At 42.1% G+C, this 70,629-nt stretch overlaps 4 protein-coding genes across 9 annotated transcripts in view; all 4 read left to right on the top strand.

Annotated features, from left to right (window-relative positions):
* LOC113121511 (NACHT, LRR and PYD domains-containing protein 12-like) overlaps positions 1–4,949 on the top strand; it is a 16,987-nt gene extending 12,038 nt beyond the window's left edge. Inside the window, exons 7-9 of the mRNA XM_026292078.1 lie at positions 2,254–2,427; positions 4,045–4,218; positions 4,656–4,949. Coding sequence (XP_026147863.1) covers positions 2,254–2,427; positions 4,045–4,218; positions 4,656–4,881 — 574 coding nt within the window. The 3' untranslated portion in view covers positions 4,882–4,949. The remainder of the gene's footprint in view (positions 1–2,253; positions 2,428–4,044; positions 4,219–4,655) is intronic.
* A 13,986-nt stretch (positions 4,950–18,935) lies between these two features.
* hus1 (HUS1 checkpoint clamp component) lies at positions 18,936–24,777 on the top strand. The gene is made up of 8 exons (XM_026292079.1): positions 18,936–19,091; positions 20,083–20,210; positions 20,769–20,945; positions 21,824–21,931; positions 22,105–22,179; positions 22,399–22,498; positions 23,795–23,929; positions 24,352–24,777. Exons 1-8 carry the CDS (start codon positions 18,950–18,952, stop codon positions 24,432–24,434), a joined length of 948 nt encoding a protein of 315 aa, XP_026147864.1. The 5' UTR covers positions 18,936–18,949; the 3' UTR covers positions 24,435–24,777.
* A 7,444-nt stretch (positions 24,778–32,221) lies between these two features.
* Positions 32,222–47,509, top strand: LOC113121509 (NACHT, LRR and PYD domains-containing protein 12-like). Of its 4 annotated transcripts, XM_026292071.2 has the most exons (12): positions 32,226–32,734; positions 32,832–32,986; positions 33,106–33,228; positions 34,604–34,723; positions 35,286–35,491; positions 37,923–39,714; positions 40,478–40,651; positions 42,001–42,174; positions 42,494–42,667; positions 43,553–43,729; positions 44,971–45,143; positions 46,341–47,509. In XM_026292071.2, the coding sequence occupies exons 2-11, from the start codon at positions 32,856–32,858 to the stop codon at positions 45,134–45,136; spliced, it is 3,237 nt and encodes a 1,078-aa protein (XP_026147856.1). In that variant the 5' UTR covers positions 32,226–32,734; positions 32,832–32,855; the 3' UTR covers positions 45,137–45,143; positions 46,341–47,509. The 4 variants fall into 4 exon arrangements, with proteins under 4 accessions (XP_026147859.1, XP_026147856.1, XP_026147857.1 ...); XM_026292072.2 differs by lacking the exon at positions 46,341–47,509 and having other exon boundaries at positions 43,553–43,740; positions 44,971–45,079; XM_026292073.2 differs by lacking the exon at positions 43,553–43,729 and having other exon boundaries at positions 32,228–32,734.
* Positions 47,510–47,845: 336 nt separating this feature from the next.
* Positions 47,846–69,701, top strand: LOC113121510 (NACHT, LRR and PYD domains-containing protein 12-like). 3 transcript variants are annotated; one of them, XM_026292077.2, is made up of 13 exons: positions 47,846–48,130; positions 48,534–48,617; positions 49,143–49,312; positions 49,675–49,889; positions 52,635–54,423; positions 54,991–55,164; positions 58,357–58,530; positions 60,344–60,517; positions 60,879–61,052; positions 64,628–64,801; positions 65,466–65,618; positions 66,840–66,897; positions 67,288–69,701. In XM_026292077.2, exons 3-12 carry the CDS (start codon positions 49,185–49,187, stop codon positions 66,847–66,849), a joined length of 3,165 nt encoding a protein of 1,054 aa, XP_026147862.1. In that variant the 5' UTR covers positions 47,846–48,130; positions 48,534–48,617; positions 49,143–49,184; the 3' UTR covers positions 66,850–66,897; positions 67,288–69,701. The 3 variants fall into 3 exon arrangements, with proteins under 3 accessions (XP_026147862.1, XP_026147861.1, XP_026147860.1); XM_026292076.1 differs by lacking the exon at positions 67,288–69,701 and having other exon boundaries at positions 66,840–67,012; XM_026292075.1 differs by lacking the exons at positions 66,840–66,897; positions 67,288–69,701 and adding an exon at positions 65,941–65,997.
* The last annotated feature ends 928 nt before the right edge of the window (positions 69,702–70,629 follow it).

Genomic DNA, 70,629 nt, shown 5'->3' with positions numbered 1-70,629 from the left:
CACAGCTAAAATAACAAAGGAGTGGCTTCGGAACAACTCTGTGACCGTTCTTGACTGGCCCAGCCAGAGCCCTGACCTAAACCCAATTGAGCATCTCTGGAGAGACCTGAAAATGGCTGTCCACCAACGTTCACCATCCAACCCGACAGAACTGGAGAGGATCTGCAAGGAAGAATGGCAGAGGATCCCCAAATCCAGGTGTGAAAAACTTCTTGCATCATTCCCAAGAAGACTCATGGCTGTACTAGCTCAAAAGGGTGCTTCTACTCAATACTGAGCACAGGGTCTGAATACTTATGACCATGTGATATTTCAGTTTTTCTTTTTTAATAAATTTGCAAAAATTTCTACATTTCTGTTTTTTTCTGTCAAGATGGGGTGCTGAGTGTACATTGAGAAATAAAATGAACTTTTTTGATTTTGGCAAATGGCTGCAATGACACAAAGAGTGAAAAATTTAAAGGGGTCTGAATACTTTCCGTACCCACTGTATGTTTAGACCTCAGACTCAAACACTGAACATAAATTAATTTCAAGATTTCTTTTCCACCACTGCAAACAACCTGCTGTTAGACTGTTCTGTTTGATTCTTTAACTCAGCTCATTTCTCTTTCTCTTTCTAATTTCTCTTTCCCCCTGTGGAAATAATGTAAATAGCTGAATAAATCTTAAAAAGACAACTGACTGGTATCATTGATGTTATTTCACACAGTAAATACGTCACTGGATCAGGAGAACTCTCTCTCAGATTGTAGACTGATTTCATGTATCACTGACTGGTTGATCCACCAAAAAAGGATCTGGTGCCCCAAATTATTAAGATGGTTGTGATCTTGATGATTCAAAAACTAGACATAATAAACCTTCATGTTCAATACATGTATATATTTACATTCACTACACCGCTGAAACGTGATGCCTGGAAAATGCAAGTTTCCAGATATTTGGCTCAGCAAAGAAGATTAGAAAGAAAGTCTGGCCAGAGATCCAAAGGACCATCACTTGTCCAGATCCAGAGCCTGTTGTAAACCTATAAAGTGGAGGGAGAAGCAGCTGAATCTACACACAAGACGGCACTTGGGGAATCAGGTCGGTCCATAGAAATGTTGATTGAATGTTGGCTGCCAGCTGTTTTTAGCTCTTATTGAAATGTGAGTCCCGAAGGCTGTTAAGTTGATGTGGAGACATTTGCACCAGCTCTGCAATCGACACTCCAGTCACATCACGTTCATTTATATGGCATCTTATACAACATATTGATTTAAAGAAGTGGTTCTCAAAGTGTGGTACGGGTCCCAGTAGTGGTACACAGAGGAATCACTAAATTCAGCTGTGTGTAAGCACAGTGCAGTTCTAATGTTCAAACTGTGGATCTCCAATGTTAAAGTGGCTGACAACAAGAAATCTTGTTCTTAGGAAGAAAACTGCCTGGTTTTTTAACTGTTCAGAGCTGTAGCTGAATAGTTAGGCCCATTACGCTACTGTATTTTAATGTTGGTCATTATGGTGGAACTTGGTCTAAAAAGTTGGAGAATTCTGTTTATTGGCCAATGACACAGTGGGGATCAGTCCCAACACAATGACATGATCTGGTCTGTGCATTGGGACTGGGCCATTAGAAAGCAGTTCTCAGCCTGTTGTCATTGCCAAGACCTGAAATGCTGATGCTGTGTGAAGAACCTTTGAGTAGTTTTTGTTCCTGAACAGAAGCCAGCAGCTTTGGTCCTGACACTGTCCACCCAGTTTGTTCCCTAATCCAAATCTCATTGTGAAGAACAAATCCACAGTGTCTCTATAAAGTTGATCCCATAGAAATGAAAGCACATGTGGAGCACAGAGACACACAGATGAAATCATGTGTCCAGGTGGTTGATCTGTGTTTAGTGTCTGAGCTGCTGCTGCTGCTTTACCTCTGTGCTGTGCTGAGGCTGCAGCCAATAAAGCCAGAGAAGAAGATGCAGAGAGGGAAGAGACAGGAGACAGGAGAGCCTGGGGGAGCTTCCTTGGCTCAGATAGAATAAGGAGGAATAATTCAGTCCATTGTTTTGCTGACTATTATTACTATTATTCTGACTGTTCTCATATTATTCTTCTCATTATTATCATTCTACATTTCCCTTCAGGGATTAATCAAGTTGATCTCATCTCATTATTCTAATGAAAAGAAGAAGAATTGTCATCATCATTATCACCATCCTCATTGTCATCAACATCAGTTTCACATCGGATCTCCTTCTTTGCTTCTTTATTCAGGTTGTGGAACTGCAGTTTGTCAGAGACCAGCTGTGGTTATCTGGTCTCAGCTGTGAAGTCCAACCCCTTCCATCTTAGACACCTGGACATGAGTGGAAACAACCTGCAGGATCCAGGAGTGCAGCAGCTGTGTGGTGGACTGCAGAGTCCAGACTGTAGACTGGAGACTCTGGAGTCAGTTCACTGACTGTTTGTTACTATTGGAGATCTTTAGAGTTGAATTATTATTTGAACTCAGTGTTTGCACAGACATAACTTCTATTGAAGTTGATTTTCTTTCCTCTCTTTGGATTTTTCTGAGGCTAAATTCAGTCTTAAGTCTCACAGAAAGTTGGTCTCATTGTGTCTAAAGAGTCACATGTGTCAGCAGAAAATCCTCTGAACTAATATTTGTTGGAAATGGATCCAGTTTCTTTGATGCAGTAGAAATATTTCTTTGATCATTGATATTGATGGTTGAGAACACACACAGACAGGTGTGTTTCCCTCACTTCAGAGGACATTCCATTGACTTCCATTAATTTCCTGGAGACAAAGCCAAACCAGAAGCACTACTTGGTGAACCCTAAGCACAAGCTGAACCTCAACTTCCAGACAGCTTCTTCCACATAGAAATCCAGACAGGTCCTGGACTAGATTATTGGCCCCTGCCCACAGGCAGAACGTCAGTAGAAGAAAAACCGGCTCCATGTGTCTCTGGGAATCCTGAGAAACTCTTTGAAGGACTACCAGAAAACCATTCAAACTGCTCCATCTGGCTGTTTGTCCAAAATCCTGGTCAGGTACTCTCATGGCCCAAGAGCTTTATTTAGCAAACCTGTCACTGATCCATCCATCAGTGGACTGTCCAATGTCTCTACAAGAACCTTTTAGTGACAACAGGACTTTTGCTAGACAAGACCTTGCTAACCCTGTTTGGGACTGGGCTCAGGGTTTGATTTGCTCTGTGTCTTCAAGCACTTTGACCCTGTTTCATTGTCTTTTCTTTCTGAAGTGGTGAAACACTTGAAACCAACCCCCCTGTCCCCTGGATAGAGTTCCTGCTAAAGTCCTTAAGGAGGTTTTCAGCTCTTTCATTAATAACTGCCTTAGTCTAGGTGTGTTCCCAGCTGATTTCAAACATGCAGTGGTCACTCCGTTACTGAAAAACCATGTTGACCCCTCAGTTTGATCCAGTTAGAGACCAGTTACTCATCTGACATTTCTCTCTAAAGTTTTAGGAAAAAGTGTTTTTGAATCAGTTTCTTTCATTTTAGAAGAAAATCCAAGTTTTGAAGTCGACCCAGTACAGAGTGGGCACTATTAAAAATCCATCCTGATATGATGTTATCAGGTGAATAAAGCCAGAGAAGAAGAGACAGGAGACAGAGACAGGAGAGCCTGGGTGAGCTTCCTTGGCTCAGATAGAATAAAGAGGAACAAGTCAATACATTGTTTTGTTGCACTTCGGAACTGGGTCAACAAACTTTAAGCAGGAAACTTCAAAGCTGCACAGTGACAGTATGAGCCATCAACTAGATTGATTCTGCTGTTGGCTGGAAAGCAGCTTCTCTTCCCATGTGCTGACAATAATATCATGATATAGTCAGACTATTATTACTATTATTCTGACTGTTCTCATATTATTCTTCTCATTATTATCATTCTACATTTCCCTTCAGGGATTAATCAAGTTGATCTCATCTCATTATTCTAATGAAAATAAAAAGAATTGTCATCATCATTATCACCATCCTCATTGTCATCAACATCAGTGTCACATTGGATGTCCTCCTTTGCTTCTTTATTCAGGTTGTGGAACTGCAGTTTGTCAGAGACCAGCTGTGGTTATCTGGCCTCAGCTCTGAAGTCCAACCCTTCCCATCTGAGACACCTGAACCTGAGTCTGAACAACCTGCAGGATCCAGGAGTGCAGCAGCTGTGTGGTGGACTGCAGAGTCCATACTGTAGACTGGAGACTCTGAGGTCAGACCCCATGTTTAGGTTGTGTTCTGAGATGAATGTGATGTGAAAGCTGTGCTGCAGACATGAGGCTGATATTAGACTGATCCACACTGAGGATCTTCATGGGAAAGGCTGTTTTCCCTCTCAGAGAAATGTGGCTGCACAAGATGGGTTTGTATAGATGGAGCCACAGGTGGAGCTGGCAGAGTTTCAGAGCTGAAGTCACTCCATCTTTATTGAAGCAGCAGCATGTTGGCATTCATATTAATGACAGCTCTTTGTCTCTTTTTGGTTGGGACTGCTTTGAACTGCATCCTGTTGGCTTCAGCTGTTTGGAGTTTCCACTTTCTAAACTTCTACTTTCTAAACCTTCTTCAGCTCTGAACGCATTCTGAAACATTCAACACTTTCAAGAGGAACTTTGGTTTCTAACGTCACATCTTTGGTTCTTTATTCAGGTTGGTTGGCTGCAGTTTGTTAGAGACCAGCTGTGGTTATCTGGTCTCAGCTCTGAAGTCCAACCCCTCCCATCTGAGACACCTGGACCTGAGCTACAACAACCTGGAGGATCCAGATGTGCAGCAGCTGTGTGATCTTGTGGAGAGTCCAGACTGTAGACTGCAGACTCTGAGGTCAGTAGAGGTCTGGAGTCAGTCCATGGTGCTTTCAGCAGGATTGGACTAAACCTAGTCAGTATTATAGCAAAGATCCAGGATTTCCTGTAAAGATCCAACCTTCTCGGTGAAGTTGTGAGAGGAGAACAGGGACAGGGTTCAGGATTGGCTGCATTTCAATCCAACAGTGGTTCACTTTGGCCTGGTCGGTCACCATGGAAACTGGGTTGATCAGTATAGTCATCTATTGCTAACTTGCACTGAATCAGGATCAGTTTAATGTCTCACATGAGAATTTATCCGTAGCCAATCAACAATGTGGAAAAAATCCAGTCTTCAAACAGGATCCCTGTCTGAACCAAATCCTCGTTCACCTTAAAGTCACAGTGAAGACCAGAGCAGTGGGCTGAGTCATAGGTTCTGTCAGAGGTCATGTGGACTCTGAATCAGCAAATCAGGTCAATTTAACGTTTGTGATCATTTCAGTCCAGTCTGATCTAATTCTAGCAGTAAACAGTTTAATCCATAATGTGAAGGAATGAATCAAAACTACAGCCTGTGATGAACTAAGGAAAAATCTGATGGAAAAGAGAATCTAATTATTTATTTACTTACCTGATTATTTACTTACTCACCTTCTAACTGATGTTTCTTCCAACAGCTTTGGCTTAGATGTGAAAAGAGTGATTCAGTCTTCCAAAGGCAAATCCTGTGAGTAACACTGAAACATTGTCTTCATCTAATTTTTAAAGCCTGATTTTACAAAGTGTTTTTGCTCATTTCATTGTAAAATCTTTCTAAATTGTGTTTTTGTCTTGGCTCAGGAAAACACCTGCACCCAAAGAACTACAGGCTGTGTTTGATTTGAGGTTCCTGCAGATCCTTACAAGTCTCAACGGGTCTTGAAATTAGCAATTAGGGTCTTGACGGAAGCCACTCCTCAGTAAGAGGCACATGACAGCCCACCTGAAGTTTGCCATGAAGCACCTGAAGGACTCTCAGACCTTGTGTTTTTAAGAAATTTGCAAAGATTTTAAACAAACAAACATGTTTATCTTCTCCAAATTTCAGCTTCAGAATATATCACGTAGAAAGTGTCTATTTATTGAATGTCATTCAAATGTGTTTATCAGCGTGTATGAGCAGCCCAGAATCCATAGAGCTGGAAACTGTCTTAATAATCAGGGCTGGATTAAGCAGGGGCCCAGAGCTCAGGGGCCCTTGGGCCTGTGTCTCTGTATGAGGGGACTCATGTTGTGTCTCCATCTAGTGGCTGAAAGCAGCAACAACACTTGGTCAGGCTGAAACTCTGTCCTCCCACTTGTAGCGAACCAAAGGCAGGAGTATATGGTCACATTCCAGAGTGAGGGAGGAGTGATATCCTCTGACAATTTATGACTATGAAACTCTGTGACCCACTAAGGTAAACAACCAGGGATGGTACAAGTACTGCAATTTCAAGACTCCCCTTTTGACAAAGAGCAGGCCAATGGCCCTCACAAAGAGAACCCCTCTTAACGAACAGACTCCCCCTGATCACCTCCTGCCATAAATACCTTAAGACTATTCCCTTTTTAGACAAGACCTGAAACCTATACAATGACTTATGAACTGGTTTTCATATCCTGTCCTTATATTCCTGCTTTGGTTGATAAACATATAACATGTGTGACCAGACCTACAGAGCATCATTGTCAGACTACCATGTGATATAGAAACTGTGTTATTGTTTATGTTATTCCTGCTTGTAGTTAATCTCTATATAACTATGAAGTTTATTGATTTTCATTTATGTTGTGCTGAACTATTCAGACTGACTCTGATTAGTTATTAAGTTTGTCATGTGTTTAAACTTTGCTGGGTGAAAAAAGAAATTATGTTCCCATCTTAGGAAGCAGTCTTAAAAACATACAACACTTCAAGAATAGAATAATCTCTTGATTCACAGAGATTAGTGAGACTGCCCATCACAGTCAGGAGACTGAACCAAATATGGAGAACTTCCTGGACAAATCACATTGTGTTATGCACAAAGAACCAGATAGATCACCCGCCCAGCGCAGACAGGCACAGCAGAACTGAGAAAAAGAAGAAAAGAGAACAAGAACTGAACGACAGAACTGGAACTTGAAACAGACTTGAGAATGATCACTTGGAACTGAACTCTGGGGAACTGAACACCCCGAAGAGAACAGAAATGGACAGAGGTACAGACAGATTCAGATAAACTTAAGAGATGTCCAGACTCTCAAGCTCAAAGGCTCTCAGAAAGAGCTGCAGGAGAACCATGAAGTAGAGATTGGTTTACTGCCCAGCAGAGAAAAAATAAAGACATCCTCTCTGCGTGTGGCTGTCCTCCAGCTGACCATCTTACATCAACCAACTCCATGAGACGACCGTGCGGAGGCCAAAAGGAGAGCAAGAAAGACGACGAACGGACTCAGGCCCAAAGCCCAAGACTCGGGGGAACATCTACTCTCTCCTACTCCTGCTGGCAGACTGCAGTCAGACCAGCCCACAGACAAACGGACCAAGCCCCAGTAAACCCGAAGACAAGCAAGTAACCTGTGGCTGTGCTGGTTGTCTCACACTAATCTCAGTTGATCTCCATAATTACTAGAACTTCCGCCTAAACTACAGTGGGTACAGAAAGTATTCAGACCCCTTTAAATTTTTCACTCTTTGTGTCATTGCAGCCATTTGCTAAAATCAAAAAAGTTCATTTTATTTCTCATTAATGTACACTCAGCACCCCATCTTGACAGAAAAAAAACAGAAATGTAGAAATTTTTGCAAATTTATTAAAAAAGAAAAACTGAAATATCACATGGTCATAAGTATTCAGACCCTTTGCAGTGACACTCATATTTAACCATTTCTTCTGATCCTCCTTGAGATGGTTCTGCTCCTTCATTGGAGTCCAGCTGTGTTTAATTAAACTCATTGGACTTGATTAGGAAAGGCACACACCTGTCTATATAAGACCTTACAGCTCACAGTGCATGTTAGGGCAAATGAGAATCATGAGGTCGAAAGAACTACCCAAGGAGCTCAGAGACAGAATTGTGGCAAGGCACAGATCTGGCCAAGGTTAAAAAAGAATTTCTGCAGCATTCAAGGTTCCTAAGAGCACAGTGGACATCCACTGGAAAAAGTTTGGGATGATCAGAACTCTTCCTAGACTTGGCCGTCCAGCCAAACTGAGCAATCGTGGGAGAAGAGCCTTGGTGAGAGAGGTAAAGAAGAACCCAAAGATCACTGTGGCTGAGCTCCAGAGATGCAGTAAGGAGATGGGAGAAAGTTCCACAAAGTCAACTATCATTGCAGCCCTCCACCAGTCGGGGATTTATGGCAGAGTGGGCTGACAGAAGCCTCTCCTCAGTGCAAGACACATGAAAGCCCGCATAGAGTTTGCAAAAAATCACATGAAAGACTCCCAGACTATGAGAAACAAGATTCTCTGGTCTGATGAAACCAAGATTGAACTTTTTGGCGTTAATTCTAAGCGGTATGTGTGGAGAAAACCAGGCACTGCTCATCACCTGCCCAATACAATCCCTACAATCCCCGTTTCAGCTGCAGGGACAGGACGACTGGTTGCAATTGAAGGAAAGATGAATGCGGCCAAGTACAGAGATATCCTGGAAGAAAACCTCTTCCAGAGTGCTCAGGACCTCAGACTGGGCCGAAGGTTCACCTTTCAACAGGACAATGACCCTAAGCACACAGCTAAAATAACAAAGGAGTGGCTTCGGAACAACTCTGTGACCGTTCTTGACTGGCCCAGCCAGAGCCCTGACCTAAACCCAATTGAGCATCTCTGGAGAGACCTGAAAATGGCTGTCCACCAACGTTCACCATCCAACCCGACAGAACTGGAGAGGATCTGCAAGGAAGAATGGCAGAGGATCCCCAAATCCAGGTGTGAAAAACTTCTTGCATCATTCCCAAGAAGACTCATGGCTGTACTAGCTCAAAGGGTGCTTCTACTCAATACTGAGCACAGGGTCTGAATACTTATGACCATGTGATATTTCAGTTTTTCTTTTTTAATAAATTTGCAAAAATTTCTACATTTCTGTTTTTTTCTGTCAAGATGGGGTGCTGAGTGTACATTGAGAAATAAAATGAACTTTTTTGATTTTGGCAAATGGCTGCAATGACACAAAGAGTGAAAAATTTAAAGGGGTCTGAATACTTTCCGTACCCACTGTATGTTTAGACCTCAGACTCAAACACTGAACATAAATTAATTTCAAGATTTCTTTTCCACCACTGCAAACAACCTGCTGTTAGACTGTTCTGTTTGATTCTTTAACTCAGCTCATTTCTCTTTCTCTTTCTAATTTCTCTTTCCCCCTGTGGAAATAATGTAAATAGCTGAATAAATCTTAAAAAGACAACTGACTGGTATCATTGATGTTATTTCACACAGTAAATACGTCACTGGATCAGGAGAACTCTCTCTCAGATTGTAGACTGATTTCATGTATCACTGACTGGTTGATCCACCAAAAAAGGATCTGGTGCCCCAAATTATTAAGATGGTTGTGATCTTGATGATTCAAAAACTAGACATAATAAACCTTCATGTTCAATACATGTATATATTTACATTCACTACACCGCTGAAACGTGATGCCTGGAAAATGCAAGTTTCCAGATATTTGGCTCAGCAAAGAAGATTAGAAAGAAAGTCTGGCCAGAGATCCAAAGGACCATCACTTGTCCAGATCCAGAGCCTGTTGTAAACCTATAAAGTGGAGGGAGAAGCAGCTGAATCTACACACAAGACGGCACTTGGGGAATCAGGTCGGTCCATAGAAATGTTGATTGAATGTTGGCTGCCAGCTGTTTTTAGCTCTTATTGAAATGTGAGTCCCGAAGGCTGTTAAGTTGATGTGGAGACATTTGCACCAGCTCTGCAATCGACACTCCAGTCACATCACGTTCATTTATATGGCATCTTATACAACATATTGATTTAAAGAAGTGGTTCTCAAAGTGTGGTACGGGTCCCAGTAGTGGTACACAGAGGAATCACTAAATTCAGCTGTGTGTAAGCACAGTGCAGTTCTAATGTTCAAACTGTGGATCTCCAATGTTAAAGTGGCTGACAACAAGAAATCTTGTTCTTAGGAAGAAAACTGCCTGGTTTTTTAACTGTTCAGAGCTGTAGCTGAATAGTTAGGCCCATTACGCTACTGTATTTTAATGTTGGTCATTATGGTGGAACTTGGTCTAAAAAGTTGGAGAACCACTGATTTAAAGCAGCTTTACAGTATTAAATCTGAAAAAAAGTCTCAGTGTCACTTTGAGTTAGAATTCCAGCTTTAAGCAGCTCTCCAGTGTGGAGCTAGCTAATGAGAAAATATGTTTATTAGTGAATGCAAAAAGAAAGAAATCATTCCATTAAAGTGATAGTTTGGTTTGCACAGATTAAAGCTTCATCTAGCTCAGGACTGTTTGGATTATTAGAGCATTAGAAGGTTTTTTTAAGGGAGCTAATGTTGGGATTAAATCATTTCTCCAAGAATCAAATGTCTGATCACTTCCCTTTATTTTGTTCCTTATCCATATGTCTGTCTGTCATCTCATTGTTTCTGCCAAATATAGATATTTTTTGTGTTGTAAAAATTCCTAGTAATTGTACAATAGGTTTGGACATTTCCAAAAGCTGAAGTGATGACCTCATTAATTAGTTAGAATGTGTAACTCCATATATTTAATCAACTGTAAAAAGTGAGTAATAGAGCAAAGCCTACTGATTGATTAATTGGTGAAATACAATTAGTCGATTAGTTGATTGTTGTAATAATCGTTAGATGAATGGATGATCAAAATAATGGTTTGTTGCAGCCCTATCAGTGGTATCAGGAGGCTTACCAAGATATTGTATGTCACCCATTGGAAATCAAATATTGTGTTAACATATATAGGCTATAAGCTAAAAACATGGTTCAGATCTTCATGGATGGACCAAATCTGAATTGGTGTTTTTATTCAGAAGAGCCTGATGTGCAGATTCATCAAAAAAGACATCATGAAGGAAGCAGCACCACCTCCTAATCTTCTGGACGTTGAGGTGGAAGATCAAGCTTGTCACGTTGACTCCTCACGGGTAGACTTGGGATTTGTTACAGAAAGAGTTTTGAGGGACTTGTCCACATTGAAGACAATAGGACAGAAAACACTCCTGCTCTTCAAACACACTTGCAAGAAGTTCTTGGTTTTAACTGTACCGAAGTTCATGGAGAAGTCCCCCCTCAAATATCCTCGTCTCTCACCTTTCCTTCCTGGATCCAAGGAAAATGGCCATCAAAGATACAGGTGTCAGAATAACTAAGTTCAGAAAGGCTTTGACAAACCTTGTCCTCCTTCTCTCACATGGCCAAGCCTCTGTAGAGTGTGGATTTTCAATCAGCTGTCAAGTTGAGAATCAGAACCTTTCAGAAGATCGGTACATGACACAGAGGTGCATTTTGGACCTTGGGTGGCACCAAGAATGTGACTGACAAACCGCTATTGATGTCAGGTGGTGGTGCCCGGCAGAGATACATTACACATCTTGAGGATATGAGAAGAAAGAGAGATGATGTGGAAAAAAACACTAAGAGAAAATATGTGCTGGATGAAATTGAGGAAGTTAAGAAAGAAGAAAAGACTGAAAGACGACATAGATGCACTTGAGACCTCTGCTGACAAATTGGCTCTCCAGGCAGAGAAAACAGCCAAGCTAACTCTACTTGTCAAATCTAACAGCTTAAAGAAGGAAGCAAGGAAAAGAAAGCAGAAATGGTGGAAGTGGAAAAATCTCTGGATGAGAAATTGAATGAATTGAAAAGCAAACGAAGACAAAATCAACCAAACAAATGGGCCTTAAAAAGGTCAACAACCAAAGAAGACTTTTGGGAATGCACTTTGTTTTGAATATGTTTTCAGCTGACCTGACTGTTCTGTTGGGAAATATTGGATTGTTTCCTATTGTTTATTCCTTCATGTGCATTCATGTCCTGATGGGAATAATATCCCATAACAAAATTGACTGGATGATAGTTTTGCTTTCAAAAGTCAGTGAAGACAAAAGGAACAAAGCCACAATCAATTGAAAAAAGAAAACCAGCACAGAATAACTCAGGGAATGTGTTTGCTTTGTGGTCCATATTTGAAGCTGACCTTGTGTTGGAATGTTTGGATTTCTTGTTTAATATTGTTGATCCATTCAACAATGGCGTGGCGACTGGGGAAGCTCTGGAGGCTCGGCCGGGCGCTGCTGCTGCTGGACCGGCGGCAGCGGAGGCGGGTCTGGAAGCTGCGGCAGCTGAGGCGGGTCTGGAAGATGCGGCAGCTGAGGTGGGTCTGGAAGCTCTGGTGACTGGAGAAACTCTGACAGTCCCAGAAATTCAGGTAGTGGGGGCTCTGGAAAACTGGCGGTATCTGGAAGGGCTCCGGTGGGTCGAGGAACATGCACAGTCCTGGGAACTCCAGTAGCTCTGGCAGGGCTGGGCATGGAGCGGGATGTGGGTACAGTGGGGGTTCGAACCACTCTGGGGACTCTGGTGGTTCGAGCCATACAGGCAGTAGGGGCCACTCCAGCGGTTCTGACCGTTCCGGTGACTCTGGGGGTTGCAGACACTGTGGAGGCTCTGGTTCCGGTTCCGGTTCCGGCCCACGGTTCCGGCGGCTCGGGAAACAGGACGGGAACCTCAGCCGGGACGTCGTTGTCAGCGTGCTGAGGCTTGGGAAACTGGGGTAGAACCTCAGCAGGGACGGAAGCGTCGGCGCACTGAGGCTCGGGGACCAGGGCCAGGAGCTCAGCAGGGACGTCCTCATCAGTGCTCTGAGGCTCGGGATCCTGGACAGAGACCTCTGTCTCTGTCCAGGATCCCAGAGCTTGGGAAAAGCTCGGAGGTGGAGACTTGGGAGACCTGGGAAACTTAGCTGGGGCCTTAGTGGGGACATCACAGTCGACGCACCGAGGCCTGGGAACCTGGACGGGTGCCTCAGCGGGGACGTCATCGTCGACGCACTGAGGCTCCAGGATCCAGGGCGGTACCTCAACGGGGACGGCCACGTCGGCACACTGAGGGTATAGGATCCCGGGGAAAATCTCAGCGGGGACGACCACGTCGGCACACTGAGGAGCTCGGATCCTCAGAATTAGCCGTTAGCAGCTCCAGTTTGCAGTGAACCCAGGGATGTCCAGACATCTGAAACTGGATCACTGTGACCCTGAAGAAAAGGCCTACAAATATGAGGATTGTCAGGCAAATTCTGCAGTGTCTTTTCCCACTGATTTCCAAGTGCATTTGTGGTTTGGTGCCTTAGGAAGTTCAGTCTGTTTCAAACCAGTGTGTTGTCTGTAGTGAATCTGGACCACCAGTACTGTGTTCTAGTTATAGTCCAGTCTGTTACCTCGTCTGGTCTGTGCTGAGTCTTAGACTGAGCTGGTTTCCACAGTCTGGAGTGGATTTCTTTGTATCAGTGTTTCCCACTGATATTGTATTGCATGTTTATTGTTGGACTCATTTCTGTTGTTCAGCTTAAGGATCTCCTGCTAATTGGAATGAAAAGCTCCAAAATGATTGGATGTCAAAATAACCGAAGTTTCATGTGATCCATCAGAGTGGGACACAGTTCATTGGCCTGACATTTAGAGGCTTAGATGGGAAACAAATCCAGATGTGATTGTGTAAATGTTTGTTCAGTGGCAGTATATATAAGTACTGGAAGAAAAAACCTCCAGCAGAACCGGGCTCAGTTTGGGCGGCCATCTGCCTCGACCGGTTGGGGTGAGTGGATAGAGCAGAGAGAAAAGAACAGCAACAATAAACAACAAATAGACACTGCAGGTTGGTGGGGCCAGTAACCGCACATCAGTGATATACAGCTCCAGGACCAGGGACACCTGCAGAAGGTACAGAGAGAACAGAGAGAGAGGGAGAGAGCACAAACTAGGGGAGAGAGAGAGCACAAGGTTAGCGACATTCAATAGTCGAATATACACGAGATGGGAGGAGAGGAAGAGAGGGAAAGGGAGGGGAGGGTAGGGGAGCTTGATAGCTAAAGGCTCTGCCTCCCATTCTGCTTTTAGAAACTCTGGGAACCACAAGTAGACCTGCACTCTGAGAGCGAAGTGGTCTATTGGGATAATATGGTACTATGAGGTCTTTAAGGTATGAAGGAGCTTGATCATGAAGGGATTTGTATGTGAGAAGAAGGATTTTAAATTCTATTCTGTATTTCACAGGGAGCCAATGAAGAGAAGCTAATACAGGAGAAATATGATCTCTCTTGCTAGTCCCTGTCAGGAACATCAGTTTATTCTTTATATGTACTTTATATGCAAAAAATAAAATTGTTTTCCTTATAATTTGTCATTCACCCGTTCATCCTCGTATGTCTCTGTGTGGGTGACAGTTAATTTTGTATACAGTAAGTTTTCCTGCAGAAAATTGTTATGATCTCGGTGTGGCGTGTGATGAAGGAAGAGGTGAGGACCCAAGTGCAGGACACAAACTCATTTATTACCTGGATGTCCAGGATCAGGCACACAACAAATATCTCCGCTGCTCGGCAGGCAGGCAGACAGGGAAACCGAAGGAAAACAAAGGCTGTAGTCTGCATCACATACACACACTATGTGCTATACTCATCATCAATGTGCCGACAGGGAACAAAGGAACAGCCGGGGACATATATACAGAACTCAGGACACAGGTGAACGTAATCTAATGAATGAGCAACGAACACAAAGCTACCTGGAACTAACACCAACAGAACCGGAACACAGGAAACTGACCAAAATCAAAGACAAACAGGAAACAAGGCTCAGGACCTAACAGTACCCCCCCCCCAAAAAGGCCGGCTCCCAGACGGCCTAAAAGGTCCCATCACAATGTCCAGGGTGGTAGGGAGGGAACAGTGTCCACAATAAGGCCCTGACAGCGCAGAGTTCTGGGTTGCTCCAGGGATCAACCCCTGTGGTGAACAAGTTCCGAAGCCGTTCCAGTAGACGGCCTCGCATGCAGTCGTGGTTCTGAAGCCGTTCCAGCGGACGGCCTCGCAGGCAGATGTAGGTCCGAAGCCGTTCCGGTGGACGGCCTCTCAGACGGGTGAGGATCCGAAGCTGTTCGGGATGACGGCCTCACCGGCAGGCATGGGTCCGAAGCTGTTCCGGAGGACGGCCTCACAGGCAGGCATGGGTTGGAGGTCCCTCAGGAGGAGGACCTCTCCGGCGAACGAAGGTCTGGGGTCGTTCGGGAGGACGAGACGAGGACGAGACGAGGACGAGAGGCCGGGAATCCCAGACCGCCCCGAAGAGGCAGGACCGGGGGCGACACTGGCTCTGGATCCGCAGCATGGGACTCTGGGAAGCCTGGCGGTGGCCCCGAGCTTTCTGGGAAGCCTGGCGGCTGAGGCGGACCTGGAAGCTCTGGCAGCTGAGGCGGACCTGGAATCTCTGGTTGCTGCCTCTACGGCAGCGGCGGTGGCGGCAACTCTGGGAACTCTGGTTGCTGCCGCTGCTGCAGAGACCTCAGCGGGGACGTCCTCGTCAGCGCACTGAGGCTCTGGCTTCTGCCTCTTACGGCGGCGGCGACGCCGACAAGACATCCGGGTTGGAGGTTCAGGTGGATGGGCAGCAGCTATGGGAGCCAAATCCCAGGGAGCCAGTGGCTTTGCCTTCAACTCCCGCCAGATGATATGCGCCTCTGCCGGCGTCAGCGACTGTGGAACTGGTGTTGAAGGCTGGACGATCTGCGTCGAGTGTCATGGCGGAAAGCCGGAGGGGGTGCCTCGGCAGGAACATGATCGTCTGGCCCCTGAGGTTCCGGCTCCTGCCTCTCAGGATGGCGATGCTGAGGCAGCCGGACTGGAAATTCTGGCGGTTGAGAGACACTGATTACTTATTATTGTCTTTTAAGAATTTTCATTGAGTGATGGCCTTGTGCTGGATAAATAAAGTGCACATGCACATGGGTGATGTGATACACAGTCCTGCCAGTGGTTTAAAGGTGTAGTAACACACCAAGAAACACAGCTAGGCACCAACATTACAAACTTCAAAATGTAAAAACAAAATTAGCATTGAAATTAAGACACTGCAAAGATACACACAGCGTGTTGTGGTGAGAAACACTGAAAGCAAACACTGTGTTTGTAATAAAACTCCAGAGAGTTCTTCTTTAACAATGTGAGAGTAAAACAAGCCATGCTTGTGTAAAACCTGTAACATACCTCCAGACAGGTCGAAGCACTTCTTCTCCCCATGCTGGTTCTGAAGATGTGCTGGTTACCAAAACACTTTTTAGTCTACCCCTGCAGATGGCGAGGGTTGTCCTCAATTACTTTTTCTTCCACGTAGTTTTGGGTTTTGGAGTTTTTCTACTGCTGTTGCATCACAAGTTAGGACACTGATTTATATTACATTTGTCTGTTTCTGTTAAACTGGATTTAGAAAAATAAACATGTCAGAAGAAGTAAAATGAAGTAAGAAGGATAAAAGAGAAAAAGTGATTTGTGACCTTTACAGTGTGTTAGTGACATAATCCTCCGTAATGGTAGTCTGCTGCCTCTGTGCCCCCCTCCACCACTGAGGAAAGTGACGGATAGAATTACTTTTTAGTTTGAAACTTTTTACAGTTTTTGTTGTTTTTGGATGAGTCTGAAGCTGGAAGTTGAAGGTGTGATGTTGAATGTTGTCTGTGGTTATGCCCCACAGGTAGGATGTGAGTTAGAAGAGAAGGAGAAATTCTGGAGGGAGATGGATGAGGTGATCCAGGGTATCCCTAGTGGTGAGAGAGTGGTGATTGGGGCTGACTTCAACGGACATGTTGGTGAGGGAAACAGAGGTGACGAGGAAGTGATGGGTAAGTTTGGTATGCAGGACAGGAATGCAGAAGGACAGATGGTGGTAGAGTTCTCAAAAAGGATGGAAATGGCTGTAGTGCACACATTTTTCCAGAAAAGGGAGGAGCATAGGGTGACATATAAGAGTGGAGGCAGGAGCACACAAGTTGATTACGTCTTGTGCAGTCGTTTCAACCTGAAAGAGATCAGTGACAGCAAAGTAGTGGCTGGGGAGAGTGTAGCCAGTCAGCATAGGATGGTGGTATGTAGGATGACTCTGGTGGTGAGGAAGATGAAGAGGACAAGGGCACAGATTCCAGTTTGTTCATGTCCATGATGAACCTTCCACACGAACAAAAGTTAGTTATGGAGTTCCACAAGGTTCTGTGCTAGGACCGATTCTGTTCACCCTGTACATGCTTCCTTTAGGATATATCATTAGGAAGCACTCTATTAATTACCACTGCTATGCGGATGACACTCAGTTATATCTATCTATTAAACCTGTTAACACAAACCAGTTAACCAGACTTGAAGCCCGTCTAACTGACATAAAGGCCTGGATGACCAGTAACTTTTTACTTTTAAACTCAGAGAAAACAGAAGTCATTATATTTGGGCCTAAAAATCTCAGAAATAACTTTTCTAAAATTATAGCTACTCTAGATGGCATAGCCCTGGCCTCCAGCACTACTGTAAAAAACCTTGGAGTTATTTTTGACCAGGACATGTCCTTTAACTCACACATAAAACAAATTTCTAGAACTGCATTCTTTCACCTGCGCAACATTTCCAAAATTAGGAACATCCTGTCTCAAAATGATGCAGAAAAACTAGTCCATGCATTTGTTTCCTCAAGGCTAGATTACTGTAACTCATTACTATCTGGATGTCCTAATATCTTAATTAAAAGCCTCCAATTAATCCAGAATGCCGCAGCCAGAGTCCTGACAGGAACTAGCAAGAGAGATCATATTTCTCCTATATTGGCTTCTCTTCATTGGCTCCCTGTAAAATACAGAATAGAATTTAAAATCCTTCTTCTCACATACAAATCCCTTCATAATCAAGCTCCTTCATACCTTAAAGACCTCATATTACCATATTATCCCAATAGACCACTTCGCTCTCAGAGTGCAGGCCTACTTGTGGTTCCCAGAGTTCTCAAAAGCAGAATGGGAGGTAGAGCCTTTAGCTATCAAGCTCCTCTCCTGTGGAACCAGCTCTCAGCCTGGGTTCAGGAGGCAGACACTCTCTGTACTTTTAAGGCTAGACTTAAAACCTTCCTCTTTGACAAAGCATATAGTTAGGGCTGGCTTCCCTTCCCCTCCTCTCTCTTCTCTCCTCCCACCTCATGTATATTCCACCATTGAATGTCACTAACCTTGTGCTCTCTCTCTCCCCTAGTTTGTGCTCTCTCCCTCTCTCTCTGTTCTCTGTGTACCTTCTGCAGGTGTCCCTGGTCCTGGAGCTGTTTATCGCTGATGTGCAGTTACTGGCCCCACCACCTTGCAGTGTCTATTTGTTGTTTATTGTTGCTGTTCTTTTCTCTCTGCTCTATCCACTCACCCCAACTGGTCGAGGCAGATGGCCGCCCAAACTGAGCCCGGTTCTGCTGGAGGTTTTTTTCTTCCGTTAAAGGGAGTTTTTTCCTCTCCACTGTCGCCAAGTGCTTGCTCATAAGGGAATTGTTGGGTTTTTAGTTTTAGTTTTTGTAAAGTGCCTTGAGATGATTTGTATTGTGATTTGGCGCTATACAAATAAAATTGAATTGAATTGAATTGAACAAGGGCAGAGCAGAGGACCAAGTGGTGGAAGTTGAAAAACGGTGTATAATTATATAATTAGTTAATATAATAATCAGAAGTGTATTGTATGTGTGTATAGTGTATATCAGAAGTATTTCACACATATGCATTAGTGTGATATGTGTTATTCTGCAACATGAATACTTTTGCTTTTGATACTTCAAGTAGATTTGGATGCTGATGCTTTTATTCTTTTATTTAAGTAACTGTTTGAATACAGTACTTATAACAGTGTATTCTTACACGGTGGTATTTATACTTTTACAGAAGGATCTGAGGACTTCCAGTGTAGATTTAAAGTATGTTCAAAACTCCCACAAGGCATATCACCATAAAAAAGGGGAATTACTAAAATAAACACTGTATATACATTTAAAAAGGAAAATTAAAATGTACTTTTTAAAATTTATCTCCCATCTACGGGAACCTGTTTTAGGTTGACGCTGTTTCTGTCGGACCGTGAACAAAGACGGACCTCATATGCTAAAAAAAATAATCCTCCCTGAAGCCAAGTCTGATGAAATACACAACAAGCTCACTTCAAAGGACATTTTACTGCAAAAACTCAAAATGAAGTTTCGAGGGAAAGTCATCGACGTCACCTGTTTGAACAACTTCAGCCGTAGGTCGATTTGCTTTATAAGAAACTAAATATTAAAACTAATATTAGTTAATTAACAGGCTCTGCGAAACAACTAATTGGTTTCAGTTTATCAGTCAGTTTTCATCTGATTAAATATCTAAACAAAAATGCCAAATATTTGTAAGTTTCCTCTCCTTTGGGAGGATTTGCTTTTGCTGTATCATAATAAGAACTGAAAGTGTTCAGCTTTGTCTATGTAAAACAACGATGATACGAATAAACTGGGTAAATAAAATGAACCTGTAGTTAATTGTTGTCTTGTAAAGTTAGCTGCTTGGTTTTTTTATGTCCTATCATGTTGAACCTTGACTCAGCCCACATAAAAACAAAGTAATGGTGGCCTGTCGCATGTTTTAAAAACGAGTATGATGTTTTGATATATTAAGATAAGTTACGTCTGGGTGAAAGTCTTTAAACAATTTCTCCCTCTGCCTTTCTTATTTTCCCTTCCAGTCATATTACTGTCCTTTTAAACAAATTCAAATACTTACAAGCAGTAAGTTATTGTTCATTTCTAATAGACCTTGGATCTTGAGAATTTGCTTAATTTACAGTTCTAACAGGTGTAATGAAGCTTAAATTAATGAGTTGTATTTGTTCTTATCTGGGAATGATGATTGGTATAATAATGCTTAAAATCCTGTACAAAGCAAAATCACACATTTGCTGCTCCATCTCAGATTTTAACACTTGGTGCATTTCTCTGTTTTATATCATTGAACTGTGAATATCTTTGGGCTTGAAACTTGAAAATGACAGTTGAAGTTGTCAGACTTATTACATGTTTATTCCTAGTGATGGGTCACCTGATTATGAAAAATGAACTTAGTTACAGCCTTGCACTTATATGTAATTTGACGTAGTGTCTATCTATAACTGAAAGTGCATTGAATTAAAACAAAGTGTGTTTTTTATAAGCTGATGTTAAATCTGTCCTGGTTAATACTTCCCTCTTCCTTGTTCTCACCAGGAGTCATCACCACCATCTCCAAGCTCACAAAGGTGTGCGTCCTGCGACTGACTCCAACCAACCTGTTCTTTGTTCTCTCTGGTAAAGTGACCAATGGAGGGGTCAGCATGTGGTGTGAACTGCCACAGGTAATATGCTTCACCTGGTGGAAAATAACTAAATAACTACAGTCACTGGATAAAGACAACATGGATACCGATTAGGAAAGACTTTGTAAAGACACAAGAAATGTTCTGACAGGAAAGTGGTGGTGATAAGGAGACAAATTTAAGATGCCTGAGATAGATTAGATATTAATCCTTATGTCTATGTTTGTCAGTCCAGAAAGGAAAATAGTGAAAGGCACTTCTATCTCACTGTCATGCCTTCAAGTCTCTTTTTTGTCCAGTTTACTATCAAACCAACCAACAGATCTTCACATCATTTTTTAAGCTAAATCTCAGACATTAAATTTCAAAACTAACTGAAATGATTAATCAATGGTTAAAGTAGTCACTAAATAACTTTCTGTAACTCAATCTACAATAGTGTGAACTTTTTTTCAGTTTTTATTTCTATTTGTAAAAAGTAGGTAAAATGTCAAGTGTCAGTGCATGGCTCAGCATCATCAGGTATCTTTGTGATTCGGGTGAAGTATCCCTTTGTTAGTCCAGCTGATCGTGTTATTGTGTCCTTCTGCCCTGCAGGCCAACTTCTTTGATGAGTACCAGATGGAGGGGGTATCCGCTGAGGACAATGACATTTGTCTGGAAGTCACTCCAGAGAACTTTTCCAGAGCCCTGAAGACGGTCCAGAACGCCAAGGCTGTCAAAATTAAACTGACCAAGAAACACTGTCCCTGCCTCACTATTGTCGCAGAGCTGGTGAGACTGTAAAAAATACCTCTTAAAAATTCAGCTGAAGCATGCAAAAAGTTGGGTGCGCATTAAAAATTGTACTTGGGAAAAATGAAAGAATGTTACTTTTTTGTAGGAAAGTTTGACTGAAGACTGTCCTGTTACATCTTCATGTGACTTTATTTCTGGTGTTTATATATGTTCATTTTTATTTATCATTAATTCTGCTGATGATATATTACTGTTTTCTTTTTTCTTTACATCTTATTTAAACTTGCAGTAACTTTTTTGACTATTCTAGGGCAGCAGAGAGAAACTGTGATATGTCATCTTTTAGGCTGATATGGAAAAAATGTGAAAACAACGGGAATGTGTAAAAGTTCTCAGGGAACTGTGTGATGGTTCTGCAGCTTCTTGCAGCTTTACAGTAATCAATAATAAGTTTCAGCTTGTTTAATTGTCTAGACTATAACTTTACTGTTTGGTTCACTTCCCCTGCTTTCATAGTGATGTTTTCAGCTGTAGAAGATGTTTTCAGCGGAAAAGAAGCTTGTGTTCAGCCCCTGCTCAGCAGTCAACAGCAGACACTATGAGAGATGAGCTGGAGATTGTGGTGGAGCATTTAGCAGCTAAAGACAAAAGCGAAAACAGAGCTAAAAAATGAATATTGGTCTTGCAATCATCAGGCAGACTCAAGCACCACCTCAAATAAATTATGTTTCTCCCCAACTACTGTATGTGCAAATAAGCAACTAAAAAACTCAGAAGACGATGAAGTGAAAATGTTGTGTTCATTTCTCATCTGACCAACCCACATCTGTTATTGCAGGTTTAAATCTTATAACAGTGCAAAGCTTTAGGTCAGAGAATCTTAACCAAGTGACGTCCTCCTTTTTTCTGTATAGCTGACGCTGTCCAGCTTCAGTCGAGTTGTTACTCATGATGTTCCAGTTGACGTCATCCCCCGGAGGCTCTGGCATGAATTCAAAGAACCGAGCATGCCAGACTTTGATGTAAGTGCACAGTGATGAAATACATTTCCAACATTTCCATTTTTGCACTTTGACTCTTTAAAGATGAACTAATGACAGAGCATAATGTTCCTCTAAAATTGCAGATGACTATAAAATTTACAGTACCAGCAGGTGCTGAGTCACCTTTTTTCTCTTTTTGTTTCTCTTTGCAGGTGAGTATCTACCTGCCTCCTCTGAAAACCATGAAGAATGTTGTGGATAGAATGAAGAACCTCTCAAATTTCCTGGTAGGATCACTTTCTCTCTTCTTTAAGTTAAGAAGTGGTACAATTCAGGGTGATTTCAGGGTGATCCTTCTTAATTAAAAAGAAAAAGATTTAAGAGTACTAACATGGTCTCAAACAGGGCAGAAGCCTTAAGTACAGTTAAACTCATATAACATGGTGAAGTGTTATTTGTTAAGGGAAAGATTGGAAATTTAAAAAATGTGCGTGTGCGTGTGTCAGGTAATTGAAGCTAATCTGAATGGCGAGATGAACCTGAAGATTGAGACAGATCTGGTTTCTGTCACCACTCACTTCAAAGACCTGGGAAATCCTCCATGGGGTAAAAACAACATGACTCTCTTATACATATTTGTTCAAGGTATCAGCAGCCAGTAGGGATGGTAACGTCAGTTTATGTGACGTCATCTCACTGGAAGCATCTTATTTGTGACTTTATCCAATGTCAGTATGACATAAAATGTTAATTTTGTCCAGTACTTTGATTTATGACCAAATTATTGCAAATGCTAATATGCTACAACCAGATGATAAGTAGTATTTAGCTCAAAGCACAGCTGGGCTTAAGTACAGCATTACAAAGCTGCTAGCATGGCTATCGACTCTAAACTGAATGACTGCTATTCTGCCATTTTAAATATCATTTAATACAATCGCAACCAAATATGAATAATGACCCACTTCTGTAGAAAACAGTGAGAAAGGACAGCTTATTCCCAAAACTTCCTGATATGAAAAATCCTAGAACACCCAGGATGCCTTGCACCTGGTGCATCCCAAATGTTATGTCCACTGTATTTACATTTAACGGCAACATGATGAGAGACGCTCAAAGATGCTGCTGATCATTGATGAACATTTTAGTTGAGTTTACAAAGAGCTCTTCACATTGATAGCACTGAAAAAAGTTTACTGTTATGCACTAAAGAAAACACCACATATCTGAAATACAGGAAGCTAGTTTAAAATCAGCAAAGTCTCCCTTTAAAGATCATAGTTTTACAATTGAAATCTAAAAAAAAGTTGTGGGAAGTGCTCTCATGACATCATTTTAGCTGTTATCTGGACAGACTGCAAATAGTTTATTCTACAAGATGTTGGTAATCTGGCAATGAAATAAGTTTGGCTCTGTGTGACAGCTCTGCAGTCACTGAATTGAACACATAAAGCCAAATGCAACAATCATTCTCTCGTGCTTATTAGAGACCCGCCCTCTGGTTGTGTTCCCAATCTTGTGTTTAACAGGCTGGTAGTTCAGATCCCAGTGAGGAAGCTTTTGTTTATTAGTGTAACTTAATATTATGTTTATCTTAGCAGCAGCGGCTCCAAGCACTCATACATTTCATTTAGAAGTGTATGAGTATTGTTTGTTTTGAATGAAGGAAACATTTAGATGTTTTTCTTTTCTTTTTTCTTCATGATTTAACTTTTTGTCTTTTTTAAAAGATTATTTTTATGCTTTGTGTTTTGTCTTATCTTTCAGAAGGTTTTTGTTTCAAGATTACAGGATAAATGTACTAGACAAGTTTTTTTCTCAGCTGGAGGATATGCTCACAGTGGTTCATGACATTATTACTCCTCCTCCACTGACCTCCCTGCCTGCCTCCTGTCCATTCAGGTGATTATGCCTCCCAGGGCAGCACTTTGTCTCAAAACAGGGACTCAGAGACCATGGCTGAGGCCAGAGTTGACATCAAGAAGCTGCAACAGTTCCTCATGGGGCAGCAGGTCAACCCCAGCAAGGCAATGTGCAGTAAGTCAACCAAAAGTCTGACACATGGTGGCTGCAGCCACAGTGGAATTATTCAGACTTCATAAAGTCAGCACTGAAACAGTAGAAAGTTTGAAGCTATGTGGATTTGATATGACATGATCTTACAGCTACCATTGTTTTGTAGATTCACATTTTACACGCAGGGTAAGATATAAAATCAAAGAAAAAACAGTTTAGATTCTTCTGTCCTTTTCTTTCTTTCATCAGTTTATTAATGTTTCACATTAATAATCAAATGGAACAATCAATTGTTGACATTTTGTCTCAAACAATTACTCGATTAGCAGAAAAGTTGACAGTTATTCTTCTGTTGATCTACTACTCTCACACTAATATATATATATATATATATATATATATATATATACATACACACATACATTGTGTTCTTGTTCCGTCAGATATTGTCCATGAGAGGGTTCTCCACCTGATTCTGCTGCATGATGACATGACGCTGCAGTATTTTATCCCTGCTGTGGTATAGCCACTCTGCAGCCCACACATTTCTCCAGACTTTGGAGAGATCAGCTGCAGACCTATTTCAGGTGTGTCTCCCGCATAGCGAAGGACAAAACTCACTCGTCCGCAAGTCGGTCCTATGTGTTAATGAGAATCCAGCTGGGTCCCATCCTCAGTGAGGAAGGGCTCAAGAAGACTTTACCCACTTAGGTTTGGTGGAGATGCTGCTAAACACACATTTGAGTGTAAACAGTGACATCTGACATAGAAGAGAAAACAAGTCCCACAATAAATGTTTAACTTATTTTGCCTTAAAGGTGTTTGAAGTACTGATATTAGAATAAAATTACCCTGTTAATTCTTGTCCAGCTAATTTGCTTCTTTTTCATTTCATTTTGTGGAATTTTATATGAATCATGGATGAACTTAAATTGAATGACTGTGCTGGAAAAAGAGAACTGTTCCTGGTGTTCCTTTGTTTTTCATTGAGCTCCAGTTTTTTCAATGTGTTTAATTATGTTTCAAGTGAACTCACCTGTGAATGTGGTTAAACTACTCTAAAGTGATGTTGAGTGTATAGCTCCAAAAGAAACATGAAAGTCTTATGTGATAGTTATAAGCCAGAAAGTGGCTACATTTTTAAATTCACATTTCAGTTCAATTCAGTTTTATTTGTATAGCACCAAATCACAATACAATCATCTCAAGGCACTTTACAAAAAAGAAAAAAACCCAATAAATCCCTAATGAGCAAGCACTTGGTGACAGTGGAGAGGAAAAACTCCCTTTAACGGAAGAAAAAACCTCCAGCAGAACCGGGCTCAGTTTGGGCGGCCATCTGCCTCGACCGGTTGGGGTGAGTGGATAGAGCAGAGAGAAAAGAACAGCAACAATAAACAACAAATAGACACTGCAAGGTTGGTGGGACCAGTAACTGCACATCAGCACTATACAGCTCCAGGACCAGGGACACCTGCAGAAGAGAGAACAGAGAGAGAGGGAGAGAGCACAAACTAGGGGAGAGAGAGAGCACAAGGTTAGTGACATTCAATGGTGGAATATACATGTGAGGAAGGGAAGGGAAGGGAAGGGAGCTCAGTGCACCGATGGTCCTCGCGCAGTCTAGGCCTATAGCAGAGGGATGGTTCAGGGTTACCTGAAGCCAGCCCTAACTATATGCTTTGTCAAAGAGGAAGGTTTTAAGTCTAGCCTTAAAAGTACAGAGAGTGTCTGCCTCCTGAACCCAGGCTGGGAGCTGGTTCCACAGGAGAGGAGCTTGATAGTTAAAGGCTCTGCCTCCCAGTCTGCTTTTGCAAACTCTGGGAACCACAAGTAGAGCGAAGTGGTCTATTGGGATAATAAGGTACTATGAGGTCAAGGTATGAAGGAGCTTGATCAAGGGATTTGTATGTGAGAAGAAGGATTTTAAATTCTATTCTGTATTTTACAGGGAGCCAATGAAGAGAAGCTAATATAGGAGAAATATGATCTCTCTTGCTAGTTCCTGTCAGGACTCTAGCTGCAGCATTCTGGATTAACTGGTTCTATTTCATCCTTTCTGACCACCAGACGGCGGTGCTGTAAGCACTGAATGTTCCCTTCGCGCACGCGCAGTTCGAGTATTTATACCAACAAAGTCACGTGTGACCCTGGATGACCCCCGGAGGTGATATATTCCGGCGTCATCCAAGGCTCTTTTCCTCTTTTCTTCTCGCGCGCGGTTCGCATGGTGGCCGATTGCTTCGCAAGCGCACATTCCTTACCAGTTGCTGGGAGCCCCGTGACCCGAGTGGTCGGAGAAGCGGATTCGCCCTTCAGGGGCTGCGACTGTGGATTCGGGATCTTCCCGTTGCTACATTACCCGCGAGGTAATAATTGTACGCCTTTTCGCTGTGGGTGCACCGCAGCAGCAAACGTTGTTTTCTGTTTGGAGTGCCGAATTTGTTGGTGACGGTGGCGTTCGCGCTCCCCTCTCCCATTGTTTCTTTTTCTCTCGGCACCGGACGCATTGTGTGTCCGCCTCGGTGAAAACACCGTGGTTGTTTTTCGTTAGTGCTATCGCAGTGCTGGTGGTGACGGTAGCGTCTCCGCTCCCCTCTCCCACTGCATGATTTGATTGCTCCGCCGCCATAGCGGTGTTTCGCTGGCCAATATCACAGACATTTACTTGTGTTTTCCGCTGCGGCTAAACCGCCGCAGTTGTTTTTCTTTGACGGCGCTACGCCTGTAGCCTCTGCTGGTGACGGCAGCGTTCGCGCTCCCCTCTTCCATTTCCTTTTGCTGCATCGTGTCTGCACTGCGGTTGGGACGATGTAGCTGGCTTCCTAACTACATAATAATATATATATATAAAAAAAAAGAAAGTCCTCTACTGGTGACGGGAGCGTTCGCGCTCCCCGCTCCCAGTTTCTGGCACTTGGATTATTCCCCTGGGCGGCGGTTGCGGCGTCAGGGGCGTACTGGCCATTTGGTACTGGGGCAGACAGCAAAAACTTCTCAGCATGGAGGGGGCTCACTGCTGTGTGACCTGTGGTGACAGGCTTCAACCGGACGATGGGCACAATCTCTGCCCGGCCTGCCTCGGCCCGAATCACCTGAGGGAAGGGTTGTCCGACAACCTGTGCATGAACTGCAGCTACTTGCCTCGGGCACAGAGAGTAGCCAGGTTGGCACTGCTGACACCGGGGGATGAGGGTGACCTCCCCCCCTCAGGACGAGTGGCGCTAGGGCCCCCTCGGCGGTCAAGGCGCCTGGCTGAGCCCACGGTGACAACGGCCCCCCCCTAGGAAGAGGACAAGGGTCGGACGTGGGCTTTCCTCGAGAGTTGACAGGCTGTCAGCAGAATTAGCGGAGATGAGATCTGTGTTCTTGACTCAACACGCAGACCCTCCAGCAACGGCGGCAGTTCCACCCTCTCCGCCTGGGCCCAGTTGGACCCCGGAGGAAGATGTCCTTTCATTGGCCGCCTCAGCTTCTCAGTTTACGGATGATGCTGAGGAAGGGCCCTCTCGGGCTTCAGGCACGAGTTCGGTATCCTCTGGTCACAGCTCGGCAAGTACCACAGGGGACACTTCGATGCAAGACCTCATGCGCGTGGCGCTGGGGTGCTTGAATATAGAGATCCCACAGCAGGTGGACCTGAACCCCCAGAGTGCCTTCTTCAGGCGTGGGCGGCCTTCTACGGCCTTTGTTGTTCCCCCTTCCAGAGAATATCTGGAGGAGCTACATACCTGCTGGAGGGACCCAAGAGCCAGGTCTCGGCTTTCAGCAGATGGTTGAGTCCTAGCATCCATGCACAACACAGCGGAGGCTGGCTTGGCACACATGCCAGCGGTAGAGCCAGCGGTAGTCTCCCTCTTTGTGACACCTGAGGAGGCCCTGCGCCCCACTGTCCGGTGCCCGGGGCCCCAATGCCAGGTCACGGACAACCTGGTGACAAGGGCCTATGATGCTGGTGCGCGTGCTGGCCGTCTGGGAAACTCACTGGTGCACTTGATGTTTGCCTTATCGGCCTCCTTGCCGGACACCACAGATGCGGCTTCCGCTACGTCATTCAGCGATGCAGCATTGCAGACTTTTGCCCTCTTAACCCGTGAGCTGGGTGGGATGATGTCGTTTCTTGTCCAGACTCGGCGTCAGATATGGCTGGCACAGTCGGCTCTGACTGAGCAGTGTCGCAATGTCCTCCGTAGTGTCCCTGTGGAACTGGGACACTTGTTTGGGTCAGCTGCATCGGCAGCGCTGGAGCGCACCATTCAGGCTTGGGAGACCAGACAGCAGTTGTCGAGCCTCAGTAGACCCATGGCGCCCCCACCCATATTCAGAGTTTGGACGGCAGCTCCTGGCTGCCGCGTAGGACCCACCATGCTACTGGTCCTTACCAGCATCAGCGGGCGCTGAGGGTGGGCAGGGGCTTTCAGGAGCAAGCCCATCCTGAGCCAGAACAACCTTGGGCCCAACGTCCTCCCCGTCGCCCCCCAAAGCCCCTAAGGGCCGTGGGGGCAGGGGATGAAACGTCCGGGCCGGCGGTCGGGAGCTTCACCCAACAGCATCTCAACTGTTGGGCTGCTCTCACTTCGGACCCATGGGTGGTTGCCACCTTGACTCATGGGTACAAGTTGCAGTTCCGACGCCGGCCCCCCGTTTCGAACCGGGTCAACATGACCATCATTGGAGACCTGGCAAAAGCCCTGGCGTTGGACCAGGAGCTTTCTGCCCTCCTCGCCAAAGGTGCGATCGAGGCTGGCAATTGGCAATTCCGGGTGCTCCCATTCGGACTGTTGCTTCCACCGCGGGTGTTCACTCGGTGTGTGAAAGCGGCTCTTGCTCCCTTGCAAGCCCGGGGGGTCAGGCTGTTACCATACCTGGACGATTGGCTGGTCTGCGCCAAATCCCAGGCTCAGGCCACTCGGGACATGGCTCGTCTGTTGTCCCACGTGGCCAGGTTAGGCTTGCGGGTCAATCCGGACAAGAGCTGTCTGATCCCCTCTGTCGGTGACCTTCATCGGGATGTCCTTGGACGCAGTCTCCATGATGGTTCGCCCAACCCTGACTCGGGTGGGCGACATTCTTCGCCTGCTCCGCCACTTCAGACGGGGCAGGTCACTGCCCTACATCATTTTTCTTCGTCTTCTGGGCAAGCTAACCTCTGTCTCGCAGGTTGTTCCTCTGGGCCTGCTGTACATATGCCCCCTTCAGAGATGGCTGAACGGCTTCCACCTGGATGCAGAGTGCCACAGGCGTCAGAGGCTCCGGGTATCAGGGCGGTGCCCTAGCTCCACGTCCAGGGGGGTCCCCATGGGCATTGTAGTGTCGCAGAGAGAAGTTGTCTCTACGGACTCTTGCCCCGCAGGATGGGGAGCAGGGTGGCAACACAGGACGGCACAGGGGCAGTGGCCTGTCAGGGAATGCACCGACCACATCAATGGGTTGGAACTGCGGGTGGTGCATCGAGCCCTCGAGTACTTTCTGCCATGTCTAAGGGGAAGACACGTGCTTATTCGGTTGGACAATACCTCGACCGTCTATCATGTCAATCATCAAGGGGGGACCAGGTCGCCGCAGCTTCTGAAGGCGTCCTGGGACCTTTTGGTGTGGGCCACACCACGCCTGGCCAGCCTGCGGGCAATATACCTACCAGGAGAGAGGAACCAGCTCGCAGACTACCTCTCTCGGCAGGTGCTCCCTCCAGGGGAGTGGCGTCTCCACCCGGAGGTGGTACACAACATCTGGGGCCTCTATGGCAGGGCGGAGGTGGATCTGTTTGCCTCGCAGGAGTCGACGCACTGTCCTCTCTGGTTTTCCTTGATGGGGCCGACAGGCCCCCTGGGCCAGGATGCTCTAGCCCATCCCTGGCCCCGGGGTCAGCCGCTATCCCTTGTGGTTCCAACACTCCACAGGGTTCTTCGGGAGGGTCACAGACTGTTATTGGTGGCCCCCTTCTGGCCAGCGCGGCCATGGTTCCCACTGCTGTGCGAGCTCTGTCGCGGCAGGCCATGGTGCCTTCCGCACAGGGAAGACCTTCTGTCCCAGCTGGGAGGGAGGATCTGGCACCCCAATCCTCGACGTCTCCAGCTGTGGGTTTGGCCGCTGGGGGGTCCGAACTGCAGCGGACAGGTCTCTCGGACCCTGTCTGGCAGACCATCCTGAACGCGAGGGCACTGTCCACTCGCCAGCAGTATGAGAACAGGTGGAAGCTGTTCGCACAGTGGTGTGTTGAGCGTGCGGAGGATGGTCTGGCGGACAGGTCTCTCGGACCCTGTCTGGCAGACCATCCTGAACGCGAGGGCACTGTCCACTCGCCAGCAGTATGAGAACAGGTGGAAGCTGTTCGCACAGTGGTGTGTTGAGCGTGCGGAGGATTCGATATCTTGCCCAGTGGCCACGATCCTGGATTTCCTTCAATCCCTCCTGGAGAGGGGCCATTCCCCCTCTACCCTGAAAGTTTGTGGCTGCGATATCATGTCACCATGTTTGGGTGGGCCACAATACGGTGGGACGTCACACCCTGGTATCTCTTTTTCTGAAGGATGCCCGGCGCTTGTGCCCTCTGACAAGCCCACGTGCACCGGCATGGGACCTGCCGCTGGTACTTGAGGCCATGTGCAGGCCTCCTTTCGAGCCGTTGTCACAGGCAGAACTGAAGTGGGTATCTTGTGAAACTGCGTTTTTGCTGGCCATTACCTCTGCATAACGCGTCAGCGAGCTGCATGCCCTGTCTGTCAGTGACACATGCCTGAGATGGAGTCCGGACGGGTCCGGCGCTACGCTGTGCCCATACACAGCCTTCCTTCCAAAGGTGCTGTCTGGTTCGCACCACAATCAACCCATATGGCTTGCACCGTTTGACCCCCCACCGGAATCGGGGGGGGACAGGCTGAGATTACTGTGCCCGGTACGCGCACTGCTTGCATACATGGCAGCTACAGCGGGGATACGAACAGCTGACCAGCTGTTCCTGTGCTATGGGGGACCTAAGAGGGGTCGCGCTCTCTCTAAGCAGCGCCTCTCCCACTGGATTGTCGAGGTCATCTCGCATGCCTACACGGCAGGCAATCGCACCCTGCTGCAGAGCGTGACAGCTCACTCCTCTAGAGGTGTCGCAACATCATGGGCAGCCTTGAGAGGAGTACCCTTTGCCGATATATGTGCTGCGGCTTCATGGACATCACCCAACACATTTTCCAGGTTCTATAGGCTGAATGTGGTCACTCCTCAGCCGCTGGATGTGGTCCTCCGGACGGAGGCCTGGGGGCCCTTTCCGTGAGAGGGATGCTCAGGATTCTTCGTGACTTCGCTGGTATAAGTCATTCAGTGCTTACAGCATCGCCCTCTGGCGGTCAGAAAGGATGAAATAGAACGAAAGTTACGCATGTAACTATGGTTCTATGAATCCTGAATGACCGCCAGAGCTCTCTTGTCCCTCAGAATCCTCGTGTTCCCGCGAGAAGAATCTGTAGGAAAAGAGCCTTGGATGACGCCGGAATATATCACCTCCAGGGGTCATCCAGGGTCACACGTGACTTTGTTGGTATAAATACTCGAACTGCGCATGCGTGAAGGGAACATTCAGTGCTTACAGCACCGCCCTCTGGCGGTCATTCAGGGTCTCCCAAGGCAAACCGGTCCTAGATGACGGACCAGACTAAGAGCGGTTCATTGACTCCTTTTGAAGCAAACATCAAGGACCGTGATGTCGCCCGGCGTGACGTCACCCGGCATGACGAAGCCGGGGCCCCACCCTGGAGCCAGGCCTGGGGTCGGGGCCCGTTGGCGAGTGCCTGGTCCCTGGATGCTGAAATTGGCTCTAGGGACATTAACAGATACATTAAGTAAAAAAATTGTAATGGCTATGGGTTCTCCTTGGAGCTACACTAGGCTACCTGGTCACTGGCCCTGAGCTACACGGCTAGCAGGGAGCTAGCAGCTATCGCCGAACTCGTTTCGTTAGCCAAGAGAGAGAGCACTTGTACCCCATACACCGCAAGACCCCAAGTGTTTCTGACAGCTGGAGCAATTGTTTCGACCAACCAGCAGGTGGCAGTGTTGTCTGTTCACAGCTGATTTCGTAGACAACGAACAAGCAGAATTATAAATCTGATATTTTGAAGTTGGGAGAGGTTTCACTGCTTCGTGTGCTTTTATTGTGAGAAAATGAGTAAAACAAGAAACTGATCTGTTTTACTGAGGTCATTATTCTACAAAATTATAGTTCAGGATTTATTTTTGCCTCTTTTGTTGTGTTTTTAGCTAAAATAATCTAATTTTACAGCAGCAAATTTATTATTTATAACATTGCCATCATGGAAGGGTTTCTGATATATAAACCAGTAGAAAAGATTTGTCTTCAGTTGGTAGTGTGTTTGTTTGGACAGCAGGTGTTGCTGCTGCATTAAAAATAAACCGAACCAACCACTTAAGTCTTTATTCTAATCTGGACTCAGACAGGTGAAACAGAGTCAAACTGTTCCTAAAAACACATTAGCATCAACTTCAGCTGTGTATCAGGAAGATTGGACTCCTTGTATTTAAAGTTCTGAGTCCTGACTCCAGTTCTGTTTTAGCTTGATGATTTTGGTTCTTATCAAGTCCTAGCTCTGATTCTCAATTGCTCAATTCCTCTTTTTCCCCTAAACTGTATCAACCAGTAACAGGACTCTAGTACACCATGAAACATGAGTCATAAACATGATCTGCTTACACGCACATGCACACACACACACACACACACACACACGTGATTACCACTAAGTGGGAGGAGCTGGTGCCAGCTGACTCCATTTTGAGTCAACAGATGAAAAGGCGGGAAACAAAGGCTGAAGCAGGGTGAGTGACAACACAACACAGACCAATATATTGTCAAAGCCAGCTCTCTGTCGACTGAGTACTGTGTGTGGCTGTGTTTTATTTCTTTCACTTTCAGCACTTTCAGGTCTGAGCTCAGAAAATGAGTGATTGTGTGGAGGGAGAGAAAGACAGGGCAGAGTCTCCAGTATACAGCGGTCTGTGCATGTGGAAGGACTGGTCCAAATATGAACCTCTGAGCTGCAGAAATCAACTTACACGCTCAGTCACAAAGTAAGAGAAGAAACATTATTTATGTTTTAACTTCAATGTATAGTTTCATCTAAACTGTTTATGCTACTGAGAGTTGAACAATGACTCATATAATAGAAATGAAACCTATGTGTTTTCAGAGGTCAGCAACAAACAAGCTGGAGAGCAGAGTCTCCAGTGTCCATCTGTGTATCTATGAAGAGTGATAAGTCCAAAGATACTGCTCCATATTTCAGTAACAAACCTGGACCCTCAGAAACAAAGTAAGAGAATGTTCTCACTCTAAATGAACTTGGAAGGTGATTTAATGACATTTGCGTGTAAATATTTGCCTTTTTCTAGTAGTATGTATCTTCTTCAGTTTTTTACTCACGGTTTCAATCATATAGAATCAGTGGGAATTGATTTTATTCCGAATTTTTATTGTGCAGGAGTGATTTGTAGATCCCATAACATATTAAAACTGTGTAAATGTCCACACTGTGACTCAGACAACGATAAATCCTAATTTGGTTTCCTGACAATAATCTAACAAAGTCTGTGTCTAATTAAAAAACAGAAAACCGAACGGCTGATGTTGCAAATGAGGCTAACAATTTAATGCAAGATGATCGTTTGTGTAATCACCACTTAATCCAAAATGACTCTGTCGGCTTAATGGAAATCAGTTCTAAAGACAGTGGAACAACAAAATGAAGAGTTCAGTCCTCATCATATACATGCATATAAATGTGTCACAACCTGTACAATTTTCTTGTTTCTTGTTGTTCTTGTCTTGTTTTTTATTTTGAAGTGGTTCCTGATCCATGGTGTGTTCTTTGTTGTTTCTAGTTTTAGTCTTGTGATTAGTGTCTGTATCTGAATGCTTTCGCCTGTGTATTGTTAGCTTGTCTCAGTTCACCATAATCACTTGCTGGATTGATTTGTTGACTCAATTCAATTCAATTCAATTCAATTTTATTTGTATAGCGCCAAATCACAATACAATCATCTCAAGGCACTTTATAAAAACTAAAACTAAAAACCCAACAATTCCCTTATGAGCAAGCACTTGGCGACAGTGGAGAGGAAAAAACTCCCTTTAACGGAAGAAAAAAACCTCCAGCAGAACCGGGCTCAGTTTGGGCGGCCATCTGCCTCGACCGGTTGGGGTGAGTGGATAGAGCAGAGAGAAAAGAACAGCAACAATAAACAACAAATAGACACTGCAAGGTGGTGGGGCCAGTAACTGCACATCAGCGATAAACAGCTCCAGGACCAGGGACACCTGCAGAAGGTACAGAGAGAACAGAGAGAGAGGGAGAGAGCACAAACTAGGGGAGAGAGAGAGCACAAGGTTAGTGACATTCAATGGTGGAATATACATGAGGTGGGAGGAGAGAAGAGAGGGGAGGGGAAGGGAAGGGGGGTGTTAGGGTAGGGGAGCTCAGTGCACCGATGGTCCTCGGGCAGTCTAGGCCTATAGCAGCATAACTAACTAAGGGATGGTTCAGGGTTGCCTGAAGCCAGCCCTAACTATATGCTTTGTCATGACTCCTGGTCATGTCTGCATTTGGATCCTCACCTCAGTTGAAATCTCAGAATGCAGCAAAGTGTTTTATCTACATGTGAAAATTAAAAATATATTTATGTTTCCAGAGATCAGCCAGACAGATGGATAGCAGAGTCTCCAGTGTCCATCTGTGTGTCTATGAAAAGTGATAAGTCTAAAGATACTGCTCCATATTTCAGTAATGAACCCGGACCTTCGGACACAAAGTAAGAGACTGGTTGTATTTGATTCAGTGAGCAGAATTAGAAAACGGTGCTCAGTTAGATGACCTTCACTTAGTGGCATTAAAAGGTGCAAAGAAAAGATAGAAGTGGGCATGTTAGAGACTCAATCAATCCAACTGAGAAACTGATCTTGAGCATTAAAGCTGCAAAATAAAACATTACTGTCTATATGTACAGTATATGAGTACATAACTGTAACTGTAAGAATATATAGAATAAAAATATATGTATAAAATATGTTTATGATTTTCCAGACATCATTCCAGCAATTCAAGCACTTTACTGAATAGGAAGTCCTTGTCATATTACTCTCCACATAGAGTTTCAGCCATTCTACGTGCCTAGATGTTTGAGATGAATGCATCTCACTGATAAGGTTGCTCACTATTATGACAACATATTTTTGAAGAAAGTAATGTCAATATCAAAACATTACTGCAGCAAATGTGTTTAATATACTATTATAAAAACAGCCAACAATAATACAAATTCAGTGAAAACATAACTGCGTTTTTAATGTTTATGAGTTCCTTAAATTTCACAGATACAGGAAGAGAAGTCAGGTTTCTGTAGAAAAACAGCTGTCCAGCTGTGGTTTGTGTCAGGATGTCCTGAAGGATCCAGTCTCTACCTGCTGTGGACACTGGTTCTGCAGGCAGTGTATCACCTCATACTGGGACCAATCTGCTTCATCAGGAGACTCCACCTGTTCCCAGTGTGGAAAACGATCCAGAACCTGCCTTGTACAAAGTAAGACTGTCTGCTGATCATTGGCTTCTTCTAACAGTGATATTTGTTTGTTCATGTCTGTGGAGATTCTCAGTCATCCAGGTAAAGTTATCTAGAGGTTGAGTCATGGAAACTGGACTTCTGGGTCCGTATTCACAAAGCTTCTTAGAATTCTCTGAGAGCTCCTATCTTAGCCTAATAAAGTCCTAGCTGGGAGACTAAAAGTGATTTAGGAAACTTCTCAGAGCAGCTTTGAGTAAGGAAAGTCCAAAAACCTACATCTTAGTGAGGAGGTGTGATTCACCCCGTTGCTAGGGATGATGCAGCATTTCAAGGACTGTGATTGGTTGACCTGTAAAGGTCTTAAGGTGTCTCTTTGTGAAAACAGAATAAATGATAATAGAATGGACAGTGAAATCATAAAATGTTTGTATCAAGACATTGATTAATCATGAATACAGACTACTTTATGCAAAGTTCCTGTTAAATATCTTAACATTGATTAAAACAGCCAAATGTTGAACGTGTGTCTACCAATTTCCCCACAGTAGTTACTATATTTAAGTACTTACATTTACTTACCATACTGAGTTTATTACTTGTAATCCATTTGAGACTGATGAGAGCTAAATGGCTCAGCTTTTACCAGTTTACATGACTGCAGTCTAAGTTGCACTTTTGGATGGCATGTAGCCACCAATCCAAGAGAGATGGAAGGAAGTAAAAGAACAAGGAAACCAAATTGGACAGAAGACTGAAACCAGAAGATTTCTGTGTCACTATATGAGGCTGTTAAAGTGTTTCAGTAGTTTGTGAGATTGCTCTGCTGATGGAAGGTTGTGACAGACACAAGTCATCACTGCTGCACAAATACCTCTGTGCTGTAATCACTTTCATTTCTGGTGTTATGACATTACTACGCTGGGTGGGAGATGTGAGCACATCTCTAATAAGTTTGACCACAAACATTATCCCATCACGATCTAATCTTCATCGTTTAATGAATTCATGATTGTTCTGTGTTATAGTTGTTATATAGATATATTTGTCCTTTGCTAAAGAAACTCCTAAGCCTCTTAAAAGTCCTCCTCTCTGCTCTTAACAATTTTTACCATAGGAGCTGTTTTTAGGGCTAAGATGTTTCAGCCATCATTTTTATCTTTACTAAGATTGTAAGAACTAATTGTTATTCATGTCGGCAGCAATGACACCCCAATTACACCAATCGGAGGTCACTGAAATTAATGTTCATTCGGTGTGTAATTTTGCCAAAACAAAGTCAGACTCCGTAATTTTCAGTCAAATGTGGATTAATAAATATCAGGTCTCTTTCATCTGAATCTCTGTTAGTAAATGATTTGATAACTGATCACCAAATTAACTTACTCTGTCTCACTGAAACCTGGTTACAGCAGGATGAATATGTCAGTCTGAATGAATCAACCCCCCTGTCATAAAAATTGTCATGTTCCTTGAAGCACAGGTCGAGGTGGAGGAGTAGCTGCAATCTTCCACTCAAACTTATTATTAAACTTTCATCCTCAGAACAGTTATAACTCATTTGAGAGCCTCACTCTTACTCTCACATCCAAAGTGGAAAACACAAAAACCAGTTCTACTTGTCATTGTGGACCGTCCACCTGTCCCTTACTCAGAGTTTTTAACTGAATTCCCAGACTTCCTGTCTGATTTAGTGGTTAGATCAGATAGTCATTATAGTGGGAGATTTTAACATTCATGTAGATGTTGAAAATAATGGTCTCAGCATTGCATTTAATTCTATATTAGATTCAATTGGTTTCATTCAAAATGTTAATAAACCCACCCACTGTTTCAATCACACCCTTGATCTTGTTCTGACCTATGGCATCGAAATGGAACATTTAAGTTTTTCCCCCAAATCCTGTTTTGTCAGATCATACTTTAATAACTTTTGAATTTAAGATGATGGATCATGCAGCGTTTGGAAGAAAATTCCACTACAGCAGATGTTTATCCGACAACTGGCTGGAAAGGAAGTGGAGTTCCACACATTCATATTCATGTTTAATCAATTTCTTAATACAAACATTTTATGATTTCACTGTCCATTCTGTTATCATTTATTCTATTTTCACAAAGAGACACTTTAAGACCTTTATAGATAGATTTTAATCAACCAATCACAGTCCTTGAAATGCTGCATCATCCCTAGCAACGGGGTCAACCATACCTCCTCACTAAGATAAACGTTTTTGGACTTTCCTTACTCAGAGCTGCTCTGAGAAGTTTCTTAAATCACTTCTAGTCTCCCAGCTAGGACTTTTTAGATATAGGTCTAGATCAGCAAAACACACAAATTAATAGCGTTAATATTATAAAATTAAAATTAATATTAATAGCTTTTTTGGTGATAATGAAAATAATCACTTGACTGTGCTATTTTCTTTAGTCTTGTATTTTTTTCTTTCAGCCTATGGTGGTCTGAAGGACATCTTATATGAACATAAGCTCAGTTTGAGGAAGAGCTGTGAACGTGTGACTGAAGGACCGGATGCAACAGGAAGTGGAACCCTCCTCAACAGGATCTACACTGAGCTCTACATCACAGAGGGACAGAGTGAAGAAATTAATACCCAACATGAGGTGAGGCAGCTTGAAACCACTTCCAAGATGGAGACCCTCCATGACACTCCAATCAAGTGCCACGAGATCTTTAAAGCCTCCCCTGACCAGCAGAAACCCATCAGAGTGGTTCTGACCAACGGCGTCGCTGGTGTTGGAAAAACCTTCTCAGTGCAGAAGTTCAGTCTGGACTGGGCAGAGGGCTCAGAAAACCAAGACGTCAGTCTGCTGGTTCTGCTTTCTTTCAGGGAGCTTAACCTGATCAAAAATGAGCAGATCAGTCTTCTCAGGCTGCTCCATGTTTTCCATCCAACATTACAGAAGGTCACAGCAGAGCAGCTGGCTGTCTGTAAAGTTCTCTTCATCTTTGATGGCCTGGATGAAAGCAAACATTCACTGGATTTCAACAACAGGAAGGTGGTGTCTAATGTCACACAGGAGGCCTCGGTCAACGAGCTGCTGACAAACCTCATCCAGGGGAATCTGCTTCCCTCAGCTCTGGTCTGGATAACTTCCCGACCTGCAGCAGCCAATCAGATCCCACCTACTTGTGTGGACAGGCTGACAGAAGTCCGAGGCTTCACTGACGCCCAGAAGGATGAGTACTTCAGGAGGAGGTCCAGGGATGAAGAGCTGTCGAGCAGAATCATCTCACACATCAAGGCATCCAGGAGCCTCCACATCATGTGTCAAATCCCAGTCTTCTGCTGGATCACTGCTACAGTTCTGGAGCACATGTTGACCACAGAGCAGAGAGGAGAGCTGCCCAAGACCCTGACTGACCTGTACTCACATTTCCTGCTGGTTCAGACAAACAGGAAGAAGCACAAGTACCATGAGGGACATGAGACAAGTCCACGGCAGCTGACGGAGGTTGACAGGGAAGTTCTTCTGAAGCTGGGGAGGCTGGCGTTTGAACATCTGGAGAAAGGAAACATCATGTTCTACCAAGAAGACCTGGAGCAGTGTGGTCTGGATGTCCCAGAGGCCTCGGTGTACTCAGGAGTCTGTACTGAGATCTTCAAAAGAGAGAGTGTGATCTTCCAGAAATCAGTCTACTGCTTTGTTCATCTGAGTGTTCAGGAGTTTCTAGCTGCAGTCTACATGGTCCACTGTTACTCCAACAGGAAGACAGAGGTACTGAAGAAGTTCCTGGGCAAAAAAAATGTTTTTTCATCCCTAGATGGTTTCCTGAGGCAAGCAATAGTGAAATCTTTTAAAAGTCAAAATGGTCAGCTGGACCTGTTTGTCCGCTTTGTTCATCGTCTCTTTCTGCAGTCTAACCAACAATTCCTAAGAGGTCTGCTAGGCCAGACAGAGAAAAGTCCAGAAACCATCCAGAGAGCCATCACCAACCTGAAGGAGATGAACATGCAAAAAATCTCTCCTGACAGATGCATCAACATCTTCCACTGTCTGATGGAGCTGAACGACCACTCAGTCCATCAGGAGATCCAAGAGTTCCTGAGGTCAGGGAACAGATCAGAGAAGAGTCTCTCTGAGATCCAGTGCTCAGCTTTGGCCTACATGCTGCAGATGTCAGAGGAGGTTCTGGATGAGTTGGACCTGAAAAAGTACAACACAACAATCGATGGACGGCAAAGATTGATCCCAGCTGTGAGGAACTGCAGAAAGGCTCTGTAAGTCAAAATATAAATATTAACATTATAATTCACTATCATTTCCAAGAAAAAAAAACATGAAAGTGGACGTATTAAACACTGCCCCAATTATTCACAACTTGCTGTGTTTAATATGACAGTAATTTACAGCTTTGTTAACAAAGCACCACAAATCCTGGTGAAACATACAGTACGCTACAGCAGCAAAAAGAGTCATGCAGTCAGTTTAGCACAAGACTTTGGATTTAGGAAGGAGGCTGATACTGGTTGGTCCAGATCAGCTCTGCTGAGGTAGGTACTGTTCCAGTAAGATAGGAACCATGAGTTACGCACATGTAGTGACTGTTTGACCAGAATCAAACAAAACAAAAATCAAACTTATTTTTAACTTACATCAGCTCAATCACTACAACATATGGGTATGTGGTTTATGCAGTAGAAGAGTCTATTCCAAAATAATGAGTTCATATGGTTTATTCAAGTCCATTTTTGCAGGCACATGTCGCCTGCTGCCTCTACTGCACTTGTAAAAAACCATGACCCCACCCCGATGCCTCTTCTTCCTCTACCTGCTTACCTATTTATACCTAAATCACCCTGACTATGCAACAGTTCCTAGAAGTGTTTGGTGCAAAAGCGTCTATTATTACCTGGTCCAGGGATGGATCTACAGGGGTTTGGGGGGCAGCTGCCATCTCTAAGGTTGGGTTTGCCCTTCACTTTGTTTTTTGAGCATGGCCTGTTTTCATATATGTAATTTATATTAATTATGTAATTACAGGCTTTATAAGGCTGCCCTCTTTGCAACTCACTGTGAAGTTGTGGCATCAGCTCTAAAGTCTAATCCATCCCATCTGAGAGAGCTGGACCTGAGTAAAAACGAGCTGCTGGACTCAGGAGTCAAGCTGCTTTCTCATGGACTTGACAGTGCATACTGTAGACTGGAGATTCTAAGGTCAGTTCACTCTTTGTCTGTTAATATTAGTAAGAGCAATAATATCTGTCAAAATATGAACATTGTAGCGCATAAATGTGCGATCTGCATTGCCTCCGCATTGACTGGAGCAGAGTTGTAAGTTACTCTGTGCAGACGTGCACTGCTCTTATAGTGGTATCTCCCCCTTGTGGTTGGAAGAAGGAACTACACTTGTTCTGCAACTCTAAACATGACAGTATTTAAAGTAAAACAAAAAGTATGGAATAATAAAATATAAAATGAAATGATGGATAATTAAATCACCAATGAAATATTGTGAGATGTACACTGGGGGGGTGGCCTATTTTAACAGAAAAAACAAACATTAAAAAATGTTTTAAAAAAGGTCCTCCTTACTATTCCCACACTTGACCTGATACTGATGAAATGAGGTATCAGTTACAGCAACCCTCTAATATTTGTTCTCATACTCATTAAAGGTAGGGAAGATGGTCCTGGACCAGCAAGAGGAAGTGCGATTTTCAAAAGAAAACAATGAAAGAAATTTCTCTTTTTCATTCTGTTCTCTCCAGAATACATGAACACTATTATTACTTCTGGGTTTAGTTCTTGCAGCCTCCAACTTCTTTTTAGTTGGAGCTCTATCAAATACAGTCTTCTATTTGAGAATGAAAGCTGCTGTGGGCACCTTCTCTGCCATAGTTTGCACACACAAGTAGAAAACAGGTTGACTTGCAGGTGGGCCATCCAGTGGTTTTGTTCAGGCTGAGCAAAATAATTAGACAAGCTTTTTTTTAGTCCAACTGCTGCTACAAATAATAGATTTTTTTTCTTTATGTTGTCAGTGCACTTAGTTTATTCACTGCCATCTGGATGAAAAGAATAATTCAAGAAATTACAAAAAAAAAGCAAACAAAAAAAGCTTCCCAGAGGAATCAGCAACCATTGTTTACGACCTATACGATCGACTGATGGTACCTTGACTTTCAGGAGCCACCCATAGATGCATCACGACATCTGGATTCTTGATACAAGATGGTACAAAATGTTTTTGTATCTAGGGTTTTTTCTTTAGGGTTCTTTGGGAGTGGTCACTGGGAAGAATCTGTTGAGTCATATCTGGTTTACATAATACATCATGATTCAGGTTCCAGGATGCAGGAAAACAGTTTGTCTTGTTTTAAACTTCATTGATGCTTATCAGATTGCACCTCACCAGCAAGGATAGAAGGCCTATGGATTGTTCAACAGCAACAAAGAAGAACTCTCCTATTGATCAGTCAATTTTAACCAGATATTAATCTTTGACCATTACATCATTTGTTTTGTTGTTAAATTTTGTTTCTCTTTGTTGTTTATTCTTTTAGATTGTCTTTGTGCAGTTTGTCAGAGATCAGCTGTGACTATCTGGCCTCAGCTTTGAAGTCCAACCCCTACTATCTGAGAGAACTTCAGCTGAGCATTAACAGTCTTGGGGATTCAGGAGTAAAGCTGCTGTGTGGTTTTCTGTCATGTCTGCTCTGTAGACTGGAGACTCTGAGGTTAGACAGTATTTTGAAAGTTGTGGTGATACTAAATTGCAGACATAAGAGTGATATTATATGGTCCAATAATTTTAAAATATTGATTGATATGAAATATTGATTAAACTACACATTAAAAGGCTTAATATTGAAAGCAAATCCACTTGACAATTCTTAGTTTGCAATGTTGACTACCTCTCTCTATGAACGTAGCAATTTCATAGTCATTTAGTTGAGAACCGTTTTCAAATAGTTGTTTACTGCTGGTTTACTAAATGTTTGGAAGTATTGCTTTGAACGTTGTCTTTTAAAGTTACAACACTTATTCTTTACTCAGATTGAGATGCTGCAGTTTGTCAGAGACCAGCTGTGGTTATCTGGCCTCAGCTCTGAAGTCCAACCCCTCCCACCTGAAAGACCTGGACCTGAGTTTCAACAACCTGCAGGATTCAGGAGTGAAGCTGCTGTGTGGCTTTCTGGAGAGTCCAGACTGTAGACTGGAGGCTCTGAGGTCAGTTTACCAAATCTATCACTGGTCAAATAGCACATTTTATTGCCAATCTACAGACTAGAACTTTTAAATACTATGTAGTTTTTCCTTAAGTTAGAGTTGGTTCCCTTTTAGTGATGTCATGCACAGGAAACTGTGTGATTCCACTACAGACTAACAGGAAGGGATGGCTGTGGTCCTACATGCTGGCAGGTCTGATCTACATCTTTTTTAATGTGCCTGCACAAACACAAACAGGCACAGTGAGTTGGAAAATGGCAACAGGCAACTGACTTAGGGACTAGCAGACCTTGAACATATCATCAAGGTCACATTACACAGTGCCACCACGGGTTCAGTGCTCACAGAATATTTTGTGTATCTAAACGTCAATATGTCTAAATCCTCTGTGCCATACAGCTCCATAATTTTTCTATGACCAATGAAAACACATCAGTGAGCAATACTGTTCCACTGGGTGACATGTCCCTTCATTACCATGAACATTGACTGTTTTGATTTAATCCCACATATACCATCATGCTGCCCAAAATACTCGCTCAAACCAAATTTAATTAATCCCCTTTTGAAAATGGTCCACAAAAAATGCACCATATCCTTTTGTTTCTTTGAAAAAAAAAAATAAAGAAATTTCATAAATTACTTTTTTACTTTTGAAATTACCTTTTTAAAAATTATATTATATATTTGTGAGGTGTTTTAAAGAATTTACATGTTTTGTGGGACCCAGTGGTGTTTGGCTTAAGTGCCTCAGACAGAGTAGGCCAGTGTGAAAGTATAGAGAAATGGCCTATCCTTATCCTGTAAGTCTAACTGCACATCTAATTGGATTGTTACAAATTATCTTCATGTTTATTAAAGTTATAACACTTATTCTTTACTTAGATTGAGTCGTTGCATGTTGTCAGAGACCAGCTGTGGTTATCTGGCCTCAGCTCTGAAGTCCAACCCCTCCCATCTGAGAGAACTGGACCTGAGCTGGAATGAGAATCTGCAGGACTCAGGAGTGAAGCTACTGTGTGGCTTTCTGGAGAGTCCAGACTGTAGACTGGAGGCTCTGAGGTAAGTATAAGGTATCTAATCCTATGGTCAACCCAAGTCCTCTTTGTGTAAAGTTTGCATCTTCTCTACAGTCAAAACACTTTTTAACTCTAAATTGTCCATAGGTGTAAATGTGAGTGTGAGTGTTTGTCTGTCTCTGTGTGTCAACCCTGTGATACACTGGTGATGTGTCCATGGTGTACCCGATAGCTGGGATTGGCTCCAGCCCTGCTGTAACCCTCTAAAGAATAAACTGTAGATATGGATGGAAAATAATTATAAAATAGCTTAATTTAGACTATTTTTAATGCATGGAATATACACATTCAATAATAATCAAAACAGGCACATGGTTTATATTAGAGCTTAGTTTTTTATACTGATTATATCATTTTATTATCAATGTTTAATGTAAATGCAAATGTATCTTTAGACAGGAAAGGTTTTATTAGCATTTGACTAACTTAGATACAGTAATATTTTAAATAATTCATTAAATGAATGAAATTATACAGAAAACTGAATAAAACTGTTTTGTTTTATTTTTAGTTTAATTCTTGCTGAGCCTTATGAAAGCATTTTGGGGATTTTTTTGTTGATACTCAAAATAATGTGCCAAAATAGGTGGACCCCTAAAGTACCTTAAAACTGACCTGATAGCCTAACTGGTAAATAAGTGACTGGTAGTTACTTGTTATATCATAAAATTTCATTACTCTTACATAATGTACCTTTGAAGCATCATTTTGGTGGGCCAACAGGCTGAGTGTTGGCTTAAAAAGACCCCCACACCACTGTATTGTTGTCACCACCAGATTAATGTGCAAAATGAAATTAGAAATGCCACAAAATTAATCTTATGACTAAGAGATTATACTCAAAGGTTTCTTCCAATATGCATTCACTGTAAAGTAAACCCACTGCTGTTGTTCTCTGGATGAGCTGCCAATCATGTCTACAGCATCAACAGGTTTTGAATGCTAGAAATTCACCCATGCATATATGGTCACTTTGTTTGCTTATGCAGAAAAAAAACTAGGAAGTAATATAACAACTAGAAGTCATTGTAGTTTGCATTAACAGGTGTATGAATGGTGGTTTAGGCCTGTTGAATGTTGAAATTATGATGATTCATGATAATAGAATGACAAAGGCCCTCAACTATCAAAAAACACTGGTTTGGACTTACTAATGAGAATATCTACATATTTAAGTCTTGATCTGTTTAAACTATGTATTAATTTAACAGTTATTTCCAACAGACTCATTTACAGCAGTTTGTCAAAGACCAGCTGTGGTTATCTGGTCTCAGCCCTGAAGTCCAACCCCTCCCATCTAAGAGAGCTGGACCTGAGCTTCAACAAACTGCAGTATCCAGATGTGATGCAGCTGTGTGATCTTGTGCAGAGTCCAAACTGTAGACTGTAGATCTGAGGTCAGTAGAGGGCTGCAGTAAGTCCATGATGCTTTCAGGGATACTGTAATAAACACATTCAGTGTCAAAGCAAAGTATTTCCTGTAAAGCTCCAACCTTTGGTGAAGCTATGAGAGACAGGTTTCAGGAGTGTACAGAAGGACAGACCACAGTCAGCCTGTCAGAACAGCTGGAGTCTTGTTATGATCCTGTGTTTCAGTTCAGGTTTTTTTTTAAGTGAACATTAATCAGTAATATTTCTTCATGAAGCTCTAAAAGGAGACAATAGTTGACCAGAGCCTTTAATCCTGCAATTTTTCTTAATATTACCCAGCAACAGACAGTAACATAAACATAGCCAGCCTTAACTACTGAAGAGCACTGTAAATATACCAGAAACTGTAAAGAATAGATTAGTATTTGATACTTCCTGTTATTTCCTAAAACATTGCTTCATGTCTAATTTTCATTGGAATTATATTCAGTCAAGAAATATGCTCTTTTCAAGCAAATAATTGTTTTTAGTGTGGGCAAAGAAATACTGTTATATTTTTAAAATTGCATAGTACTTTGAGCCCCTATTTATTTGCTAATACCACAGACAGCAGTTCACATCAGTCCCTAAACCAGGGGTAGGCAACCATTCTGAAGTGCTGTACCATTATCTTGTTTTCATCACTGTGCCATTTTACTGGGGTTTTTTTTTTTTTGGGCAGGGGGGGTGCAGACTCCTGAGGGTAATGACTGAAATTGCGTCCAGAAGGCGGAACCTAACGATAAACGTCAGTTGCCTGGTAACAGCATATAACAAATGTCGTCTGACAATAGTAGAATTAAAATCCATTTTTGGGTGATTTAGACATTCCGGCTGGACACTTTATGGCCCCAAAAAAAGATGTAGGTGGGAAAAAGAGTACGTCTGGTCAAATGTGCTTGGCGTGCCATGGGTTTTCTCTCAGCGTGCTAATTGTGGCACACATGCCTTAGGTTGTCGACTTGAGTGACTACTGCAGAATGAACAGACTTGATGCCAAAAAACTCTGCAGGTCTGTCAGCTCCAGTACATTAACCCAAAAGCTGAGAGGGAGCTGCTTATACTTTGCAGCTGCTCCACATGTGGTCTGAACAGGGCTGAAGTCCCTACTGCTCTGGATGTACTGGAGTTAGTTTCTGTAAACACTGATTTATGGCTTCTGTTGACTGCTCTCCTCTCTTCAGGTCAAGGTTGGTGTGAGCACTGTGTTGAGAGAAGATGAGCTATTTCCTGATGATCCTCAGAGGCTGAAGCTGCAGCAGCCTGTGTGTACATAGACTCTGACTGGGCCATGGGAGGTGGAGTGGAGAGTAATGCTTCATCCAGAAGTGACTGACAGAAGAATCAGAAGAAGTGAAGATGAGCCTTAGATCTGCAGCCTGAACCTCTCTGAGAACAGCTACACTGTCACACACTAAGTCCACCGTTATCCCTGTGTTTGGATCTGACAGAGGATCATCTGTGGATCTGGACTGTCCTCCACAGGCTCTGCAGGCAGACTGACCCTGTTCTTTCTGATCCACACTCAGCTTTCTCCCATGCTTTGTCTGTTATTACAAATTCACATATTCTGAACTGGCCCTGTGATGGACTCTTGACCTATCCAGGGTATACTTTCACCTGAAGGGAGCTGGGATAGGCTCCAGCAGATCCCTGTGACCCTAAATAGGAATAAGCAGGTATAGATGATGCCTGGATGGATGAACTGAAATTGACTCTGCAACTTAGTGCCTTGTTGATGACAAATTTAGATTAATGCTAATAATCTGTTGTTGTTTTTAGATTTAACTACCAAACACCCTGTGTTTGTGGAACAAATAATGTTTAAGTTAAGTATTTGAGAAATGAAAAAAACTGTGCAAAGAAACAGTCTCCAGGTATAGGTCTTGTAGGTCTTCTGAGTTCTTTTTTTTTTTTTTGAGGTATGGCTGCTGGTGAATAGCTAATCAAAACCATGATTTTCAAAGTAGCTCTTAACCACATCCTCAACTCTTTTTCCATGATTGGACTCCAGGTTTGCTAACACCCTAACCCCAGACAGATTTTGTGACATTTACTTTTTCAACCATAACTTTAGATGAATAAATAGGTGTTGTTTATCAGCTTGAGAATATTGCATTAAATAATAATAATAAATTTTGTTTGCATTGAATTTTAAATATTTAGTATAACTAAAAATTGATTGATGTGTCACTAGTACTGTAATACAGAGGTTTCATTGTACTTCACCACAGTACAGACTGATTTAATGTAATTTAACAGACTGAAAGAAACTGCAGCTGAATCAGAACATTTTGTTGTATTTCCTGAGGGCACATGTAAATAAAGTTTAAATAAAATGAGTTTCTTTGTTTCCAAAGAGTGAACGAAGTTTCTTGATCTGATCTGATAACTGAGACCATTCAGCTTAACCACGGAGGAATCGGAGGAATGAGTGAAGAGTTAAAATCCTGCTGCCAGCTGAATACAGTCAAATTCACTGTGTTTATTTCAGGACTGCTCAGCAGCAATTTGTCATTTATACCATAGCATCAAATAAAATGCGGTTAAATGTTTTGTAGTGTGTGTTTCATCCGGTGTATTTCGTGAGCTGTATCAACACGTGTGAAACACACGAATGTTTCATTTCTGCCACATATGGTACATTTGACTTCATCTGATAGGCTGTTGGTTTGGACAGTAAGTGGTGCTGTTGGTGCTAAGAGCTAATCAAACAGCACCGTGTAGGATCTTATTAACCGATCGCTCCTCGGTCTATGTTCTACATTTAAGCTCTTAGGACTGAGGGGGTTCCGACGTCTCCCTTTATCAGAAATCAGCGGTTCAGATGAAGGATCTGAGGACATGTGTCGCGTGTCTTACAATGTGATTCCTCTCTCTTCTTATTTTTTGTCGCATTTTACGTGGACGAGGACGTGGGAGCAGTTAAGGGTCATTGTACCTCCTGTGTTTTGAATGTGCAGTCAGTCAGACGGTAAGCAGGATACAAGCTGGATTGAAACATCTGACATGAACAGCCAGGCTTGCATTAAAGTACCGTGGGCCCCAGGCTGCTTCAGCTTCGTTGATTGGCAGCCTGGATGCCAGACCTGGCGTTTTTGCGCAAATCATAGCGGTTTACGATATTAATGCCCCCCCCCCGTTACCTGGACCCCCAGCATGCGACAAATGAGTGAATTCAGCATTATATCAATGCGATTTAAAAATGTTTTTATATTTCATTTTGTTTTATTTATTGCATACCTAATTTGGGGGGGACAAAAACAACATAACAAAACAAAAATATAATATTTTGAAAATCAGTTCCTGAACTCTTCCTGTACGATGGTTGTACACTTTCTCCATCATTTCTTCTTTGTTACCCCGCCTTCTTTCAGCTGGGAGGAGTCCAAAGTCCAGGAAGTGATGTGAGTTAGAAAAAATAAGTGACTAAACAGAACCTGCATAGCCTGAGACACGGGGTAAGTGTTAATCCAGTATTATTAGTTCTTCAAATGTCCCTGCAGTATTATTTCTGGTGCCATGAATATAAAAGACAGAAAACCATTAAAGTACATGTGCAAATGTTTGGGCACCCTAGACCTGAGTCTGTTCTATGTCTGCTAGACATTGAGATAAATATTTTTAGCATTTAAAAAACTACATTTCCCTTGAGTCTTTGTCAGATGATCTTCAGTTTAACACTCAAGGAAAATATAGTTGAGCTTCACATGACCAGACTATTAGTTTGAGTACTAACTAGAACTTTGTACTAGTTCTTAGTACTGGAACTTTTGTTGCAATGTTACGAGTTTTGAAAAATGTCTTTCAAGAGAATATGCTCATATGCCTGTACTGAACAGGTTTCAAGCCCTTAAGTCCTTTAAGGACTTTCTTCTTTCTCCCTGTGGACTATTAGGAAGAGTCAGAATCAACATCTGTCGGCCTTTTATGTGCGGTATTTCCTCTTAAACTTGTTTGACATGATTTTTGTGTCCTGTGCTCAGAGTCAGTGTCACTGGTTTTCCTCTCAGACTAATGGGCAGAAGATGAGTGTTTGTCTGAGGGAAGAGAAGGACAGAGCAGAGTCTCCAATTTCCTGTCTGTCTATGAAAAGTGACTGGTCCAAAGACGAACCTCTGTTCTTCAGGAATGAACCTGGACCCTCAGACACAAAGTAAGACCAACCAAACCTCTAAACTTCCAGACTTTGGGTAATAACAGTTTTCAATGTGTAGAGGTCCTGCAAATAGATACCTTAGAGGCTTTTATAGTATGAGTGTATTAATACTGCTGAGCTGGAAATCAACTTAATAGAGAACATTTTAACTTTTTTATTGCTGCTAATGAATATGACACAGAAAACTAGACTCTAAAGGACACTAAAGTTTCACTAAATGTTTCAGTGAAACTTGATAAACAGGGATCTAATACAGTTCATGTCTAGTAGCTACACTTTTCTTTGTAACCATCTGAGCTTTTAGACGGTGTCAGATATTTTTCAACAAAGCATTAAAACATAAACAAATGTCTTCACAGAAAGGGGAGTAAAAATAGTGTTTGTGTGGAGGAGCAGTTGTCCTGCTGTACGTTGTGTCAGGATGTTGTGAAGGATCCAGTCTCTACCAGCTGTGGACAATGTTTCTGCAAAGAGCACAGCACCTCAAACTGGATCCAGTCTGATTCATCAGGAGATAGCTCCTGTCCCCAGTCTGGTGAAAGATCCAGAAGAAGACCTGAACTGCAGACAGCCGGTCAGCCCAGCACTGTACACAGTAACATTGTTTTTAAGGCGTTTATTGTTGTATGCATTTAAGAACATTATAAATATCCTTAAAAAAATCTAAAATTTGCAGAGCGCATTCATTCAGTATCTGTTCTTTGTTACCTACATATTATCCACTTTGAAAAGTCCAAACCAAAAGGAAATAAATATTGTATTTATTTTGTTTTATGATAGCACCCTTTGTTTTTGAGTTACCACAGTATATATGGAGTTTTCCAATTCCATATATGAAGATGGAGAACATTTAAAAACAGTTGAAGCATTTGCACTGTCACAGAGTGAAGCTAGTATTATATTTTTGTTTTGACCAAAACAAATAAACAAAAAAATATTTAACATATGGTGCTGATCACCAAATTGCACTTTAGCACTCTAAATTATGGGATAGGCTTTTACTTTACATAAAAGAAACTTTAAAATGGCTTATTTGTTCTGTCTCAGTAGTAGGGCTGTGCCATATCATACGATTCATGATAATACCGGTATAAATTAAAAAAGACAAAAAAGTCGCAATATCGTGGCCTAGCCCGTAGTAGGAGAAATGTAAAATGCAGCCATAGACAGTAAAGAGTGCAGCAGCAAACAGAAATGGAGAAAGAAAAAGGTCTGAACGGTAAAATCATTTACAAAATGATGTCTGATTTATTCCATGCCCATGTTGATTAGAGTATTAAAAACTTGAAAAGTATTAATTTAAGGTACATTTAGAGCAGATAAAAATGTGTGATTAAGTTGCGATTAATCACAAATTAACTCATGACAATCGTGATTAATTGCGATTAAATATTTTAATCTATTGACAGCCCTAATTCCAACGCTTTCAAACTCTGACTAGCAAATTTCAGATATTCTGCTGTGATCTGATCAGCGTTAATTTTGACAGCAGATTTTAATTTAGTTTGTCATATTTTAGTCATTTGCTTTGTTTTAGTTTTAGTCTAGTTTTAGTCGACTAAATCTACAGTAGATTTAGATGTCCCTCACTCACATTTTCGTCTTGTTTTTATTAGTCAACAAAAATGTCAATATATTTTTATTTAGTTTTCATTGTCTTCACTTATAGCATAATTTAGCATGATAGAGATAGGTATGTGATCTGTTGTTGCCATCCCATACAACATTTCAACATTCTCCATACTTTCATGAGCATCAGCTGTACATATGCAGTGATTAAGCCAAGACATTGAATTCCAAACCTCACTGACATGTATCAGTTGACAACAGGACCTTACTAGACAGAGTTAGGTTGTTGTCTTGACAAAACCAGTTCAAGTATTGGCCAAACAAGGACTTCTCATTAGAAATATCTGCATTCATATCACCCATTACTTAAATGCAAATATATTCACCTTCCTCAATAAAGGAGCCTATAAAAGCAAGCCTTTGAAGATATATATCCTCATTACTAAGACATTCATAGGGTGTATATACATTCAAGATTATTAAGACATTATTATTGCAGGTAACTTTAATTGCTTTACCACACCAATCCACCCCCAACCTGATCATGCTTTTCACTAGATCATATTTTTTATGTCACATTATAGCCACACTCAATAATATTCTGCCATGCACAATCCCCAGGCTCCGTGGAAGTTACTATTAACAGAGTTAAATTTGTCCAAATCTTGTTTGGGAAGGAACATTTCTTGTATACATAAAATGTACCTACAACAGACAGTATTTTAGGGCTGCAAGTCTGATTGATTGGTTAATGGAAAATATAATTGACTGATTAATAGGTTATTAAAATAGTTATTTGTTGCAGCCCTGCGATATTTTATTTCACCTTACCTGATCTACACATCTTACCTGTGTGTGTTACAAACTAATGATCACCCCAGTTGAAATCCTTTTTTCTTGTCTTAGTTTTTTGTTGTTGTTGTTTTGTTTTTTGACTGGCATTGATTCTGGTATGAGATAAAACCACTGCCGTTCAATTCAGACAATATTGGAGCAAGAGCCACAATAATGATATTCATTCAAATATAACAGGGTTTATTATACACTACCAACATCAACCATATGTGACATTGTTTTGAGACTGTTTTCCTGAGAGTGTTAAATTGCATTTTAATTAAAAATGACTGTTCAAACCTCTCAAATAATTATCACTGATAGATTTTCCACAGACAGATCTTAGATGATACTTACTTGTGTTTCTCAGTCAAAAATAACAATCTCAGCAAATTGTTTCACCTAAGGGAATGTGGCCTCTGAACATCTGGAGGTCTCAAAACATCTTCCATTTGAATGAGTATGAAATACACTAATTTTGGGCCCTGAGAATACTCAAAAAACAGAAGTCTGTGGGACCTTTAACTTCACAACTGACTCTTCTCTGGATGCAACGTACATGTTAATAAAGCTTTACTTACATTACTACCACTGCAAAGCCTTTACCTATGTAAGCTGCGGTTTTCAGTATGTATACTTTGACTCATGCAGTTTTTTTACACTGCACTGCCATGAATACAAGTTTCATGCCCATTCACAGAATGAGACAAATAGAAGCACCTATTTTACCCAGACAGAAATGTTAATAAAAAGCTACTAACAGTAAATTGAATAATTTACATTTCATTTTTCAACTCAAGAAGAGATTACCATTTGTGATTCTAGTTGGACTTCACAGACTACATCTTCATTGGTTCTTATTAAATATTTCAATATTGGCCTTTGAAATGATGACCACATTCTACTTCTTCAACAGATGGTGGTCTGCAGGAGATCTTAGATGAACATAAGATCAGTCTGAGGAGGAGATGTGAACATGTGACTGAAGGTACTGATCCAACAGGAAGTGAAACTCTCCTCAAAAGGATCTACACAGAGCTGTACATCACAGAAGGGCACAGTGAAGAGGTTAATACCCAACATGAGGTGAGGCAGCTTGAGACCACATCCAAGATGAAAACCCTCCATGACACTCCAATTAAGTGTCACAACATCTTCAAAGCCTTACCTGACCAACGGGGACCCATCAGAGTGGTTCTGACAAACGGCATTGCTGGTGTTGGAAAAACCTTCTCAGTGCAGAAGTTTAGTCTGGACTGGGCAGAAGGCTCGGAAAACCAAGACGTCAGTCTGCTGGTTCTGCTTTCTTTCAGGGAGCTTAACCTGATCAAAAATGAGCAGATCAGTCTTCTCAGGCTGCTCCATGTTTTCCATCCAACATTACAGAAGGTCACAGCAGAGCAGCTGGCTGTCTGTAAAGTTCTGTTCATCTTTGATGGCCTGGATGAAAGCAGACTTTCACTGGATTTCAACAACAGGAAGGTGGTGTCTGATGTCGCACAGGAGGCCTCAGTCAACGAGCTGCTGACAAACCTCATCCAGGGGAATCTGCTTCCCTCAGCTCTGGTCTGGATAACTTCCCGACCTGCAGCGGCCAATCAGATCCCACCTACTTGTGTGGACAGGCTGACAGAAGTCAGAGGCTTCACTGACGCCCAGAAGGATGAGTACTTCAGGAGGAGGTCCAGGGATGAAGAGCTGTCCAGCAGAATCATCTCACACATCAAGGCATCCAGGAGCCTCCACATCATGTGTCAAATCCCTGTCTTCTGCTGGATCACTGCTACAGTTCTGGAGCACATGTTGACCACAGAGCAGAGAGGAGAGCTGCCCAAGACCCTGACTGACCTGTACTCACATTTCCTGCTTGTTCAGATAAAGAGGAAGAAGCACAAGTACCATGAGGGACATGAGACGAGTCCACAGCAGCTGACCGAGGCTGACAGGGAAGTTCTTCTGAAGCTGGGGAGGCTGGCGTTTGAACAACTGGAAAAAGGAAACATCATGTTCTACCAAGAAGACCTGGAGCAGTGTGGTCTGGATGTCCCAGAGGCCTCGGTGTACTCAGGAGTCTGTACAGAGATCTTCAAAAGAGAGAGTGTGATCTTCCAGAAATCAGTCTACTGCTTTGTTCATCTGAGTGTTCAGGAGTTTCTGGCTGCAGTCTACATGGTCCACTGTTACTCCAACAGGAAGACAGAGGTACTCAGGATCATCTTAGGAAGAAACTACAGCGACTTATCCTTAGATCTGTTCTTGAGTAGAACCACAGAGAAATCCCTTGAAAGTAAATCTGGCCATTTGGACCTGTTTGTCCGTTTCCTTCATGGCCTTTCTCTGGAATACAACCAGAGACTCTTAGGTGGTCTGCTGGGTCAGGTGGACAACAGTCCAGAAATTATAGAAGGAGTTATTAACAACCTGAAAGAGATGAACGCTGGTAATGTTTTTCCTGACAGAAGCATTAACATCTTCCACTGTCTGATGGAGCTGAACGACCACTCAGTCCATCAGGAGATCCAAGAGTTCCTGAAGTCAGGGAAGAGATTAAGGAAGAGGCTCTCTGAGATCCAGTGCTCAGCTCTGGCCTACATGCTGCAGATGTCAGAGGAGCTTCTGGATGAACTGGACCTGAAGTCATACAAGACAACAGAAGAAGGACGACTGAGACTGATCCCAGCTGTGAGGAACTGCAGAAGGGCCCGGTAATTATGAATTGTTGTGTTAATCATTTATAAGTGAGGAATAAAAGTTGAACCATTTATATATGTGAACCTGACAGTCATGGCCAAAAAATAGATCTTTCCCAACTCTAGATTTCAAATTAAATGAACTGATTAAAAATATTTTGAAGTTAAAATAGCAGCAAAAAATGGCTCATATTACACTGAGTCTGGGGTCTGGAGTGAGACGAGATCTCTCAGAGTGTAAACTAAACTGAAATAAAAATAACCCTCTTCTTTCTTCTGCTAAATTAAATAATCACAAGAAGTAAAAGTATCTAAAGTAACCTGGCAAGTAAAAGTAGTCGTGTGACATATGAGAGACTACGAGGGTATATTAGAGAGTGAGTGTTATTGTTTCTTGTCATTCACAATAAGATAGTTTTAGCTGCATCAATAATACTTAGAGCAGATGTTTAATTATTCATCAACATAATATATATTCAAAAAGGGATATATGAAACAGTTTGTTCATAACATGCATCTAGTGAATATAATCTGTTCTCTTTCATAATAATATACTTTGCAGTATATTTGTGCATTTGACAGACTCTCTGAGTGTCGAATCTCAAAGACTCATTGTGAAGTTGTGGCCTCAGCTCTGAAGTCCAACCCCTCCCACCTCAGAGAAATGGACCTTAGTAAAAACAAGCTACAGAATTCAGGAGTGAAGCTCCTGTCTGCGGGACTGGAGAGTCCAAACTGTAAACTGGAGATCCTGAGGTCAGTTCACTGTGTGTAGCTCTTTTATGTTTTTAATATTCAATTCAAATCCCTGATTGAGTTTGACTGTTTTGGTTTTGATTGAGCACAAATTTAAAAAATATCCAGTGTTTTCAGATATTTTATTTCTTTCCAAATGAATGAACAACTGTTTTGCCCTTGTTATGATTTTAGGTTTCTGCTAGCTTGTTGTTGACAGTGCTTGTTGAAAATCAATGTTGAAATTTTAGAAAAAATGATAGGTTGGATACTGGGGGCAGTTGTGGCATAATGGATAGGGAGTCAGACTTGTAACCTGCAGGTTCGAGTCTCAGGCTCTCAGATAAATAGTCGGTGGCACGTAGCAAACAGCCAGCGCCCCGTCCACCTTCAATGCCACGACTGAGGTGAGACCCTTGAGCAAGGCACCGGACCCCCAACTGCTCCCCGGGCGCTGCAGCATTGGCTGCCCACTGCCCTGGTTGTGTGTGCACGCTGTGTGTGCACTTGGGTTTGGGTTAAAAAGCAGAGCGCAAATTCCGAGTATGGGTCACCATACTTGGCCAGTTAAGTCACTTTCACTTCACTTCACTGTTACGTCTATAATTAGCCAAGACTCCTGGATCAAGACTAGGCTTTTTGAGTAAGGGTTTGATTACTGCAGTCTTAAAGGCCTGTGGTACGTAACCTGATACTAGAGATAAATTTACCAAGTCTAATAAAGATGAGTTAATTAATGGCAGGGTGTCTTTAAGCAGTCTAGTCGGGATGGAGTCTAAGAGACACGTTGATGATTTCAATGAAACAACTACTGATGTAAATTCAGAGAGATCTATGGGAGAGAAGCAGTCTAGACATAACTGAGGTCTTACAGATGATTCAAGAGCTACTGTAGTAGAAGATTCATTTATTGCAGGTATAGGAAGCATCTGATGAATTTTATCTCTAATAGTTGTGATTTTATTTGTAAAGAAACTCATAAATTCATCACTGCTGAGAGCTAAGGGAACACTGGGCTCAACAGAGCTGTGACTTTTTGTCATCCTGGCTACAGTGCTGATAAGAAATCTGGGATTGTTCTTATTTTACTCTATTAGTGATGAATAGTATGCAGTTCTGGCTTTACGGAGAGCTTTTTTATATGTTAGTAGACTGTTTTTCCAGGCTAGAAAAATTTCCTCTAAGTTTGTGGAATGCCACTTCCTTTCCAGCCTTCGTGATGCCTGCTTTAAGGTACGAATATGTAAATTATACCATGGAGCTAATCTCCTCTGATTCACTAACTTCTTTTTCAGAGGGGCCACAGTATCAAGCGTTTCACGCAGTGAGGCTACAGCACTGTCAACAATATGATCAACTTGGTAGGGAGTGGGATTGAGGCAGCTGCCCTCCACTGTGTTGGGACATGGCACAGATGTAAATAAAGATGGAATCATTTTCTTAAATTTATTAACAGCGTTGTCAGATAAACATCTGCTGTAGTAGAATTTTCTTCCAAACGCTGCATGATCCATCACCTTAAATTCAAAAGTTATTAACCATCCTGTTGTCTTCGGGTCAATTTGACCCATTTTCAAAAGTTAATATGTCAATTTGACCCAGGAGGACAACAGGTGTGACTATTTGCTGCTATTAAAAAAATTTAAATGGTTTCAAAACAGTATCTTCACTAAACATTGATATATACCAGTCTGTGATATTTATTACTGTATATCCATCTACTTGTGTGTCTCTGATCATAACTATTGTGAAAACAATTCAGAATTTCACTTTTTTACTCAAAAATGAGGCATAATTTTATTTAAGGTCCATCATACTATACATTAAAAAATAAGTGTAAATTATATGTTATGTTGGAAACAAGTTCACTAAAAAGATTAAACAAAAAAACTGGTGATTAATTTATACCTCATGCTTTATAAGCAGTCAAAACAGACCAGGTCAATTTGACCCGGGAGGACAAAAGGTGCGTATTAAATTTGAAGACAATACGAGGGTTAAAGAATGATCTGACAAAACAGGATTCTGGGGAAAAACTATAAAATGTTCAATTTCGATGCCATAGGTCAGAACAAGATCAAGGGTGTGATTGAAACAGTGGGTGGGTTTATTAACATTTTGAGTGAAACCAATTGAATCTAATATTGAATTAAATGCAATGCTGAGGCTGTTATTTTCAACATCTACATGAATGTTAAAATCTCCCACTATAATGACTGTATCTGAACTAAGCACTAAATCAGACAGGAAGTCAGGGAATTCAGTTAAAAACTCTGAGTAAGGGACAGGTGGACGGTACACAATGACAAGTAGAACTGGTTTTTGTGTTTTCCAGTTTGGATGTGAGAGACTAAGAGTGAGGCTGTTCTGAGGATGAAAGTTTAATAATAGGTTTGAGTGGAAGATTGCAGCTACTCCTCCACCTCGACCTGTGCTTCGAGGAACATGACAATTTTTATGACTGAGGGGGGTTGATTCATTCAGACTGACATATTCATCCTGTTGTAGCCAGGTTTCAGTGAGACAGAGTAAGTCAATTTGGTGATCAGTTATCAAATCATTTACTAACAGAGACTTAGATGAAAGAGACCTGATATTTAATAATCCACATCTGACTGTTCTGTTTTTCTGTTCAATAAGAGGAGTGGTCTTCATTTTTTTTAGGTTTTTATGAATAACTCCTCTTTGGTTAACTTCAGATTTATTTTATTTATATGTTCGAGGAACAGACACAATCTCGGGTAGCTGAAAGCGAGAACCATGCTTCTGGGCAGTGATTTGGCTCACCAGTATTACCAGACCTACTGGTGAGCCAGATCTTTTGGGTGACCCGGGTAGATGGGGCAGGCGGAGAGTGTATGACTGTGCCCGCCGCAGTAAAGGCAGCAGCATCACGGCCGTTCAACTAGGGTTAACCTGGCATGACCCAGCTGCATGGGCTCCTCGATGTCCTCTGATGTTGGGTTGGTATGGATAGACCGCCGGTCTCTGTTCCACGGAGTACTCACATCCCATGTGAAAATTAACTAATCATAATCAGTGCTCCTGTCCATACTGTCTGTCAATCAGTACCCAATACTCTAATACTCTGATTCCAATATTACAAGATGCCGCACTAAGTCACTGCATACATTTACAGAGGCAGCTCATTGATTAGGACATATTTGTTTGGAATATAATTCATTTTATCTGCATTGTTTACTTTTTATTCAGGTTGAGTGACTGCAGTTTGTCAGAGACCAGCTGTACTTCTCTTACCTCAGCTCTGAAGTCCAACCCCTCACATCTGAGAGAGCTGGACCTGAGTGAAAACAACCTGCAGGATTCAACAGTGAAGCTTCTGCATGATTTTCTGGAGAGTCCACGTTGTAAACTGGAGACTCTGAGGTCAGACATTGTACTGAGATTTATATAATGTGAAAGTTGTGGTTACACTAAATTGCAGGCATTAGACTGTATATTATACTGATGCAGACAGAGTATGTAAAGACTATTTTCTTTGTTATTGTCATGGTCTGATGTAGAACCTTAAGAGTATTTTTACATATACAGTGGGTATGGAAAGTATTCAGACCCCTTTAAATTTTTCACTCTTTGTGTCATTGCAGCCATTTGCCAAAATCAAAAAAGTTCATTTTATTTCTCATTAATGTACACTCAGCACCCCATCTTGACAGAAAAAAACAGAAATGTAGAAATTTTTGCAAATTTATTAAAAAAGAAAAACTGAAATATCACATGGTCATAAGTATTCAGACCCTTTGCAGTGACACTCATATTTAACTCACATGCTGTCCATTTCTTCTGATCCTCCTTGAGATGGTTCTGCTCCTTCATTGGAGTCCAGCTCCTTTAATTAAACTGACTGGACTTGATTAGGAAAGGCACACACCTGTCTATATAAGACCTTACAGCTCACAGTGCATGTTAGAGCAAATGAGAATCATGAGGTCGAAAGAACTGCCCAAGGAGCTCAGAGACAGAATTGTGGCAAAGCACAGATCTGGCCAAGGTTAAAAAAGAATTTCTGCAGCATTCAAGGTTCCTAAGAGCACAGTGGCCATAATCCTCAAATGGAAAAAGTTTGGGATGATCAGAACTCTTCCTAGACCTGGCGTCCAGCCAAACTGAGCAATCGTGGGAGAAGAGCCTTGGTGAGAGAGGTAAAGAAGAACCCAAAGATCACTGTGGCTGAGCTCCAGAGATGCAGTAGGGAGATGGGAGAAAGTTCCACAAAGTCAACTATCACTGCAGCCCTCCACCAGTCGGGGCTTTATGGCAGAGTGGCCCGACGGAAGCCTCTCCTCAGTGCAAGACACATGAAAGCCTGCATAGAGTTTGCCAAAAAACACATGAAGGACTCCCAGACTATGAGAAATAAGATTCTCTGGTCTGATGAGACCAAGATTGAACTTTTTGGCGTTAATTCTAAGCAGTATGTGTGGAGAAAACCAGGCACTGCCCATCACCTGCCCAATACAATCCCTACAGTGAAACATGGTGGTGGGAGCATCATGTTGTGGGGGTGTTTTTCAGCTGCAGGGACAGGATGACTGGTTGCAATTGAAGGAAAGATGAATGCGGCCAAGTACAGAGATATGCTGGAAGAAAACCTCTTCCAGAGTGCTCAGGACCTCAGACTGGGCCGAAGGTTCACCTTTCAACAGGGCAATGACCCTAAGCACACAGCTAAAATAACAAAGGAGTGGCTTCGGAACAACTCTGTGACCGTTCTTGACTGGCCCAGCCAGAGCCCTGACCTAAACCCAATTGAGCATCTCTGGAGAGACCTGAAAATGGCTGTCCACCAACGTTCACCATCCAACCTGACAGAACTGGAGAGGATCTGCAAGGAAGAATGGCAGAGGATCCCCAAATCCAGGTGTGAAAAACTTGTTGCATCATTCCCAAGAAGACTCATGGCTGTACTAGCTCAAAAGGGTGCTTCTACTCAATACTGAGCACAGGGTCTGAATACTTATGACCATGTGATATTTCAGTTTTTCTTTTTTAATAAATTTGCAAAAATTTCTACATTTCTGTTTTTTTCTGTCAAGATGGGGTGCTGAGTGTACATTGATGAGAAATAAAATGAACTTTTTTGATTTTGGCAAATGGCTGCAATGACACAAAGAGTGAAATATGTAAAGGGGTCTGAATACTTTCCGTACACACTGTACATGTTGTATTTTTTATTCAGATTGAGGGGCTGCAGTTTGTCAGAGATCAGTGGTGCGTCACTTACCTCAACTCTGAAGTCCAACCCCTCCCATCTGAGAGAGCTGGACCTGAGTGAAAACATCCTACACGAGTCAGGAGTGAAGCTGCTGTGTGATCTTCTGGAGAGTCGACAGTGTAGACTGGAGACACTGAGGTCAGACACCATGTTGTAGTTTTGTACCCTGTAGATAATACAATGTGAAAATTGTATTGACTGCAGCTGATATTATACTGATCCACATTGCATGTTGTAATGATAAAGAGTATTTTCTTCAATGTTATTGCACATTCACTGTTTATTTTGCCATAAAAATGTCCCCTTATTATTTTTAAACATAATAACAAAATTATTTTGACCTTATCACACAGTAACAAATATATAATCATTACCTGATTATTCCAGCAATTTCATGAAGCTCTATAATATTTCTACTGAGTGAAATATTTAAAGTCAGGATGCCATAAAAACAGGTTCTGAAACACTCTACTAAAATTATGTTTTATTCTTTTTTCAGATTGGTGTCCTGCAGGTTGTCAGTGACCAGCTGTGCTTCTCTGGTCTCAGCTCTGAAGTCCAACCCCTCCCATCTGAGAGAGCTGCAGCTGAGTGACAACAACCTGCAGGATTCAGGAGTAAAGCTGCTGTGTGGTTTTCTGCAGAGTCCAAACTGTAGACTGGAGACTCTGAGGTCAGTTGACTGTCTATTACAAATAAATATACATTGTTGTTTGAATTTAAATAAGCAAATAATTAAAGAGCCTTTGTCTGAATAATTATTGCTAACAGTTCTCCTAAACCAAACTGGCTGGTAGCTGCTCCCCTCTTAAATAACCATATCAGGATATGTATTCTGTGATTTGTAAAAACAAAAAAAAAAAGAAACATGTTACTGTGTTTCAAAAAGGTCAAATTATTTTATGCATGAAGCAATGAAGACAAATAAGAATATTGTTGACATTTCTGGATGTGGGTTAAAAACTGTCCGAAACATTAATCTGGAACCTGGAACAATAGTAGTGAACTGTCAACTTCATAGAAGAAACATGGTCCAAACAATTCCTAGATGACCATGATCAGAAATTACTTGGTGAATATGCATCACAGACAATCGACAATAGAAATCACTGGAGGCAGCGTTGTGATCTAGCGTTGCTTCAGTTGGTCAAGTCCAGGCTCAGAAAAGTTATGTGGCAACAAAATGAAGTCAGCTGAAGACCTGAACGTACTAAATGATCAGATTATCCCCCAATAATGTAAAAAAAAAATATTCATCATGCTCAAACTATGAAAAAGTGCTTCTGGGAACACAAGGAATTGTTTTCATACATGAACTGTCCATCAAAAAGTCCTGATCTTAACCTCACTGAAAGATTTTGGGATGTGCTGTAGAAGACTTCAACTCTCATGCCATTAATACAAGATCTGGTCCAAAAATCAATCTAATCTGGGCACCACGCTGAATGCACATTGTCATCAAAGCCAAAATATTAGTGTGTGACTTTATCATTATTATTATTATTATCATTATTATTATTATTTGACTAGGCAGCGTATGTAATACACAAGTGTTTTCAAATGAAGAGAGGAACCAGAGTTTAACTTTATGTACTGTATATATGGTTGTCTGTGCAATTATGTCCACACTTTAGCAGCGGTCTGAGTTGTACCATCGATACTCATTTATGTTGGTGCATGGAGATTTTTTTGTGTCCGAGCCCCATTTCCTGTGTATACTGTATAAAGTGGTTGTAGTTTACCCCAAGATGATTTCCAGAAACAGAGATCACTTTAATGCTTCATCAGGTATTGTGGTAACTTACTGTCTAAACCTCAACTGCCCGTTTGCAGCTTTTCTTCAAAAACCCTGAATTTCCCTCTGTCTCATCCCTTCCTGTCATCTCTGAAGGAGCTGTGTCACACGAGCTTTAATTTCCTCATTCATGCAGTCAGTGTTGACATGCATATCATTGCACAATAGGTTTACCTGTTTATGCTCAGAGAAAATGTTGAAAATCCCACCTGAGTATCAACCTGTTTTGTTGAAATTAAAACCTCTGCACACTTACATGACTTTAGTTTGTAAAAAAGCTAAAATCTTGATTATTCAATTGGTACTATAATTGTTGTCAACATTAAAATCAATCCTTTTGCCTATTTGAATGAGGAAAAGTCATCACTGTGTTGTTTGGTGTCATTAGGTCAGGATAAAAAAAAAGCAAAGCAAAGCGCTGAATGACGAAATGAAAAAATAAATGCCAACATGGTCAATGTAAAGGCTACAAGACAATCTCCCAGCAGCCTAATGTTCCTGTGACCATATTCACTATTATTATTGCATTCATAAAACCATAGCCAACCTGCCTGGACATGCCCACTAGAGGAAATTTGACTATTTTAAATTGTGTCAATAGAAACAAGAAATAAAAGGATCAAGGTACAGTAGTGTTCAGTTGCATCATATATACTTGCAGCGCCACAGCACAATTCGACGAAGAATTTACAATGTTCAAATTCCCAATCAGTATAAACTGTTAATGTGTTAATGTACTCTAAGGCTTTACATAACCTTACAGTTGCTTTCATTAACAGTCAACTACAGTGGAAACAGTAGAGAAGCCCTTATAACCATAACTGTATAACCATAGAAATTACCTTTTATATTAGTTACTTAAGAGTGACTATAACAGGACTGTGTCCTCATTGGCCTGCTATTGTACTTCGTTCTTACTGGCCTGCTACTGTTGCCAGGGGTGTTGTGCTGAAGAGTGTGTCTGCCTGGAGACTGATTACAGCCAGCAGGAGCACTCAGCCTGTTAAAAGTGACGCTTTTCCTTTAATAAAGTTAGACAATAGACAGTGTGTGTGTGTTTGTGGTAGTACGGAGGTATGTCTTTGTAAAACTTGCATTCTTGAGGAAATGGTAACTGAATAATCATAATAGTGGCCAAAGGAAGCGGTAGGTAGTGTGCGTTCTTCAGTCGCAACTTGTGGATGGAAGTGACAGTTTGTGATTATTTGCAACATTTATCTGACATATGTCGATTTCTTTCTGATGTAGCCTGTTTTACAGGCTTTTCAAGCCAAACATTTAACCATGCTATTCATGTAAAATTTCTCCATAGCATAATTAGTTTTCTGCTTCACATTACTTCCAGTACCTTTGTAGAAACCAGGATTCAGTGCTGTGAAAAAATATTTACCCCCTTTCGGATACATATTCAATTTCCCTTCTCACCCCTATGGGTGGTGTGTGTGTCTTCCTCAATCTCGGGTCCTCTTCCAGAGGCCTGGGAGTGTGAGGGTTCTTTGCAGTATCTTAGCTGTTCCTTCTGGACTGAGAGTTCTGATGTTGTTCCTGGGATCTGTTGGAGCCACTCTCCCAGTTTGGGGGTCACAGCCCCGAGGGTGCCGATTACCACAGGGACCATTGTTGCTTTTACCTTCCACATCTTTTCTAGTTCTTCTTTCAGCCCTTGGTATTTCTCCAGCTTCTCATGTTCCTTCTTTCTGATGTTGCTGTCACTTGGGATTGCTACATCTACCACTACAGCTTTCTTCTGCTGTTTGTCCACCACTATGTTCGGTTGGTTAGCCATCACCAGTTTGTCGGTCTGTATCTGGAAGTCCCACAGGATCTTAGCTCGGTCATTCTCCACCACCTTTGGAGGTGTGTCCCATTTTGACCTTGGGACCTCCAGCCCATACTCAGCACAGATGTTCCTGTACACTATGCCGGCCACTTGGTTATGGGGTTCCATGTATGCCCTGCCTGCTAGCATCTTACAACCTGCTGTTATGTGCTAGATTGTCTCAGGGGCATCTTTGCACAGCCCGTTAATAGCCACAGTAGAAGTTGCAACTGTGGGTGTTGACATATCCAGTCATGCTGTCATTCAATGTCATTGTGTTCGCAATATTATCTATCATTATTATCAATTATTATTATGCATATGATATTATTCTTTTGGAAATACATTACTATCCTATCATATATGTATCATATGCAATATTTTTGTTTCACACACATTTAAGACAGTATAGTGTGTGTGTGTGTGTGTGTGTGTATAGTTGTATTTCTGCAAGGGTATAGTACTGTGCGTGAGTATATTTGTATCTGTGTGAGGTTATTACAGAATATGATTAAGTATGTGTTATGTCTGCTCATATTTGCAGGTGAAAACCCAATAAGACAAATTTATGCAAAACATTTTCACAAATATAAATTGCAGATTATTATCTACATGATTTATTTTTTTTCTTCAGATTGTGGTCCTGCAGGTTGTCAGTGGCCATTTGTGATTCTCTGGCCTCAGCTCTGAAGTCCAACCCCTCCCATCTGAGAGAGCTGCAGCTGAGTCGCAACAACCTGCAGGATTCAGGAGTAAAGCTGTTGTGTGGATTTCTGCAGAGTCCAGATTGCAAACTGGAGTCTCTGAGGTAATCCTCAGGCAGTCTAGGCCTATAGTTCTATGATGGCATTTTTGTGATGTGAAAGTTGTGGTGAAACTAAATTAACATTGTTACTAAATTATTATACTAATCTACACATTCTACACATAATCTACACTGAAGAGTAAAAAGTATAAAGTACTAAATTGAAAATACTAAATTGTCCTTTACAGTATCAAACAAATATATAATAAATGGCAGAAAACTTCACTTCTGCACTGCACTTCACTCTGTGTTGTGTATGCAGACTGAAATATTCAAACCCAAAATGCTATAAAAATTCTGTAACAGCTGGTTACTAAGACATTTTAACTTGATACACAGTTTTGTTGCTGAACCATTTCAAATAATTGTTATTTTTATATGCATTTAAGTAATTAAGTCCCCCAAATGATCACGTTCACATATTTGATCTCCTAAAAACATTGAAGCTCTTGGGTAGAATCAGTTAAATTTAACTGCATAACATGGGTTTGTAGATGGTGACTGAGTTAAGTATTAAGTATCTGACTGTTTTTAAGCTGATTCTGCTTGCTTTTGATTTCTGCTTTGTAAACCTGTAAACTTTCTAAACAAAGTCTGAAACACTGAACAGTTTCAAGCAGCAACTTTGTTTTCTAACGTTACATGTTTGATTCTTTGATTCTTTCAGATTAAGTTGGTGTAGTTTGTCCAGCACCAGCTGTGATTATCTGGTCTCAGCTCTGAAAGCCAACCCCTCCCGTCTGAGAGAACTGGTGCTGACAGGAAACAAGCTAAAAGATCTTGACGTGAAGAAGCTGTCTGATGTTGTAGAGACTCTGAGGTCAGTAGGGGCTGGAGTTAGTCTGTGCTGCTTTCAGCTGGATTGTACTAAATACAGAGATAGACAACAGTCAGGCAATTTAGATTACCTTAGTTGTAATCATGTGTTTGAGTTGGTGAAGATAGTTATTTTGCTCACATTTAGAATAAATAAATCTGGATTATATATGACATTTATTAGAAGTTATTGCCATCAATGCTGATCTAAAAGTTTTTCTTCTCTCATTTCAACAATAAAGAATTTATCAGTTTCATCTTTGACACAGCTTGATTGGTCTGGCTCTCTTTAAGATGAACATTAATCAGTAATATCTCTTCATCAGGCTCAGGGAGGACATAATGGTTGACCACCAGCATTAATCCTGAACTTACTCTTATTGTTTGTGTTTGTCAGCCTACATGCAGGTAGCAAACTAAGGTAACAATACCCACAGTCATTCTTAATTACTTATCATTGAAAATCTACTATCAGTAACCTCAACAAAGATGCAGGATAGGTTAATTGGTGCCCCTGAATTACCCATTATTGACAGGAAGACATATTATACATTCTTCTAAATGTTGCTCACCTTCCTGTGATGGACTGGTGACCTGTCCAGGGTGTACCCCTGCCTTTCACCCAAAGAGAGCTGGGATAGGCTCCAGCAGATCCCTGTGACCCTAAAGAGGAATAAGCAGGTATAGATAATGGATAAATGGCTGTTGCTCATCTATTGAGCCCTATAAAAGCATGTTTGAACAAAAAGCAGTCTGAACATGTCTGTCAAACATGAGTTCACTGTGAAATATAACATCTGTTATATTTCAGTATGAGCTTTCCCATTTCTTTTGCTTATAAAACCAATCAGATGTTCAGATCCCAAAGACACAGTTAATTTTAAATATAACAGCAGTGCTTACTGCTAACAGTCACTAACGGTTGTAATGACGCTTCAATAACTCCCAACGGGTTTTTTTTTCCACTGTAGATTGAAATTTGCTTAGTTGTCAGACTTGCTGCTAAAAGTCTGTGAGCTTTGAGATTAGTGTGCTTGCTCCAATACATTAACATGGGAGCTGACATGAAGCTGGTTACACTACACAGCTGCTCTGCTTCTTTTCTGTAGAGGACTGAAGTCCCTGCTACTCTTCATACTGATAGTGAAGAATCACTGACTGACAGCTGATGAACTGGGTCAATAAATAATGATTTATGAACATCTTCTTTGTTTTCTCTCCACAGATTGAAATGATGATCTTTATAAAGTCAGAAGGACATTATGGACTCTGTTGAGTGAGGATGAGCTGTTTCCATCCATCCATCCATTTTCTATACCCGCTTTTCCTGGCTCAGGGTCACGGGGATCTGCTGGAGCCTATCCCAGCTCTCTCTCGGGTGGAAGGCAGGGGTACACCCTGGACTGGTCACCAGTCCATCACAGGGCCACATATAGACACACAAAGACAGACAACCTCACACACTCACACTCACTCCTACGGGCAATTTTAGATTCACCAATCAACCTAACATGCATGTTTTTGGACTGTGGGAGGAAACCGGAGTACCCGGAGTAAACCCACGCAAGCACAGGGAGAACATGCAAACTCCACACAGAAAGCCCGGGATGCAAACCCACGACCTTCTTGCTGTGAGGCAACAGTGCTAACCACTCAGCCACCATGCTGCCCATTGAGCTGTTTCCTGATCCAGATATGTTGAAACAGCAGCAACCACCTCCTCTACTTCCCATCTTTGAATTTTATGTTTTCTTTTTTATTTATTCAGAAATTCTAATAGTCTATATAGAAGACAGCATCCAGCCTGCACGCTGTATTGATTATGTCCAGATTACAGTGTAGGCATAGCCATATTATCACATACCACCACTAGAGCGTCTTCCAGTGTTACCTCCTTCGAAAGATGTCGCATCCTTCTCTCGGTGAACCCCAAGTATTTTCTCTCAACGTATAGACAAACCATAACCCACTTCTTTTGAGTCCAAACAATCCCATCGTTGCTTATCTGCAGCATGTTGTAATAATATCCAGTTCGTTCCTTTCACAAGTTGGCCAAGAAGACTATTCAATCTGGTTAATCTTCTGGCTGAGAGAGAGCTTCACCCCTCCTGTGGGATTCACTATGAGGCAGTTTGCTGAAACAAAGGAATTGTGTCTTTAAAAGCTGATCATACCTGGTACATCTTTGAGTTTCTTGCAAACAACTTTGCTGGGGGCTGGTGTGAGAGTCCATTCTCTAGTTAAAGATGTGATGATGGTAATCAATAGGAAGAGGCTTCAGTGAAAACATACCGTTTTAACAGGCTCAGTTGTATGAGGTGATTCTAGATCAGATAGTTGAACTATGTTGGTTGGGTTTACTGACTGTACATGTAAAGTCAGGTTTTAATAAGATTAACAAAGTTTCAATTTCCTTGTTTTCCAGAAAGTGAATGTTTCCTGTGTGTTGTAGTCCAGGATGTTGATCAAAGCTGAAGAGAAAACATGAAGCTGATTTTATAGTATAACTGAGGTCATTCCCTCCTGAAGCACAGTGTTCTCAAAGTTCAGTCTGCATTAATACAAAGCAGAGAAAGCAATTTTTTAAAAAACATGTAAAGTCTTTTGTTTTAACTTAGAGCAGTAGAGACAGCTCAAACAGTGAGACCCTTTACTGGATGTGGTCTCAGACCAATCCTAAATCAACTCTGAAGCAGTTTCTGTTGGGAACACGACCTGACCAGCTGACCAGAGTACTCTGTCTTTGGGTTAATAATTTGAATTTAAGCATGTCGTTGTACATGCTTAGTGTTCACTTCAGGCTATTTTGCTGTGTGAAGCTCTGATTTTTCTAGAAATTCAGGTCCATTCAGTATTCTGTTGGAATAGCTGTTTGATGCAGTGCCCAGATAATTAGCACACCTACTGTATGAATGAATGCCAGGCAGCATGTTAGTGTAGTGCCTCACAGCAAGACGATTCTGGGTTTAAAACCCATTTGAAAAAGGCCTGTTCTGTGTGGAGTTTACATGCTCTCTCTGTGTCTGCATGGGTTTTCTCCCACTTCCTCCCACATCTTCTCTCCTGGATTTATGTTCTTGTTCCCACCCCAGCCTCATTTAACCAATAAGCAATGGGCACCCTCTTACATGAGTTTAGTTATTTGATGATGTTATTTGAAATATTTGATGGTTTGTGGACAGCAAGTGGTGCTGCTGCATCACTAATTGTAATATAGTGACCAGTACATGTCATATCCTGCCATCACTGGCAGTTATTAGTTACCGTTACTGCAACTTCAAGTTATTAATAGCCATCATTTCTTCTTTTTCTAAAACATTGTTAATTAATATGTTTTGGTATGTTTGTGTTAAATCTGGATCCAATGTGCTTTTGAATTGCCAGTGGAACTTATGTGCAGTATTTGATGTTGGCACCCCCTGCAAACCTGAGGGGTGAATCTCAGGAAATGTTGTCAGTTTGCTGCATTCTGTCCCAGAGATATGTCCCTCTGTAATAAGTACTGTTAACATAATACATCCACGAAAAACAGTGTTACTGCCACACTACATTTTATGAAAAGGTTCCAAATGCAGTTGATGCTGAGTTATTGTATGAGTAAACTGTATTAGACTACCACACTCTGCCACTCAAATATGCCAGGAAACTGTCTGAGACACAGTTTGTTCTGTTTTTACCAGACATGACAATAAATGACAAGCTGGAGTCAAAACTCCATCATTGTTTGATTCTTCACTCAATACATAAGATAGAGCACAAAATATAAACACTACATGTATACAAATACTGCTTTTGTCTGTTATTATACTGAGTACATGTGAGACGGCAGGGATCATAGTAGTAATAATAATAAATACTTATATAACACTTTTCAAAACAAAATAATAATTAGAAAAAGAGAATTTAATAAAGATCAAATAACAGAAAAAAAAATCAAGGAAGTCCCTATATAAAAAACCCCAATTAAACAATGTTTTGAGAGGAGATTTAAAATAAATCACTGAATTTGCTATCCTAATTTTCCCAGATAATTTGTTCCAGGGCTCTGTTAAAGCTCTGTCCACTCTAGGACAGTTAGCAGACTTTCATCCAAAGATCAAATCATGTACAGGCTCTTATCCCACTAAGGGTTAGCTATATAGCACTATGTGATGCAATGAAGGGCTTTAAAAGTCAACTGTAAAATCGATTAAAATTATACTGGTAGTTTATGGAGGCCAAAACAAGAATGATGTGAATGTGTGTCTAATATACAATACAATTATATAATCAGTGTTACAGTGTACAACAATTGCAACAACACATTGAAAGCAGTCATGCACCAGCACCTACAGATGTGGATAAAATTGTTGGTACCCTTCCATTAAACAAAGAAAAGCAAACAATGGTCACTGAAATTACTTAAAACTGACAAAAGAAATATCCATCTATTAATTTTCTATACCTGCTTACTAGGGTCATGGGGATCTGCTGGAGCCTATCCCAGCTCTCTTTGGGTGAAAACCAGGGGTACATCCTTGACAGGTCACCAGTCCATTGCAGGTCCATACACTTCTTCTTTTCCTTTCGGCTGCTCCCTTCAGGGGTCGCCACAGTGAATCATCTGCCTCCATTTAACCCTATCCTTTGTATCTTCCTCACCCACACCAACTATCCTCATGTCCTCCTTCATTACATCCAAGAACCTCCTCTTTGGTCTTCCTCTAGGCCTCCTTCCTGGCAGCTCTAACCTCAGCATCCTTTTACCAATGTATTCACTGTCCCTCCTCTGAACATGTCCAAACCATCTCAATCTGGCTTCCCTGGCTTTTTCTCCAAAACTGTCCCTCTGATACCCTCATTCCTGATCCTATCCATCCTCGTCACTCCCAGAGAGAACCTCAACATCTTCAGCTCTGCTACCTCCAGCTCTGCCTCCTGTCTTTTTCTCAGTGCCACTGTCTCTAAACCAGACAACATTGCTGGTCTCACCACTGTCTTGTCCACCTTTCCTTTCATTCTTGCTGACACTCTTT

Source organism: Mastacembelus armatus, chromosome 20 (assembly GCF_900324485.2).
Source record: "Mastacembelus armatus chromosome 20, fMasArm1.2, whole genome shotgun sequence".
NCBI lineage: Eukaryota > Metazoa > Chordata > Actinopteri > Synbranchiformes > Mastacembelidae > Mastacembelus > Mastacembelus armatus.
This window is presented reverse-complemented; position numbering and strand designations above follow the sequence as displayed.

Coding starts and splice junctions, on each gene's coding strand:
- hus1 (XM_026292079.1), top strand. CDS start 18,950: ATGCTAAAAAAAATAATCCTCCCTGAAGCCAAGTCTGATGAAATACAC. Junction 20,946..21,823: donor TCACTATTGTCGCAGAGCTG/GTGAGACTGTAA, acceptor TTTTCTGTATAG/CTGACGCTGTCCAGCTTCAG. Junction 23,930..24,351: donor CCCCAGCAAGGCAATGTGCA/GTAAGTCAACCA, acceptor TTGTTCCGTCAG/ATATTGTCCATGAGAGGGTT.
- LOC113121509 (XM_026292071.2), top strand. CDS start 32,856: ATGAGTGATTGTGTGGAGGGAGAGAAAGACAGGGCAGAGTCTCCAGTA. Junction 40,652..42,000: donor TGTAGACTGGAGATTCTAAG/GTCAGTTCACTC, acceptor TTATTCTTTTAG/ATTGTCTTTGTGCAGTTTGT. Junction 42,668..43,552: donor TGTAGACTGGAGGCTCTGAG/GTCAGTTTACCA, acceptor TTCTTTACTTAG/ATTGAGTCGTTGCATGTTGT.
- LOC113121510 (XM_026292075.1), top strand. CDS start 49,185: ATGAGTGTTTGTCTGAGGGAAGAGAAGGACAGAGCAGAGTCTCCAATT. Junction 54,424..54,990: donor AGGAACTGCAGAAGGGCCCG/GTAATTATGAAT, acceptor TGCATTTGACAG/ACTCTCTGAGTGTCGAATCT. Junction 64,802..65,465: donor TGCAAACTGGAGTCTCTGAG/GTAATCCTCAGG, acceptor TGATTCTTTCAG/ATTAAGTTGGTGTAGTTTGT.